Source organism: Lycium barbarum, chromosome 1 (genome assembly GCF_019175385.1).
Source record: "Lycium barbarum isolate Lr01 chromosome 1, ASM1917538v2, whole genome shotgun sequence".
NCBI classification, from domain to species: domain Eukaryota; kingdom Viridiplantae; phylum Streptophyta; class Magnoliopsida; order Solanales; family Solanaceae; genus Lycium; species Lycium barbarum.
This window is the reverse complement of record NC_083337.1, coordinates 108,233,341-108,305,429: the sequence shown is the minus strand read 5'-3', so window position 1 is coordinate 108,305,429 and position 72,089 is coordinate 108,233,341.

Below are 72,089 nucleotides of genomic sequence, written 5' to 3'. Positions count from 1 at the left end.
TTGTGAATCACATTTTGTAATTCCCGAAACTAATTTCCAAAATTCCAAATTTGCCCTTAGCTTTGTCCCACACCTCCATGACTCTAATATTTCATACATAACTCCTATGTTCAACAAAATATCAAATTGACCTTATTTCTCACAAATCAAGATTGTTTTCAAATTTTTCCAACGTGTGAAAACACGGGATATAACATCCTCCCCCCCTTTAGAACATTCGTCCCCGAATGTTAAATTAATATTATAGGGTTTGAGAATACTCCGGGGGAGTTTCTGTTTATAGATGGCACATATGACACACATTCGTTATTGAATGGAATTAAACAAAGATTCAAGATTACCTGCGAGCGTAGGGAACAAATGAGGATACTTCTTCTTCATTTCCTCTTCGGCCTCCCAGGTCATTTCTTCCCTATTGTTATTCCGCCACAGCACCTTAACAGAGGCTACATATTTGTTTCGGAGCTTTCTTACCTGGCGGTCCAAAATAGTTACGGGCTGCTCCTCATAAGATAACTGCTCCGTCACCTGAATATCATCCGCAGGAAATATTCTGGAGGGATCACCAATTCATTTGCGGAGCATAGATACATGGAATACCGGATGCACCACCTCCAAATCAGATGGCAGATTTAACTCATAGGCGACATTTCCAATTTTTCTAACAATCTGATAATGCCCAATATAACGCGGACTGAGCTTACCCTTTCTGCCGAACCGCATCACGCCTTTCATAGGCGATACCTTCAGAAATACCCAATCACCAACCTGGAATTCCAAAGGACGACGCCGTTTATAAACGTATGATTTCTGTCGACTCTGGGCTGCCAATAGCCGCTCCTGAATAAGTTTCACCTTATCAACGGCCTGCTGGATCATATCTGGGCCAATTAACTCTGTCTCGCCAATATCAAACCAGCCGATAGGTGACCTGCATTCCCTACCATATAAAGCCTCGTACGGAGCCATCTGGCTGCTGGAATGGTAGCTGTTATTATAAGAAAATTCAATCAATGGCAAGTGATCCTCCCAGCTACCTCTGAAATCAATAACACAGGCCCGCAACATATCTTCAAGTGTCTGGATAGTGCGCTCGGCCTGTCCGTCACTCTGAGGATGAAAAGCTGTGCTCAGGCTCAGCTGAGTCCCTAATCCTTCCTGAAAAGATCTCCAGAAGTTCGCTGTGAACTGAGCACCTCTGTCAGTGATAATAGATATAGGAACTCCATGATGTCGCACAATTTCATTAATATAAAGCCTGGCATAATCCTCAGCGGAGTAAGTAGTTCTGACGGGGAGAAAATGGGCTGATTTTGTCAGCCTATCAACAATAACCCAGATGGAATCATACTTCCGTGGAGTGCGAGGCAAACCTGTAATGAAGTCCATATTAATGATCTCCCACTTCCACGTCAGAATTTCCATTTCTTGCAACAGTCCACCCGGTTTCTGATGTTCAATTTTGACCTGTTGATAATTGGGACACTGGGCGACGAACTCTGCGATATCCCGTTTCATGCCATCCCACCAGTATAGGCATCTAAGATCATGGTACATCTTCGTAGACCCAGGATGGATCGAATAGCGAGCATAATGTGCCTCACTCATAACCTGCTGCCGAAGGCCTGCAATATCAGGTACACACAACCTGCCCCTGAATAATAAAGTCCCGTCCGGAGTGAACTTGAACGGAGTCTTCTCCTTATCATAGGCTGTGTCTCTGTATCGAGCCAAAACAGGATCTTCATATTGATGCCGCTTGATATCTTCCTTAATAGATGATTCAGAAACCCCTCGGACAGAAATCCGTGTACCTCCAGAATCGGCCAGACGAACCCCAAGATTAGCCAACTGATGAATGTCACGCACTATCTCTCTCTTGTCTGGCTGTAAATATGCCAAGCTACCCATAGATTTCCGGCTAAGCGCATCTGCAACAACATTAGCCTTGCCCGGATGATACAGAATATCCACATCATAGTCTTTCAGGAGCTCCAGCCACCTCCGCTGCCGCAAATTAAGCTCTTTCTGCTCGAAAATATACTGGAGACTCTTATGATCTGTATAGATATCAACATAAACGCCATATAAATAATGTCTCCATATCTTCATGGCATGGATCACCGCTGCAAGCTCCAGATCGTGAGTAGGATAATTCTTTTCATGCTTTTTCAATTGCCGAGAAGCATAAGCTATAACTCTGCCGTGCTGCATCAATACACAGCCCAATCCCACGCCAGAAGCGTCACAATAAATAACATATCCATCGGGTCCCTCTGGAAGAGTCAGAACTGGGGCTGTAGTCAGCTTCTCTTTCAGCAACTGGAAGCTTCGTTCACAAGCATCAGTCCACTGGAACTTGGCTCCCTTCTGAGTTAGCCTTGTTAAAGGCGCTGAAATCGAAGCAAACTTTTCCACAAATCTTCTGTAATATCCTGCTAACCCCAGGAAACTACGTACCCCTGTGGGCGTCGTGGGTGTGGGCTAATTTTTCACTGCCTCAATCTTCTGTGTATCCACCCGGACACCATCAGCTGCAATAATATGCCCCAGGAATGCCACTGAAGCCAGCCAGAATTCACATTTAGAAAATTTTGCATATAATTTCCGATGCCGAAGTACCCCAAGTACCGCTCTCAGATGATCTGCGTGCTCTACCTCGGACCGAGAATAAATCAGGATATCATCGATAAATACAATTACGAACATATCTAAGAACGGCCTGAATACCCGGTTCATTAAATCCATGAATACCGCAGGAGCATTAGTCAGCCTAAAAGGCATAACTCTGAATTCATAATGCCCATATCTGGTCCGGAATGCTGTCTTAGGAATATCAGCCTCTCGTACCCGTACCTGATGATAACCTGACCGAAGATCTATCTTCGAAAAATATTTGGCGCCCTGCAACTGATCAAACAAGTCATCAATTCTGGGGAGGGGGTATTTATTCTTTATAGTTACCTTATTCAGCTGCCGATAATCAATACACATACGCAGCGACCCGTCTTTCTTACCCACAAATAATACTGGGGCTCCCCAAGGCGAAGTACTGGGCCTGATGAAGCCTTTTTCTAACAGATCCTTCAACTGCTCTTTCAGTTCTTTCAATTCTGCCGGTGCCATTCTGTACGGGGCAATAGATATCGGCTGAGTATCTGGAAGCAAATCAATAGTAAAATCTATCTCCCGCTCCGGAGGAAGGCCTGGAAGCTCATCTGGGAATACATCCGGAAATTCATTAACCACGGGAACTGACTGAAGAGTCGGCGTTTCTGCTGTCAAGTCTTGTACCCGAACCAGATGATAAAAATAACCCTTTCTGATCATTTTCTTCGCCTTAAGGTATGAAATAAACTTACCTTTCGGCGATGCTGTATTACCGGCCCATTTTATAACTGGCTCCCCGGGAAACTGGAAACGAACTACCTTATTTTGGCAGTCAACATTAGCATAACAGGAGGCTAGCCAGTCCATTCCCATAATAACATCGAACTCGACCATATCTAACTCCACCAGATCTGCCTTAGTGTCACGGCCACATACAATTACAGAACAATTTTTATATACCTGTTTTGCTACAATAAAGTCCCCAATCGGTGTGGCTACCTCAAACGGCTCTATAGTTCAGACGTTATACCAATTTTACTAGCAACCAGAGGCGAAATATATGACAAAGTCGAACCTGGATCAATCAATGCATACACAGACCGAGAGAAAACCAATAATGTACCTGTAACGACATTAGGCGATGCCTCCTGATCCTGGCGGCTGGACAGAGCATAAATGCGGTTCGAAGGACCGCTAGTACCAGAAGCTCCACCACGGCCTCTGCCGCGACCCGCTGGTGCTGAAGTACCTGGCCCCGTAGGGCGCATAGCCACTGATGAAGATGAAGACCCGGCGGCTGACCCGGTAGGCTGCGCTGCACCACCCGAACTACCCTGATACGGGCAATCTCTCACAGAATGGCCCTGACGGCCACAAGAAAAACATGCACCGGTGGCTTTGTAGCACTCTCCCGGATGATATCTGCCACAATAAGAACACTGAGGCCTAGGTGGCCTCGTCTGACCAGAACCCCTGTCTGTCCGCGAACCTGAAGCCCTGGAGCTCTGACCTGCTCCTGAATACCCTGGGCTATCAAACCAGCGACCTGTCGGCTGTGGAGGTGCGCTCTGTGCCGGCTGGGATAGATGTCTGCTAGGCTGCTGCTGCTACTGAGGCTGTCTGCCCCGAAAATCTCCAGAATACCCAGACGATCTGGCCCTCTTGGGCTGTCTCCGATCCTGACTCCTATCAGGCTGACGCTCTCTATGCCAGTCCTCCATGCCCTGGGCGTGCGCTTGAATCCGGGCAATATCCATGCCGGGCTGAGCAGCCAATACCAAACAGCTGTCGACAAAATAACGGTCCAGCCCCATAATGTACCTGTGTATCCTGTCAGCCATAGTAGCTACCACAGCAGGTGCGTATCGGGCCAATGAGTCGAACTCCATACTGTACTCTCGAACACTGCGACCCCTCTGTCTCAGCAATAAGAATCTGTCAGCCTTGGCCCGCCGTAGCTCCAGAGGCAGAAAATGGCTAAGAAAAGCCTGAGAAAAATCATCCCAAACTGCTGGGGGAGCGCCGTCGCCTCTGGATAACTCCATGACTCGTACCAATTAGCCGCTACATCATACAACCGGTACGAAGCCAATGTGACTGACTCTGTCGTAGAAGCATTAATCAAATGTAAGGTGCGCCGCATCTTCCTGATAAACTCCTCAGGATCCTCCTCGGGCTTTGTCCCGAAGAACTCTGGAGGGCCACAAGTCAAGAACTCACGAGCTCTCGAACTGTCACGCCTATATGCTCGGTCACCTCCCAATCCGTGCCCCTGAACCTGTCCTGCCACAAGTCTGGTCAATAGCTGGACTGCCTCTCTCATTGTTTGATCCTCAGTCCCTGGCCGTGGAGCTGGAGGATCAGGTACTGGAACTGCGGGAGCTGGCGGTAGAGCCGCCCCTCGACCTGCAGCTGCTGCTGCTCCAATCTCCTCTACATGTGTCGGTGTGGAAGAGCCCTCTGCCGGGGGCAAAACATCAGGAGCAATATGAGCATGGGCCCTGGTAACCCTCTGGGCCCGACTAGTCTCTCCCACAGCTGCTGCCTTGGCCTTTTGGGCCGCTGTCGCCTTTTTTGGAGGCATAACTGCAAATGTAACAATTCGTTAGGGAGGAATCATCCTGATAACACAGCTCTATAGCACGATCTAAGACAGAAAGAAGGGTAGTATCCTAAATGCCCTGTAGCCTCCTGTCTATAGGTGTGGTGCACAACACACCGATAAACAAGACTCTACTAGACACGGTCTGTAGACATTCCGAGGACGAACCGCTCTGATACCACTTTTATCACGACCCAACCCCGTAGGCCGTGACTAGTGCCCGATCTGGGCACTCAAACATATTCTAGTATATAGCAGAAGCCGACAAGGCTTTATTTCCAATTTAGATAATTTCCAGAAAAATTTCGGCAGAGTTTCCTTTGTTTTACGGACTATCCCATATACCCTGCACGCAGAAAATACCAACAAAGGCCACACAGGGCCAACAGAGTAACATTTAAATATATGCGGACCGGCCGCCGAGGCGAATGGGATCGCCCAAACACAACATATACACACAGCTGTACAGAAAGATCCCAACCCACAAACATGTCTACAGACCTCTAAACAGACCAACAGAATCATATGGCGGAACAGGGCCCGCCCGTACCCATGAACGAGAATATACATATATAGAAGTGACAGACTGTACCAAAAGATGGCTCTGAATAAAAGAGCGCTCCAAATGGCGGAAAAGATATCCTAGACAGACGGATCGGCAAACCTGTCGTCAGTACCTGCGCGGCATGAAAACGCAGCCCCCGAGGAAAGGGGGTCAGTACGAAATATGTACTGAATATGTAAAGCCTGAGTTGCAGAAACAAAATCATAACTGGTATAGAACGTACAGAAAGTAACCAGAAAATACAAAGTATCAGATATATATTTTCAAAACATGCGGAGTGTGTACAGAAACATATGTCATATCAAATCCGGCCCCTGCCAAGGGACTCGGCAGACAGAACGTGGCCACCCTCCCGACGCTGGTGCCACAACACAGAAGAATCAGAATAGGGGCATAACCCCGTAACATAATATGTCATATCAGATGGCCATAGTAAATCATATCAGAACAAGCGTACATGGCACATCATACTCCACAAACCCATGTACGCGTATACATGCCCCCTCACATCGAGGCACGGCGAACAATGCAAAGGATCACGCTTGACAACATATCCTGGCCCGGGCTCAGTGTGGGAAACATTGGGGCATCCACGAATGGAGTAGTGAGAGACTAATCCAATTAAAATATCATAAATGTTTTAATAGACTCAATGAGGCATATCAAAGACAAACCGATCCAATGAAGTCGAACGGGAACATAATAAACGAGTTTCGGATATCATAATGGATTACAGAAGTATAACCTTTCTGAAATCGTTCCGAGTGTCAAAACAATTTATCGGACTCAATGGAATATTTAAAACAATGTTTGTTAGGTAATTAGAATAGTAGTCAAAACGTTTCTTTTAAGAACTGCTCGAAAAGAAGACTTAAGTACATTAAGGGAAAAACCAGGAATAGCGGGCCCACCTCAGGACAAACAAGGCGGCGGGCTCAAATTATGCCCTTTTAAGCTTATGGGGTCACCTAAAAAGGTTCTACGGACATTCTATAGCTTTCCAAGTAATTTAGAGAAAGTTTGCATAATTTCAGGGAAAGCACACCAAATGGGCTCAATCTTACTGTAGGAAAAAGCGAGATTTTCAATTGCGGATTCCGAGGGGCAGGAAGTCTTTCGAGGCCCGAATTCGATTCTAATACACTTAGGCATGCCAAAAGAAGGATCGGGTTAGCTTTACATACCTTTTGAGATTTTTGAGTCTATCCAAGCTCACTTCCCGTTTCGTCAAAAATCTGCAAATGGTCACATTTACCAGTTAATGCCATGATTTCAACTTAATGCATATTTGTCTACCGAAGATTTCGGCAGCACTTCCCCTATACATATAGCACCCCCCAGAATTCAACTCGGTTAGAAACCATCAACCACAACCCAAACGACAACATCAACATCAACAACGAACATTAAAAACACAAATATCCTTCAACTAGTCATCTTTCTAACAAGTTGACATAACCTTCATTCTAACCCAAACTTTCAAACTGATATCAATGATTTCACATTCATTAACAATCAAGATCATCACAATTAGCAACTAAACAACTTCATTTTCTTATTGTCGGAAAAATCATACTAAAACGACATAGGTTCCTACATTCCAATTCAATACAAACTTATATCATTCTAACTTCATTTACATTGCAACCATCACAATAACACACTAACATACTAAACAACTTAATTCATTTCCATCCCAAATCCAACATACCACACGGCCAAAAGCCTTTTTTGTCAACTTCAACTAAATCATTCAACTTCCTATTCCAATATGCATTTCATCACAACCACAACTAGAATATAACATGAATTCAACACATTGTGGTTGTACCACCTATACATACACACGGCTACAAGCCATATTCCAAACCCGCTTCACAAACTTCCATTTTTCCATACAATCAACACATTTCTATATACTACAACACAAACAAGACTTAATAACACAAAGATAAGGGAGAAATTCTTACCTTTTCCTCAAGTCTTCTTCACTTGGAGATATGATCACTTTGATGAATCTAAAGCTTCTCCCTCCAAACCAACTATACCAAGTTACAAAGGGACCTTGAATTAGTGGAAATCCAACAAGAGAATAATTTTTAGAACAATATTTTTGGTAGCCAAATTTTCCTCCCAAACCCGAGACCTTCCTTCTCTTCTTCTAATTTTTGCTCTTGTTTATCTTCTTGCTGATCTTATCCTAGTCTTCTAATGTGTATATAATTGAAGTGCTTGGTCACATGACCCATAAAATGGGCTTGGACCAAGCCAAAGTGGCCGGCCAAGGTCCCCTCTTTGGGCCTCAATTCCACTTAAATATTTGAGCCCAATAACTTGTGAATCACATTTTGTAATTCCCGAAACTAATTTCCAAAATTCCAAATTTGCCCTTAGCTTTGTCCCACACCTCCATGACTCTAATATTTCATACATAACTCCTATGTTCAACAAAATATCAAATTGACCTTATTTCTCACAAATCAAGATTGTTTTCAAAATTTTCCAACGTGTGAAAACACGGGATATAACACCAATTTCCTTCGGGTTACCCCAGATTTCCTATTTGTCTTTCATTTTTACATCCATGAAAATTTTGGTATACTTCCCAGGGGGTCACCCATCCCAAAATTGCTCTCACCCGAGCACGCTTAACTTTGAAACTTTAATGCATTTCAGCATCTTAGTGTCAGTATCTTCGCCTCCACTCCCTCGGACTATCTGTATCACATAATATGGAACGAGTTGGGGTCTCAGCAGTTTTCGAAACGCCCGCGTAACACGTCTTTTCTTTTATTTACAGTTCTAACTTCCACAATCTCCAGTATTCGTCTTTTACCTGTGCGTATGACCACTTTTCATCAAAATTTCCGAATTCTTAGTATGTTCAGTAATACAAAGGGCAGTATATGGTAAAATAAAATTCGAATTAATTAACACACGCTTATCATAGAAAATACTAAAAACGTACCTGTGGCCGCGTCTGCGGAAGGTTCAGGGTCCTGTCGTCCTGTCAGTGCATATAGGCGGTGCGGAGGACCGGCTGAACTAGGTGCCTCTCCTCTGCCCCGGCCGCGGCCCGCTGGAGCCTGGGAAGCCTGTCCACGAGGGCGCACGGACGACGATGAACCGATTGCTGATCCGGCTGGCTGAGTTCGGCCTCCTTCATCCTTTAGTGGGCAGTCATGTAGAAAATGGTCAGTTCGACCACAGGCAAAACAACCACCAGTGTCTAGGTAGCACTGCCCTGAGTGGGGCTTGCCACACCGAGCACATCGTGGTGGGGGCAGCCCCGTCCTGCTAAAATCGGCTCTGTACTGGAGACCCGAAGCCTTAGAGCCTTGTTCTGTTCCTGAATAGGTAGGTCGGTCAAATCCCCATTCCGCAAATCGAGGAGGTGCACTGGCTGCTGATTGGCCCGAATACCCAGATTGCTCTTGTGCCTGCCCCCCTCTATACTCGCTTCTAGCCCTGGAAAATCTGCCTCTTTTTTTGGAACCCCTATCTGGACAACGCTCCTCTCTCCGTGACTGGTACTGCTCCTCCAGATTTTGGGCGTGGGCCTGAATGCGGGTAATAGTCATCCCGTCCTGGATTGAAGCCGTCAAACATTCCTTAACCAAATGTGGCCCTAGCCCACTTACGAACCGGTGCACATGGTCTCCCTATCAGCTATCAGGGCAGGGGCATACCTGGCTAGTGAGTTTAAACGAAGGCTGTATTCTCAGACACTCATATTTCCCTATCTCAGGTTCAAGAACATATCGGCTCGAGCCCGTCGAACCTCTGGCGGTAGGAAATGTCGTAGGAAAGCCTCAGTGAATTCCTGCCAAACCGGAGGGGGTGCATTTGCTCCCCTCGATGATATCCAGTTACCGTACCACAGAACTGCCACATCCCGCAGCCTATATGAAGCCAACTCTACGGACTCCGTATCCGAAGCATGCATAATCCTCAGAGTCCTCAGCATCTCATCTATAAAGCTCTGCGGGTCTTCCTCTGGTTTTGACCCATAAAACTCTGGCGGCTTCAGGGTAATAAAGTCACGGGCTCTTGCACTTACCGCCCTGTCTCCCAAGTCTACATCTCGTCGCTGAGCCTGTGCGGCAACTAACTGGGTCAATAACTGGATGGCCTCTGCCATCTGCTGGCCCGGAGCTGCTGGCGGTTGAACTGGGGGTGCGGGGGCTGGAGCTGGAGCTCTTCCCTGCTCTGCCGGTGCAGGGGGAGCAGGATCAGTCTGAGGGGGAGCCTCATTATGAGATTCTTCTTCTTCTATCTCCCGTTTAACTCTGTTGGCCGCCACCCTCTTGGCTTTCTCGGCCATCGTAGCCTTTCTCTTCGGCGGCATTACTGAAACCATAACATAGGTTTAGGAAAAGGAATATGGAAACCTGGTAGCATAGCTCTATCGCATGATCTTAGAATACAAGGAAGGTCACATTTCCTAAATGCCCTGTAGCCTCCTGTTTATAAGTGTGGCGCGCTACACACCCATAAACAAGACTCTACTGGACACGGCTCGTAGACAAACCCCTAGGACCGAACTGCTCTGATACCACTTCTGTCACGACCCGACTAGGGGCCGTGACGAGTACCCGATACTTGTACCGAGCACCCCTCGTCTATCATATTACCTTTACCTCTTAGCAAGCCGAGTAAATAGAGCCACTTTTTTTTTTTGAACATTAACATTATCAGCGTCATTCTGAACATGAACTAGTAAACTTCGTTATTACTTTATACAACAACCATGCCAAAACACCATATATCTAACCGTACCTGACTGACTGTACATATCTGTCTACGAGCCTCTAGACATAGTACATTTATACATAGAAAGGGCTGAGTACTGTCGTGCCCGAGAATACATACACAAAATAGTACCACTGAAGTGAGGCTCCGAAACAACTGGAGCGCTGTCAGGTGTGGTTGGTAGAGCTTCTAAGGGTCACGTCCACCAGTCTGCTGACCTGCGCGGCATGAAACGCAGCGTCCACAAGAAGGGACGTCAGTACGAATAGTGTACCGAGTATGTAAGGCATAGAAAATAATACAAGCAGTAACATAGAGTACGATTAATAATATCATGGAGTCACAGGACATATAACGAGGCGAGAAAGTAACCTGTGCGTAGGAAGGCCCCTTTTCAGGCCGGCTGTCATGTAGGCTTTTCCTTTCGTCTTTGAACGTCTCTTTTCATAAGCATAGGAATTAACATTTATATATTACTTATTCTCGTGTATAGAAAACAGTACATTTCAGTAACAGTACCTTTTGCTCACATTTACAGACGCCGAATACAATCGGCTCCACCCCCACAGTGTCCCTTATTCTCGTATCCAGAAAACAGTACAATTCAGTAAACAATATCTTTTATTCACATTTACAGACGCCAAATACATCGGCTCTCCCAACCCCCTCCCCAACGGTGTCCCAACACATTACATCATATATATGTATCATACATTATATAAATATACAGACGCCGCGTACGGCTCTCCCATATCCCGCATCCGGGCATCCCGCGTCCAGGATGGAATCCAGCTGAATCAGGTGGTGATATAACAGTGGCCCTTCCCCTTTCCCCATACACATATACATATACCTTTGTTTATCTTTATACATATACACGTCTCATATACAATTACTTATCTTATTTATATATACATATCCATACACATATACCTGTTTTATATACATATATCGTATAAGCACACAAGAGCCAAGGAAAATCATGTACCCATCGGAGTGACGTAAGGTCGGTAACCTCCGATTACGTTATGGAATGCTAGTTATAGCTTTGTCTCACCTTGAAGGAACAAGTATTTTAAGGCGAGACTATCAACGGAGAATAGTATTACAGTAATCGTAGGATGAAATCGTGGGCATCATAGATGACCGTCATAGGCTTTGGAGCCAGAGAAAATAAACATATAGCTAGGAAATATAAATACGATTCAAAAATTAGTGTATCACTTTCATGTTTACATAAGATACTTAGCTTAGTCATCCTAGTCATAGAGTCGTTTCGGTCGTACTTATCAAAGGTACATTCTCTTGTCTAACATTGCCATTATCATTATCCTCGTAGAAACATTCTCGTTAGAGTAGTCATAGTACTTATCATTCGGTAACGAGACTGGGATCAAAAGTCCCCTTTGGATTTACTTCAAGTAAGTCAACCACGGCTATAGGAAAATCTGAGAGTAACGGGCCCACCTCGGACCGGATGAGGTAGCGTATACGATTTATGTATGTTACGTGTCATAGCGTTACTTGTGGGGGGGTCTAGGGGTAATCGGGTCCCATTTACACAAGTTCTAAGGGTGTAGAAGGTTTTTCCAACAATTGGCACACTTTCTAGTTCAATTCTATTGAACAAAAAGTAGAAAACTTTAGGTGCGGATTCCGGGGGACCGGGTTGTCCCCGAGGCTCGTACCCAACTTATTAAAACTAAGACATGCCATAGAAAGAAGGGTGAAGCCTTACATACCTCTTTTCGCTCCTTTTGCTATTCCAAATTCACGTTGCAATCTCGTCAAAATCTGCAATTTGGTTATGTTTACCAAAACTCTTATTAGGATACTTAGAGTTAGAATCTTAAGGAAACACTTGGCTATCGAAATTTCGGCAGCATTTCCCCTATATATATAACATTCCCGAGACTTAGCTCGGCTTAATTTATCAACACAGCAGCCCAGAAACAACATCAATATCAACAACAAGCATTACAAGACACATAATATGGCATACTAGCCATCTTTCCGACATAACATAACATCCTTCATTCCGACCTTGCATTTCCAAACCAATCTTACCATTTTCATATTTATCACTCATCAAGATCACTTCAACATAATTCGAAGGCATATCATATCGTTTTCACCAAATATACATAAGGTATACACAATATACAAGTTTCCTATCAAAAGCATAATTCGCCCACAACTTTCAATCTTTTAGCAAACATGTTCATGACATATTTCCACCTTCCAACTTCATCAATGATAATCAAAATTTGCATCTTCCTACTTTCATTTCCAAATTTACATAATTACAATAAACTTGCATGTTTTCCTACAACAACTTAACAATCATTTTCCATAACAACAAGAGCCATTATTCTTCCATTCATTTCACAATATCACAATTAACATACTAGTGAAAATTAATTCACCTTCCATCCTAGACATAGCACCACACGGCCACACACTAAAATTTCCAACTTGTGCTAATTCATCCAACTTTCATTTCTAATACAATTTCTACCATAACATCAACTAGATTTCAACATAAAATTCAATTCATATTGTCAACACATCAAGGTACATACACAGCCATACATGCATATAAATACTATGCAAACTTCCATATTTCCATGAATTTTAACCATTTCTACATTCTACAACACAAACCAAACTTTCATAACACATAGAAAGGGATTAAATCTTACCCTTTCTCTTCAACTTCTTCACTTGGATAGGTTGCCAAATTGAAGAAGCAAGTCCTCCTTTCTCCAAACCAACTACACCAAGTTGTTGAGGACCCTTAATATAGTAGGAATACCACAAGAAAACAATTTTTGGAGGAAGATTTTTGAGGGTGATTTTCCCAAGTTCTTGGCCGAATGGCCTCTAATGTTTGCCCTTGCTCTTGTTTTCTCTCCTTCTATTATTTTCTTGAAACTTCTATAAGATAAGGACCCTTATATAATAATTGGCACATGGGAAATTAATTCATGGCCATGGGTTGGGCCATTGTTGGCCGGCCACCCTCCAAACATTGGGACAAAATTTCATTAATTTTTTTCTTGAGCCCAAAGACTTATAACTCTCGTTTTGTAATTCCCGAAACTAATTTCCGAAGTTCCAATTTTTCCCTTGGCCTTCCTCCGAATTTTCACGCCAATATTTCTCATAAACAACACACACATGTGTGAATTCAAATCAACATATAGTCTCATTCCTTACAATCAAAATCATTTCGAATTTTCCCGAACACTCGAATGTACGGGATATAACACCGGTATTCAAATGGATCCTTATGAAGCCTTATATGGGCGGAGGTGTAGATCGCCCATAGGATGGTTTGATGTTGGGGAGAATCAGTTGCTAGGCCCATACTTAATTGAGCAAGCAGTTGATAAGGTGCAGGTAATCATAGAGAGGTTGCTAATAGCCCAGAGCCGATAGAAATCCAATGCGGATAATCGACGACGTAAGTTAGAGTTCAAGATGGGTGACTGGGTGTTCCTGAAAGTTTCGCCTATGAAGGGAGTGATGAGGTTTTGTAAGAAGGGTAAGCTGAGCCCTCGATATATTGGGCCATATAAGATCATTCGTGTAGTGGGTACAGTGGCATATGAACTAGAATTGTCTTCAGAGTTAGAATCGATACATCGAGTATTTCATGTATCAATGCTTCGTAAGTGTATCGGAGATCCTTCAAGAGTTGTACCAGTGAATGATATCTAGGTGACCGAGCAGTTATCGTACGAAGAGGTTCCAGTGGCTATATGGGATAGGTAGGTCCGTCGGTTGCGAACCAAAGATGTAGCCTCCGTTAAAGTCTTGTGGAGGAATAATAATGTTGATGAAGTGACTTGGGAAGCGGAAGAAGCGATGAAGATTAAGTACCCGCAATTTTTCCCAGCAGTACAGGAGGTGCAGTCGGAGGCATCACTTTCCCCAGGTATTGTTTTCATTTCAGTTATCATGATTTGGTCGTGTGAGGTCATGGTATTGTGTGTGTAGTGTGTGGCCCTGTGTGGCATTATTTTTTGTTGCTGTGTGCAGAGCAGATTGGTATAATTACAGGGGAGACTCTAGCAAAAATTTTATAACCTAGGATTGTTCGAACACCCGAGGACGGATGTTCCTAAAGGGGAGAGAATGTTACCCTCTTCGTCTTCGTAGTAGTAGAACCTATGGTTTCCTACCTAAGTATGCCCTTGTAATAGAGACCCGAGCCCAAGTTGGAAATAGTAAGTGCCTAACCTCGTGTACAAGAGCACCAGTATGAGTTCCCGGTAATTTACAGAGTTAGAAGTTGAGCGAATCAAGTCGACGCGATAGAAATTGAACCAGAAAACCTACAGGACACCAGTCATCGTCGACGGGTCATCGACATGTTAGATGGACCATCGACATGCGGTGTCGATAGGACTCTGCAGGCACAGGTCGACGGGCAAGTCGACGGATCGTCGACACGTCGATAGGCCGTCGACCCGCTCGTCGAACCGGACCGCTATAGCCTTTTTGGCTTCTAAGTATAAAAATGTGGGTCACGACTTCATTTCATATTTTCCTACTTCCAAAAATCAGAAAACCCTAATACATTCTCTCCCAATATTTTCCATCATATTAGTGAGGATTTGATAAGACCCTGACCCTGTAAACCCGAGATGGTGAAGAAGAAGGTTACTTCTAGGGTTTCTTCAAGTTGTGGAGTTTAGGGAGTTGAGATTGAAGTGATTCTTGGGATTCTTGACCCCTCAAGGTATGTAAATGATTTCTACCCTTGTATTTAAGTTGAGTATAAAGGGTTTTAGTGATTCTAAGTAAACAGGGGGTAGTTGTGAAAGTGGTAAGTTGATGAAAGACAAAATAGTGACTTAGGATTGTTTTAAGAGATGATTTGGGGTTGGATTGGAATATATTTTGATATATCAGTGTTGTTATTATTGTCATGGTTGTATTAAGTGAATGTGAAGTTGAAGGGTTGTTAAGCTATGAGAGAAATGTTCCCATGATTCGTTAAGCTCTCTATGCATCTAAGGGAGGTTAGTAAGTGAAGTGCATAGTCTAATAGATTTACCAGTCGAGAAGTAGGAGTTGGTCGATTTTATATGCGTCAAGGTATGTTAAGGCTATCATTTCCTTCTTTTGGCATGATCCTATAATGTGATCCAACAAGCGAGTAAGCGAGATTTCATATTACTCTACTCTTAGAAGTATTAAGAGTATTTCAGTCTTTGATGTTCATGTACCCCTTTATGATTATTCCTTCTGCTCATGGGTCCAGTTTTATGTCTACAGTTATTCATGCAGTACATTCATTATATATATATATATATATATATATGTATGTATGTTGACCCGTGACCAGAAGGCGTTATATACGCAAGTATTATATGTATATGGCGTATGGAAAGTAGCAGGCGTTATATACACATTACCACCTGATCAGTTGGTGTACTATGATGACGATATGAGAATCAGGCTGTTAGTATCACAACAATGTATATGATGATGGCCGCAGAGAGGCCGATATGATACGAAAAAAGAGATAGGTATGAGCATGCATATTATGCGCCCATAGAGGCATTGTTAGTTATACAGGCTTGCACAGATTCAGGCAGATATTAGTTCATACAAGTACATGCATTCCGTTATTTCAGCTTATGAGTTCAGATCTTATCCATGATTCTCATGTGTTTACATATATATGATGTTGTTCTTATGCTTTACATGCTCAGAACATTACCCGTACTGACTCCTCGTTGCTCGGCGGGGCTTTGTTCATGCCCGCAGGTACAGGGAGACACACAGGTGGTCCAACTCAGTAGGACCTCTAGATCTAGCAGTGGTCGGTATGCTCCATTAGATCCGGAGCTACAGTCAGTTTTGGTATGCCCCTTTTGAGATGTGTATGAATATGGGTATGACGGGGCCCTATCCCGTCCTTTCTACAGCTTTCGTTCCAGTAGAGATCTGTAGACAGTTGCATGTATTAGTCAGATGACGTAGCCTTGTCGGCTCTATTTTCTTGTGTACAGTATATGTAGCAGCCTAGCTGGCCGGCACTGTTCTTCCGCATGTTGTGTATATTTGTACCCAGATTGTACAAAGCTCTGATTTTTTTTATGAGATTAGATTGTGCCATTCATGGGCCTTTGATGTTCAGTATGTTTCAGATAACTATTTAGGGGTGTTTGGTCGCTAAGTCTAGGCTCCCGTCACGGCTCATCGGGTTGGGTCGTGACAGCTTATTCTCCTCATGTGTTTTCAATGTTATTCTCGAGTGCCCTGCATGCTCCTCGCGACTCCTCGAATAGACTAGGATATCATCAATAAACATAAAGATAAAACAATCAAGAAGAGGCTTGAACACACAGTTCATCTGGTCCATAAATGAGCAGGGGCATTTGTTAGACCGAAGGACATCACCAGAAATTCAAAATGTCCATACCGACTACGAAACGTTGTTTGCAATATATCTTTCTCTTTTATCTTTAGATGATGGTACCCAGACCGTAGGTCGATCTTAGAAAAGAACTTAGCACCCTAAAGTTGGTCGAGCAAGTCATCTACCCTAGGCAAAGGATATTTATTCTGGACAGTCACCCTATTCAGCTGACGGTAATCAACACACATTCTGAGAGAACTATCCTTCTTTCTGATAAACAACATCGGAGCACCCCAAGGTGAGGTACTTGGTCGAATAAACCCCTTATCCAACAAGTCATTCAATTGATCTTTCAATGCTCTTAGCTCTGCTGGAGCCATACGATAAGGTGGGATAGAGATTGGTTGAGTTTCGGGAAGAATATCTATTCAAAAATTAATAACTCTATCAGGAGGGATACCTGAAAGATCTTCGGGAAACACTTCGGGAAACTCATTAACTATAGGGACGAACTTAAACTCTGGCACTACGGCTTGAGCATCATTGGCAACAACTAGATGGTAAATACATCCCTTCAAAATCATTTTAATAGCCTTAAGATACGAGATAAACCTACCCCTAGGCTTACCAATTTCTTCCTTCCACACAATAACCGGCTCATCGGGGAAAGAAAATTGAACTGACTTATAATGAAAGTCCACATTAGCATAACAAACAGCTAACCAATCCATCCCCATAATTACATCAAAATCTATCATCTCTAGCTCAAATAAGTCAGATGTAGATTCACGACCCTTAACTACAACCACACAATTTCTATAAACTCTGGAGGCAATAATAGGGACACTTGCAGGAGTATCCATAGAAAAGGGTTCACGCAGTTGTTCAGGTTCCATACCAAAATCGATAGCAAATATGGTGTCACATATGAGAGATTTGAGCCTGGATCAATCAACGAGTATGCATCAAAAGAGAAAATAGATAGAATACCTGTGTCCGTAGCATCTGAGGCTTCAACTACCTCCCTACGAGTCAAACCATAAAGTCAGGTTTGACCCCCATTAGCGGTGTTAGCAACCGCTTTACCTATCCCATTACCACGAGCATTAGAGCGTTATTAGTATTACCAGCAGGCAGATTCCTTGCGGCAACAAGTACAGACAAATTATTTCTCTAGCCCGAAGAGATATCCATTTCATGTAACCACTCCCTACACTCCCTCATGATGTGACCCCTTATACCACAATGATTAAAAATATGATCCTCCTATCTAGATGAGTTCCTATTACCACCCTGTGAATACCTGTTTTGATTGTTGTTCCTCTGGTCTTGTCTTCCGGACGGATCAAAGACATTAGAATAAGCGTCGGCCTAAGTAGGTGCAGAATACCCTTTGTTTTGCCCCCGTATTTTGCCAACCACTGAACCCACCCGCAGATCGAGCCTTCTTTATTTTTTCCCTTTCTAGCCTCGCTTCACCCTTCCAATTCTATTGTTGCTCAGCGAACCCAACCAAGGATGAAAATGTACAAGTAGGAGAAATAGCAGCAGCAGCACACGCAGACTTGATAGTGGTACTAACCCACGCACAAATCGGCTCAACTTGTATGTTTTAGTCGGAATCATATACGTTGCATACCTTGATAGATGAGTACACTTCAAAATGTACTCACGAATGCACATAGTTCCCTACTAAGTCTTTTCAAACTTAGCAAAGAGAGCAAACCGTTCCTCATTAAGCTAATCATTATACCCCACCTGAACAGATATACTCTTCAAAGCAACACATACATATATATATAAGGTCTCACAGCTGCAAAAAGGATATACAAAATATACACTGATATATCCATGAGACAACTACTACCCCTGCATCTGTATCTACGAGCCTTTACTAGAATACTGAGACATAAGGATGGACAGGACCCCGTCGTGCCCAAATATATACACAAAATAATGTATCAAAAATGGCACCTCCGGAATAGTGGAGTGCTCCTGAAAGTCTGCTGAGTAGCTCCTAGGAACCTGGGCCACCTCCCTGTCTACTTGTGGGTTGAACACAATGTCCAAAACGAAAGGACGTCAGTACGAACATTGTACTGAGTATGTAAGGCATGAACAACAATAACATATCAAAGAGATAAGAGAACATCAAGTAAGGAAACAAACTGTAGCTGAATGTCACATTAGACAGAATAACGCATGCTGACTTACATTATAAATAACATCATATCAAGTATGTACATATATAAGCTGCCCGACCATATAGGTACTGTCACGACCCAACTAGGGCCGCGACGGGTACCCAATACTTGTACCGAGCACCCCCTATCTCGTATCGCATTCTTATCACTAAGTGGGCCGTATGAACTGCACCATATATTTTTTTCTGTTCTACTTACCATTAACACTAGTAGCATAGTTATAAACATAGGATAACAAACTCGGTTTGCACTTTATACAACAACGAGGACCAGCAAAAGTACAAAACATCTAACTGTACATATCTGTCTACGAGCCTCTAAACATAGTACACATATACATAGGAAGGTCCGAGTACTGCCGTGCCCGAATATATACACAAAATAGTACCAAGGGACTGAGGCGCCGGGACAACTGGAGCGCTGCCACTTACTGCTGATAGAACTCCTAGGAATCAGGTCCGTCTACCTGCTGACCTGCGCGGCATGAAACGCAGCGTCCACAAGAAGGGACGTCAGTACAAATAGTGTACCGAGTATGTAAAGCGTGGAAGATAATACAACAGAAACATAGAGTATGATTATCAATATCATAGGGTCATAGGACATATAATGAGACGAGAAAGTAACCTGTACATCGGAATATTTTTTTTTCCAGGCCGGATACCATGCATGCCTGTCCGTCTTTTGAAAACATTTCTTTTTCATATTCATAGAAAATAGATCTTATTTCACATCGTATCATGTCATAGCATATCATAGTATATCATGTAATATCATAGCACCGAACAATGTCGGCTCGCCCACATAGCACCGAAATACATCGGATCGCCCATATATCCCGCGTCCGGGCATCCCGCGTCCAGGATGATAAGCCAGCTGACCAGGTGGCAATGAAATATGTTTCCCTTCCCATTCCCCAAGTATCCTTTCTCCCACCCCATGTACACATTCATATCGCATATACATATGTCATATAAGTATGCAGGAGGGCCCAAAGAAAATCATATAGCCATCGGATTGACGTAAGGTCGGTGACCTCCGATTACGTTATGGAACAATCGTGATCGCTTTGTCTCACCTTGAAGGAACGAGTATTTTAAGGCGAGACTACCAACGGAGAATAGTGTTAAAAGAAACATAGAATGAAATCATGGATGTCATAGAAATCAATTCATCTGCTTTAGAACCTTTAGAGGATGGTATCATAACCAAGGAATAGAATTAAAACCAAGAACTAATTTGATACTTTCATATTCATATTCATATTCATATTCATATTCATATTCATATTGGGTCCTTAGCTTAAGACTCTTAGTCATGGAATCATTCTTGTCATACTTATCATAGACGTATTCTCTTCCTTAGCATCATCGTTATCATGGTCGTCATATACATATTTCCATTAGAATGGTACAGTACTTATCGTTTGATAATCGGAACAAGGATCAAAAGTTTCCTTTGGATTCTCCTCCAAAATAAGTCAAACGGAGCAATAGGGAATATCCGGGAACAATGGGCCCACCTCGAGTCAAATGAGGCGGCGTACCAAATTTACGCACATTATATTTCATGACGTCACTTGTGGGGGTCTTGAGGTAGTCGGGTCATATTTATGCAAGTTCTAGATGTTTAGGAAGGTTTTCCAACATTTTACACAATTTCTAATTCAATTCTACTAAATGAAAGAGGGGAAACTTTAGGTGCGGATTCCGGGGAATGGAGTTGTCCCCGAGGCTCTTATCCAACCTAGTATGCCTAAGACATGCCATAGAAGGAAGGGTGAAGCCTTACATACCTCTTTCCGCTCCTTATGCTATTCCAAATTCAAGTTGCAAATCCGCCGAAATCAACAAATTGGTCACATTTACCAAACTTTGGTTAGAGCATTTATAATTGGAATCTTAAGATAATACTCGGCTACCGAAATTTCGGCAGCACTTCCCCAGTAAATACATCATCCCCGAAATTCAACTTAGCCAATTTTTGATCAACAACAATCCGGGAATTCAACCCGGCCAAACAATCAACATAATGTCAACAACCATACTAACAATTTCAATAACCAACCCAAGATACATTCTAACACTTCAATTAACATACTACTTCCTTCAAGACTTTCCAACTCCAATAAAAACAATAACAACCTTATAATATATATTCCAACAACATCATACTAATATCATTGTTTTCCATACATGTAAGAACATAATATTCAATTTACATAAACTTCAACCACAAGTCTCCAACTACCATAATTTCTCTAAGATCATTAAGCTTTTTATTAGCAATATGGAATCCACAACACAACAACCAACATACTAATCAAAACTTGCCCACCATTCCTTCATAATTCACCAAATATACACGACTATACATGTGATATACAACTCACGGCCAACATCATGCACACATGGCTAAAACTTCACTAGAATCATCCAACTTCCATTATTAACATAGTATTCTTTATAACCACAACTATCCACTAAATAAAATAATTAAAACATGATTTCCACACACACACATATATCACACCTCACGGCCACAACATGGTTTTTCTCTTCCATGATTTTCATCCACTTTTACATGCTACAACACACAAAATCATCCATAACATATAAGAAAAGAGTTAGACCTTACCTTTTTCTCCACTTCTCCACTTGATTAAAATTGGCAACTTGTATGATTATGGGTTTTTTTCTTGTTTCAATAACAACTCTACTTTGTTAAGGACCCTCCACTTGGTAGAAAATGATTTTTGAAGAAAAAAAAAATTTTTTTTTTTTGGTCTTGAACTTGGCCGAAAATGGCCTTGGAGATTTTTTTCTCCTTCTTCTCTTCTTGAGACTTCTTGAAGTTTCTAGGAAATATTATGAGAATAAAGATGAATTAGTCATCTTTTAAAGCTTGTCCATTAAGCTTTTAATTGGGCCTAAGCCCACCCATATGGATGGCCCAAGTGGCTTATTGATTCCAAGCCCAACCTTTTCTCCCTTTTTTTTTGTTCATTAAAAATAATTCCCAAATTCCAAATTTGCCCTTCGTCTTCCTCCATAATTCCACGAGTCATATTACGAATTTTCCTTTATGCCCTTGACCTTTCTTAATATTCCCACTTCAAAATTTTCATAAACAACTTGTATGCCAATCAAGATCAAAATTATAGTCTTGCTCTTGACCTTCCGCCATTACCTTAAATTATCCAAATACGCAAAAATGTGGGATATAACAGGTACGGTGTGATCATCATTAACCCACGTCCAGGTCTCCCGCGTTCCGGGTAAACATCTCATGCCGCTCCCTAGTGGTGTCTGCCCATGCCCTCTAGACATGGTGTATATGCCGCCCGCCCTAGCGGTGTCTGCCCGGCCATATAGGCATGGTGTAATCTCATAATCATGTACTTATCATAATGCATGCATAAGAACTCAATGACAAGTTGTAACTCTATCGAGGTAACGTAAGGTCGAGAACCCCCGATTCCATTATGGAGTAGTCATAATCATCATGCCTCACCTTGAAGGAACTAGCACTATAAGGTGAGTGCAACAACAATGAGCAACATCAAAGAATCGTATAAGGATCATTAGCTTCGTAGAGATATCATATCATGAAATTTAGAATCTCTAGACTTAGACTCATCATCATCATTATCATATTCGTAACATGTCTCTTATCTTTATCTCATGAGAAGCACTTCATAAACATTGACTCATAGTTTCCATAATGTAAGAGGGTCATGGAAAGACAAAGGATGTCATGTCATAGGAATCATGCCTTAGAAAAAGAAGGGACTAGCCTCACATACCTTTTCGCCTTTGTAACTTGCCGACTAAATGCTTCCTTCCAAGTTCGCGGTGCTACATTCAAGAGAATTCGTGCTAGAATTAGATAATCAGAAATATACTTAAGCTTAAACTAAAGCTAACGAATATTGGGCAGCATTTCCTTTGTTTCTAAAACTTCCTTCATATGATATAACAACCCCCAAACATCAATAACAACATTCATAGTATCGTAATCAATAATTTTGTCAAGTTTGACATTATCCAATTCCTACAATTTCCTCTCAAGTCATGCATAACCATAGCCATAATATAATACTACATTCATCCTCATATAATGCCTCTTCAATACTCTTAATACAATTTATAACAATATTATACTCGTTACATGTCAAGAATCATGATTCATGTTAAGTTACTACTCAAGAATACCCTTATTTCACACTTGGGCTCCATTTTCTACTTTCTTCCATAATCCAAGTCTTTCAACCATTAAATATTCTAAATAACATGAAATGATCATAAAACTCACCTTTGATTATGTAGGAATGGGTTTTGGATGGATTTGCCTCACTTGGAGAAAACCCTAACTCCAATTCAAAGAGATTTCTTGAATCCACGCAACTCTAGGGAGCTTCTTTACACTTGATTTCCTTGAATTGATGAAGTTGATATTTGATTTCCCTTGAATTCTTGTAAGTGAAGGGTGTGGAATGTTCTAGAGACTTAGAGAGAAGTGGAGAAGTTGGAAGAATGAAAATTTAGAAGTGGGAACACATTTATATACTTGGAAAATGCTCAGCCCGTCGGGTGTTATACTGTCACGACCCGACTAGGGGCTGTGACGGGTACCCGGGGCTAACCACCGAGCACCACTCATTGTACTATCCATCATACTCATTAAGCGCTCTTTTAAAAAATTCATACTTAAACCATAAGAAAATCATTTTTCTTTTGAAAACATAAATACTTTTATCTACATAAGCCTTTCGGCTAACAAAATAATATATGTATATACATAATAGCAACCTCGTGAGACCATATAACCCACACTACGTATCTACGAGCCTCTACTAGAGTGCTAGACAGAGGGACGGGATAGGACCCCGTCGTGCCCAAAATATACATATGTACATCAAAGAATAATCAAGGCACCTTCGGAACAATAGAGTGGTCTGAAGTCAGCTAACAACCCCTACGAGTCTGGATCAAGCTCGCCTCCCTGTCTACCTGTGGGCATGAACACAGCGTCCAAAGAAAACGGACGTCAGTACGAACATTGTACTGAGTATGACAGGCATAAGTAATGAAAATACATCAATAAGATAAAGGAAGCATCAATAAGGAGCAACTGTATATGACTGTTGTTACACCTTGGAAGATTCCCCGTACCTACACTATGAATAGGACAATGAAGGTCATAGCGTATACGACATTTCGATGAGTAGGAATAGTGTTTTATAACCCCAAACGAGATTTCAAAACCATTCGAGATAAGGAAAGGAAGTATTTAAGGAAAGCGAGTCGTAAGTCGTATATCGAGTAGGAATAACGAGCAACGAGTTGGTGAGGGCATAATGGTGTCTTAGAGACATGCAATGACATCCTTTAGATTGGTATTGAAGTATTAAACAAGTGTTAAGAAGGTTCCATAAGGATCGGATATCGAACGAGACAACGAGAACGAAAACGGAACCACTGGGCATTATACGATCCAACCTACAGACCGTATAATTTATACTGGCCATATAATTGGCCAATGAAGGGACCAGCTACTGGAACAATTTTATGCCCGTACATACGGTCCGTATAAATAGTACGGACCGTATGTTGGTCCGTATAATGGGTCTCGGCCAGCTTTTAAATTAAGTGTAAGGGGTCATTTTTCATTTCACCCATTTCATTTCCCACTTCTTCCAACTCAAGAAGCCTCTAGAACTTTCCCTACTCTTCAACCACAAGAGAAATCCATGGGAGACTAAGATCAACAATACATAATCCATGAAATAAAGTGTATGAAAACTAAGTAGGGTTCATCTTCTTCAAAGAAAATCAAAGGAGGTGAAGAAGGGTTTTGATGCTAAGGTAGAAACTCAACTCAAGGCTTGTTCAACCAACTTCTAAGGTAAGTTTTATGATCATTTCATGTTGTTTAAGGTATTGGAAGGCTTAGATACTTGAAATGTAGAAGAACATAGAAAGTAGGTCATTATTGAGTGAATAGTGACATAATTAAATGATAGTGGAATTGAATCATGAAAGTTGAAGAGTTGTGATTATGAATACGTTATAATGATGTGTATATCATGAAACAAGTATTGAATGCGTGAAAACACAAAGATGAGCTATGAGGATAAATATGGGAAAATTGGAGGAAAATGGTAGATTTTGCTAAATATGCATAAATGATGAATGTTGATTGTGATATTGTGAGTAGTATTATGAATGTTGGGAGTTGATATAGAGCATGGAAAAAGTATTATAAACAAAGGAAGCGCTGCCCAATTTTTCCTAGAATTAACGATGCGTTCTTGTAGTCAATTAACTAATGTTAATTCGAATTCTCTCATGAAGGTAACGACGTGATATCGTAGGGGAACAAGTGAGCGATAGCTTAGTTAAATGACCAAGGTATGCGAGGCTAGTCCTTTCTTTCTAATGGCATGAGTCTTAAAGCTCGAATTCCTATCCTCTTCATGAGCTTCTACATTCCGAAAGGTTGAAAGCCTATATCCATAAATGTCTATATAAGATAAGAGATATGGTACGATGATGCTAGATTGATGATAATGTTATTTATTGCCCAAACTCACCTTATGTGTTAGTTCCTTCAAGGTGAGGCAGAATGTCCATAATTGCGCCATAATGAAATCGGGGGATCACGACCTTACGTCACCCCGATAGAGTAAAGTTGATCTTGAGACTTATGCATGTACTATGATAAGATAAGTATTTTATAAGGATCATATTATTAAAAGTATTTTATGATAAGCATGTCATGAGAATTTCACACCGGGCCTAGTTGGCCGGGCAGTCACCGCCAAGGCGGGCAGCTATACGAATACACCATGACCTTTTGGCATGGGCAGACACCACTAGTGGACGGCATGAGATGGTACCCCGGATGCGGGAGGCCTGGACGCGGGCTAATGTTATTGATTATCACACCGTTCCGACATGGACGGGCAACTTGCTTATTATGCATCTATGACATGATGATGAGTATGAATAAGACAACATGCATTACTTTCCACATGATTGTTATTCAGATCCAGATGTTTCATATCGATGTTCTCAGTATATTATTGATGGCTTTCTTCATTGTTTATGCCTCTCATACTCAGTACAATATTCGTACTGACGTCTGTTTTCCTTGGACGCTGTGTTCATGCCCACAGTTAGACAGGGAGGTGAGCTTGGCCCAGATCCTCAGTAGCTGTCAGTCGATAGAGAGCGCTCCATTGTTCGGAGGTGCTCATGATTATTCCTTTTGGTACATATGTATATTTTGGGCATGACGGAGTCTTGTTCCGTCTATGTATACAGTATGTCAGTAGAGGCTCGTAGATACGCGGTGTGGGTCAGATGGTCTCACAAGATGTCATTATATGTGTATATTATTTTGATGGCCGAGAGGCAAATTTATATAAGTAATTATGTGCCCACATAAGATGTGATTTTCGTACTATTTGTATACTAAATTGGTAAAAAGTTCATTAAATGAGTAAGACGAGTAGTAGAGTGAGTGGTGCTCGGTAGCTAGCTCCGGGTACCCGTCGCGGCCCTAGTTGGGTCGTGACAAAAGTGGTATCAGAGCAGTTCGTCCTAAGAAGTGTCTACGAGCCGTGTCTAGTAGAGTCTTATTTATGGTGTGTAGCGCGCCACGCTAATAAACAAGAGGCTACAGGGCATTTAGGAAAATGACCATCTTTCTTCTTACGAGATCGTGCGATAGAGCCATGTCTAAGATTATATCCCTCCTAAAAGTGTGTTATGATTTCAGAATATGCCGCCAAAGGGAAAAGCTACCGCCGCCCAGAAGGGCAAAGCTACGACAAAAAGGCGAGTAGAAAGAGAGCCTCCGCTGAATGTAGAGGAGGGCGAATCACAAAATGAGGCCTCGCCCTAGGTGGAAGAGCAGGGGGGAGCCTCAGTCCCAATTCCTCCACCAGTTACTTCGGGCCAACAAGTGACCGAAGCTATTCATTTGTTGACGCAATTGGTTGCCGTCCAGGCACAGTGGCAGAGTGCGGGCCCGAGTGATCGTTCAGCCAGTATGAGAGCCCGTGATTTTCTGACTTTGAACCCTCTGAAATTTTTCGGGTCGAAGCCGAATGAGGACCCGCAAGGCTTTATTGATGAGATGCTGAGGACGTTGAAACTTATACATGCTTCTGAGACTGAGTCGGTAGAGCTGGCCTCTTATAGACTCCGCGATGTGGCGGTATTATGGTACAACAATTGGATGGCCTCAAGGGGAGAGAATGCACCTCCTCCGGTTTGGCAGGAATTCGTGGATGCCTTTATTCGTCATTATTTACCGCCCGAGGTCCGCCGAGCTAGAGCGGACAGGTTTTTGAATCTGAAGCAAGGAAGTATGAGTGCGCGGGAGTATAGTATGCAGTTTAATTCTCTGGCCAGGTATGGCCCGGCTATGCTGACCGACATGGGCGATCGTGTACACAGGTTCGTGAGTGGTTTGGGGTCACATTTTTTTAGAGATTTTCTAACGGCCTCCTTGCAAGACGGGATGGATATTTCCCAAATACAGGCACACGCTTAAAATCTTTAGGAGCGACAGCAGCAGCAAAGAAGTGATCGTGATTATGACAGAAGGCAAGGTAAGAGGGCTAGATCTATGGGAGCGAGTAGTGAATATAGAGGGGGATCAAGACAGATGTATTCTAGGCACTAAGGTCAGTCAGCAACCAGTGCGCCTTCCAAATTCTCAGATAGGAGGGCTGATCGTTCCTTTCAGTCAGGACAGGGCCAGAGTTCGAGGGCCTCAGATTTTCAGTCTAGAGAAGATTATAGTCAGCGGAGACCTCCAGTGCCGCGGTGCAGCCAGTGCGGTAGATTGCATTCCGGGAAGTACCGTTAGGGTCCAGATGCATGTTATGCCTGCGGGCAAGTTGGCCACATGATGAGAGATTGCCCTTCAGCGGGAGGTAGAGTCAGGACCCAGCCTACAGGATCAACAGTTGGGTCTTCCTCAGTATGCCCGACAGCACAGACTTCTCAGACCACTGCAGGTAGAGGCAGAGGCAGAGTGGGAGCATCTACTTCAGGTGTCGTTCAGCCCCGCGTATATGCTTTGGCTGGGCGACAGGATCTAGAGTCCTCCCCAGATGTTGTTATAGGTACATTGACTATGTTTTCCCGTGATGTATATGCTTTGATCGATCCAGGTTCTACTTTCTCTTATGTCACTCCGTATGTTGCTGATTGTATTGGGGTGCAATCCGAGCCAATTAAACCTTTTGAGGTATTCACTCCGGTTGGTGATTCGGTAATAGCGAGGAAAGTGTACAAAAATTGTGTCATTGCGATATGTGATCGCCAAACTAAAGCCGACTTGATTGAGCTTGAAATGGTAGATTTCGATGTAATCATGGGTATGGATTGGTTGGCTTCGTGCTATGCTAATGTTGATTGCCGAACGAAAATGGTTCGATTTCAATTTCCGGGAGAGCCCGTACTTGAATGGAAGGGTAATACGGCAACCCCAAAGGGTAGGTTTATTTCCTACCTTAAGGCAAGAAAAATGATAGCTAAAGGCTATATTTACCATCTAGTTCGGGTCCATGACACCGAGGCAAAGTCGCCAGCTTTCCAATCTGTTCCGGTAGTGAATGAATTCCCCGATGTATTTCCGGACGAACTTCCAGGTCTTCCTCCCGAGAGGGAAATTGATTTCACTATTGATGTGTTACCGGACACTAAGCCTATTTCCATTCCTCCTTATCGAATGGCTCCGACAGAATTAAAGGAACTAAAAGCACGGCTAAAAGATTTGCTTGAGAAGGGATTTATAAGGCCCAACTCATCACCGTGGGGAGCACCGGTCTTGTTCGTGAGGAAGAAAGATGGATCTCTACGGATGTGCATTGATTACCGACAGCTGAATAAGGTAACGGTGAAGAATAAGTATCCCCTCCCCAGAATTGACGATTTGTTTGATCAAATATAGAGCGCCAAATGGTTTTCCAAGATAGATTTGAGATCTGGTTATCATCAAGTGAGAATTAGAGAAGCGGATATTCCTAAGACGGCCTTCAGAACGAGGTATGGTCACTATGAGTTCCGAGTGATGTCGTTTGGGTTGACAAATGCCCCGGCGGTGTTCATGAATTTAATGAATAACGTGTTCAGACCGTTCTTGGAACTCTTTGTGATAGTATTTCTTGATGATATTTTGGTATACTCTCGCACAGAATCAGAACATGCAGATCATCTAAGAATTGTCCTTAGTGTTCTCCGAGCTCGGGAACTATATGCAAAGTTCTCAAAGTGCGAATTTTGGCTGAATTCTGTAACATTTCTAGGCCATGTTATCTCCGATGATGGTATCTGAGTCGACACTCAGAAGATAGAAGCTGTGAAGACTTGGCCAAGACCTACAACACCCACAGAAGTTCGTAGTTTCCTGGGTTTGGCAGGTTATCATAGAAGATTCGCATAGGGCTTTTCTTCTATTTCAGCTCCACTAACTGTCACACCCTCATCTTGATAGGGCATGATGGTCACCCGACTCTCATCAGAGTCGAGCGAACCCTTTGGCATTCGCTCTATCAAAACCTGTCGTTTCAAAAACTTTTAAAAACATGAAACTGTTCCAAATAGAGATCATTATCTTTATACAGATTATGAAAACTTTCAATCAATTACGTACTTCAAATCAACTGAAATCATCTGAAAATACATACTCTTTTAACATCTATAAATGATTCGCACTTCTCGACGCCCTATCCACAGGACACTTTCTGCAAAGTCTCTAACATATACAAAATACCATGACATAAGTACTTTGACCCGGCAACATTCCGAACTGAGATGGAGCTCGCCAACCCCGCTGGAACACCTTTAGCAAAGTCTTCTACTCATCTGGGTGTACCTGCGTGGCATGAAACGCAGCCCCCGAAGAAAGGGGGTCAGTACGAAACATGTACTGAATATGTAAAGCATCACTGAATCATAAACAAGGAAAAGCGTAACAGTAACCAGTTTAGAGACAGCCCGGGAGCTACCTGGATCAACATTTTGAACCGTGTCACGTAGTGCCTTACACAATTTCCACCATACACAATATAAGTACAGCACACTCCAAATTCGAGAATACACAGTCTAAATATAGTATCACAGTAGTCCCATTGGACGGCCGCTTCTGGCTTAATAAAAATGATGGCCCCTTCGGGCATGCTTCTTCCGGCATAATAGTACTAGTCCTGGCCCCTTCGGGTATGCCGCTTGCAACATTAACAATAATGATGGCCCCTTCGGGCATGCCGGTTCCGACATAATACTACCCTGGCCCCTTCGGGCATGCCGGTCCTGACATAATAATAATGATGGCCCCTTCGGGCATGCCGGTTCCGACATAATACTACCCTGGCCCCTTCGGGCATGCCGGTCCCGACATAATAATAATGATGGCCCCTTCGGGCATGCCGGTTCCGACATAATACTACCCTGGCCCCTTCGGGCATGCCAGTCCCGACATAATAATAATTATGCCATGGAATGTAAACATGAGTCGTAGATGGAATGAAATAGTACAACCTCGCACCCCCTTCGGAGTGGTTTTCAAAATCTAAATAGTAAAATCTCGCACCCCCTTCAGAGTGGTTTTGAAAATCTAAATAATAAAATCTCGCACCCCCTTCGGAGTGGTTTTGAAAATTTAATTAGTAAATATCACTTTGTGTTTCCTTTAGTATAAAACTAATCTTCTCGAAATCATTAGTAAAATCATATGCATATAAATCAATTTTAAGACTCGATGGACAAGTACACTTACCGACACCCGAAGGCTCAGAAACAAGTTACGGGTCAATCCGATTTAGTATAAGAAAGTTATGAATGTTTGAAGTACCGAACCTTCTACGAACGATTCGAACGTTTGAAGTACAGAACCTTCTACGAACGATTCAGAAGCCATTTTTGAAAAATCAAAGCAACAATCATGTTAGGACCTTTCGAATGTCATTATGGATCAAATCAGATAGAGCTTTTGGAACCATATGTACGCATCAAAATGTATCAAAGACTCGATGGAATAATCAAACGTACTATCATTTAAAAACCAAGACATTAGTCATATCAATTATCTCTCAAATGCCATTCGGAAACATATCAACCGAACTTCGGACATCATAGATACGCATCAAACCATATGAAACAGCTTATAGAAATCAAGAACGTTTCAAAGCAATCCGAGTTAGCATATGAAGGTTAGAAACGTTATTCATTATAGAAACCTCTACGAACCTTTTAAAGCAATCCGAGACTGTCTACAAAAGTTTGGGACATTAATACTTATAGAACTCTTTTAAAAACAAGAACTCTTTATACTTTGCTCGTTATACAATCATGTAATAATCTCGACTATACTAAGCATACCCATATCAAGAAGTGAATAAGAGTCGTAAACAAGCTCGGAATCAAGAATAGAGTTACCCCACGATACGTATCATAACTTACTTAGCTCTAGGACATGCCAAAAGAAAGAAGGGACAACTTTACATACCTGCTCCACGTCCTATTAGCTACGCTTCTTTATCCAAGCTTGCTAGTCTACATTCAAAAAATTCACACAATCATTAGACTCGTCGTCATACACTTGCTTTAGTCCTTCAAATGAATTCATTTATATTCTACCGAAATTTCGGCAGCATTTCCCTTGTAAATACACCATCCCCGAGAATCTCACTCGGCCAATTTATCAACACAAATCCGAGAATTCAACTCGGCCAAATTATCAACAACAATACCAACAATCATATCTCCAACTTCAACAATTATTTCAAAATACATTCTAACATTAGTAGCTCCTTTTACATAATTCGACGACATTTCATTTATATTCAATTCAATCACATACGATCAAGCCAACATAAATGCTCACACGTTCAAATACTTGCCCAAGACCTTACAAACAAGACTCAAGAACACTTCAAACAATCCGCACAATGACCAAAACAACCTAACCAATGCACAATACCACCCGAAACCTCCCAAATGCAACAAGAACAATAACGACACATTTTCTTCCTTCAAATTCATGAACTACACCAACAATCCACCCACTAACAACATTGTTTTCCATAATTACAAGAAAACTATATTCAAATCACATTAACTTCTAAAGCAACTCTCCAACCAATACAACTTCACTAGAATCATTAAACTTTCTTTCTCAACATAGAATCCACAACAACAACAATCAAAACACTAGATAAAATAATTGACTCATCTTCCAACACAACACACATATACACGGCCACAACCAACATCCATATTTTCACGAATTTCACCCATTTTCTACATACTACAACATACACAACCATCCATACTACATAAAAGAAGATTAAATCTTACCTTTTTCCCTTAACTTCTCACTTGGCTTTGGTTGTGAACTTGCAACAAAGAGGGATCTACTTGCTCCAACAATTATACCACGTTAAAGAGGACCTTCAAATTAGTAGGAATGCTAGGAGAAAATAATTTTTTTGGATCAAAATTGGAGGCTTCAATTTCTCCTCCACCATGGCCGAATGGCCCTTTGAGTTTTCTCTCCAAGTTTCTTGAAAATTCCAAAAGATGAGAATGAAAATGTGTTCCATAAGTCATCTTTGACTTATTTATTTTAATTCCATGTGGGCCTTGGCCCACTCCAACATGGTCGGCTACTTTGGCCCAAATTATGCAAGCCCAATCTTTTTTTTTTGTTTTGAAATTCATGAAAATTTATTTTCCAAATTCCAAATTTTCCCTTGGCCTTCCTCCATTTTTCTATGAGCCATCTTGCGAATTTCCCTTTTTTCCCCTAGCCTTTCTTAATATTTTCGCTTCAAAACTTTCATGAACAACTTGTGTGCTAAACAAGGTCAAAAATATAGCCTTGCCCTTAACTTCCCGTAATTATCTCGAATTATCCGAATACGCAAAATACGGGATATAACACTGACGAATTTAACTCAGAAGTCCGCTAAATTCCAATGGAACGATGCGTGTGAGTGTGGTTTTCAGGAGTTGAAAGACAGATTGACTTCAGCCCCAGTGCTAACACTTCCAGAAGGGTCAGAAGGCTATGTTATATATTGCGATGCTTCTGGTGTGGGACTAGGATGTGTATTAATGCAGCATGGCAAGGTTATTGCATATGCCTCGAGAAAGTTGCGGAAACATGAACAGAATTATCCAACCCATGATCTTGAATTGGCCGCGGTTATTCATGCTTTAAAAATATGGAGGCATTATTTGTATGGGGTGCATGTTGATATCTATACAGATCACAAGAGTCTCCAGTATATTTTCAAACAGAAGTAGTTTAATCTACGTCAAAGGCGGTGGTTAGAACTGTTGAAAGATTATGATGTAAATATTTTGTACCACCCGGGAAAAGCTAACGTAGTGGCTGATGAGCTTAGCCGTCGATCAATGGGTAGCTTATGTGAAGTCCCCTCAGAAAAGAAGGAAATGGTTCGTGAGCTTCAGTGACTAGCTAATCGTGGAGTACGCGCAGTTGATTCGGGTAGCACAGGTATCAGCATTAGTAACCCCACAGTTTCATCCTTAAGTACAGAAGTAAAGGAAGGACAGTACGAAGATTACCAATTAAGCCACTACCGAGACCTATCTCGTGAGAAGGAAAAGTTTCCATTTGAAGTCTCCACAGAAGGGGTTCTCAGATATCAGGGCAGGATATGCGTACAGGATGTGGCAAGATTGCGGCAAAAGATTCTAGAGGAAGCTCACTACTCTCGGTATTTTATTCATCCCGGTGCAACCAAAATGTATCATGATCTCAAAATGATATATTGGTGGGATGGCATGAAGAGAGACATAGCAGAATTTGTAGTTCAATGTCAAAACTACCAACAAGTAAAAGCTGAACATCAAAAGCCAGGAGGCTTATTGCAAGCAATGGAGATTCCTACATGGAAATGGGAAGAAATTAATATGGATTTCATTGTAGGATTACCTCGATCCCGTGGAAAATATGATTCTATGGGTGATCGTGGACAGACTCACAAAAGCAGCTCATTTCCTCCGAGTCAGAACCACGTATTCGGCAGAAGACTATGCTAGGTTGTACTTAAAGGAAATTGTGCGACTTTATGGAATTCCTTTGGCTATTATTACAGACAAAGGGGCACAGTTTACAGCTAAGTTTTGGAAGTCCTTCCAAGAAGGTTTGGGTACTCAAGTTAAGTTCAGCACGGCGTTTTATCCGCAGACTGATGGACAAGCTGAGCGTACTATTTAGACTTTGGAAGATATGTTACGAGCGTGTGTGTTAGATTTTGGCGGTAGTTGGGATGAGCATTTACCCCTTATTGAATTTTCTTATAACAATAGCTACCATTCCGGTATTCAAATGGTTCCATATGAAGCTTTGTATGGAAGGAAATGCAGATCTCCAGTTGGATGGTTTGAGACCGAAGAAGCACAATTAATCAGCCCCGATTTGATTCAACAAGCAGTCGAAAGAGTCAAGATCATCCGAGACCGATTGTTAACAGCCCAGAGTAGTCAAAAGTCGTATGCGGACAATCGCCGACGAGACTTGGAATTTCCAGCCAATGATTGGGTATTTTTGAAAGTCTCGCCTATGAAGGGAGTAATGAGATTTGGTAAAAGGGGGAAGTTGAGTCCAAGATACACTTAGCGAATCATCCGTAAAGTGGGTCGAGTAGCCTATAAGCTGGATTTGCCTTCAGAGCTCGAGTCCGTACACCCAGTTTTTCATGTTTCAATGCTCCACAAGTGTATCGGAGATCCAACGAGAATAGTTCTGGTTGATGATGTGCAAGTGACAGAAAATTTGACCTATGAGGAAATGCCGGTTGCTATTTTAGATAGACAGGTGCGAAGGCTCCGGAATAGAGAGGTCGCTTCAGTCAAAGTTCTATGGCGAAACAATAACCGGGAAGAAATAACTTGGGAGGAGGAAGAGAAGATGAAATCTAAATATCTGCACTTATTCCAATCTCCAGAAGAGGTTCGTGATGACACGCCGATATCGCAAGGTATGTATACTTACTTTGATGCTTTTGGTCGTGTGTGGCCACAGAAATGTTAATATTGTGATGTAGCCCGGTGTGGCAATGATATTATGGGTTGCTGTGACAGGTTGGTAGTGCCAAGTTACAGGGGAAACTCTGGCAAAATTTTTGTAGCATCCCGAGTGTTTAACATTTAAGGACGAATGTTCCAAAAGGGGGGGGGGGAGAATATTACACCTTGGAAGATTCCCCATACCTGCACCATGAATAGGACAACGAAGGTCATAGCGTATATGACATTTCGATGAGTAGGAATAGTGTTTGATAACCCCAAACGAGATTTCAAAACCATTCGAGATAAGGAAAGGAAGTTGTTAAGGAAAGCGAGTCATAAGTCGTATATCGAGTAGAAATAATGAGCAACGAGTTGGTGAGGGCATAATGGTGTCTTAGAGACATGCAATTACGTCCCTTAGATTGGTATTGAAGTATTAAACAAGTGTTAAGAAGTTTCCATAAGGATCGGAGATCGAACGAGACAACGAGAACGAAAACGGAACCACTGGGCATTATACGGTCCAACCTACGGGCCGTATAATTGGCCAATGAAGGGACCAGCTACTGGACCAATTGTACGCCCATACATACGGTCCGTATAATGGGTCTCAGCCAGCTTTTAAATTAAGTGTAAGGGGTCATTTTTCATTTCACCCATTTCATTTCCCACTTCTTCCAACTCAATAAGCCTCTAGAACATTCCCTACTCTTCAACCACAAGAGAAATCCAAGGGAGACTAAGATCAACAATACATAATCCATGAAATAAAGTGTATGAAAACTAAGTAGGTTTCATCTTCTTCAAAGAAAATCAAAGGAGGTGAAGAAGGGTTTGACGCTATGGTAGAAACTCAACTCAAGGCTTGTTCAACCAACTTCCAAGGTAAGTTTTATGATCATTTCATGTTGTTTAAGGTATTGGAAGGCTTAGATACTTGAAATGTAGAAGAACATAGAAAGTAGGTCATTGTTGAGTGAATAGTGGCATAATTAAATGATAGTGGAATTGATTCATGAAAGTTGAAGAGTTGTGATTATGAATACGTTATAATGATGTGTATATCATAAAACAAGTATTGAATGCGTGAAAACACAAAGATGAGCTATGAGGATAAATATGGGAAAATTGGAGGAAAATGGTGGATTTTGCTAAATATGCATAAATGATGAATGTTGATTGTGATATAGTGAGTAGTATTATGAATGTTGGGAGTTGATATAGAGCATGAAAAAAGTAGTATAAACAAAGGAAGTGCTGCCCAATTTTTCCTAGAATTAACGATGCGTTCTTGTAGTCAATTAACTAATGTTAATTCGAATTCTCTCATGAAGGTAATGATGTGATATCGAAGGGGAACAAGTGAGCGATATCTTAGTTAAACGACCAAGGTATGTGAGGCTAGTCCTTTCTTTCTAATGGCATGAGTCTTATAGCTCGAATTCCTATCCTCTTCATGAGCTTCTACATTCCGAAAGGTTGAAAGCCTATATCCATAGATGTCTATATAAGATAAGAGATATGGTACGATGATGCTAGATTGATGATAATGTTATTTATTTCCCACACTCACCTTATGTGTTAGTTCCTTCACGGTGAGGCAGAATGTCCATAATTGCTCCATAATGAAATCGGGGGATCACGACCTTACGTCACCCCGATAGAGTAAAGTTGATCTTGAGCCTTATGCATGTACTATGATAAGAAAAGTATTTTATAAGGATCATATTATTAAAAGTATTTTATGATAAGCATGTCATGAGCATTTCACACCGGGCCTAGTTGGTCGGGCAGTCACTGCCAAGGCGGGCAGCTATACGGATACACCATGACCTTTTGGCATGGGCAGATACCACTAGTGGGCGGCATGAGATGGTACCCCGGACGCGGGAGGCCTGGACGCGGGCTAATGTTATTGATTATCACACCGTTCCGACATGGACGGGCAGCTTGCATATTATGCATATATGACCTGATGATGAGTATGAGTAAGACAACATGCATTACTTTCCACATGATTGTTATTCAGATCCAGATGTTTCATATCGATGTTCTCAGTATATTATTGATGTCTTTCTTCATTGTTTATGCCTCTCATACTCAGTACAATATTCGCGCTGACGTCCGTTTTCCTTGAACGCTGTGTTCATGCCCACAGGTAGACAGGGAGGTGAGCTTGGTCCAGATCCTCAGTAGCTGTCAGCTGATAGAGAGCGCTCCATTGTTCGGAGGTGCTCATGATTATTCCTTTTGGTACATATGTATATTTTGGGCATGATGGAGTCTTGTTCCGTCTATGTATATAGTATGTCAGTAGAGGCTCGTAGATACACGGTGTGGGTCAGATGGTTTCACAAGATGTCATTATATGTATATATTATTTTGATTGCCGAGAGGCAAATGTATAAAAGTAATTATGTTCCCACATAAGATGTGATTTTCCTACTATTTGTATACTAAATTGGTAAAAAATTCATTAAATGAGTAAGACGAGTAGTAGAGTGAGTGGTGCTCGGTAGCTAGCTCCGGGTACCCGTCACGGCCCTAGTTGGGTCGTGACAACTTTCACTTATAAAAGAAATAACACATGTTGGCTTACTCATAATTATCATCATATCATGTATGTGTAAATGTACAAGCTGCCCGACCATATAGGTACGGTGTGATAATCATTAGCCTGCGCCCAGGGTATCATCTCATGCCGCCCACTAGTGGTGTCTGCCCATGCCATCTAGACATGGTGTATACGCTGCCCGCCTCAGCGGTGTCTGCCCGACCATATAGGCGCGGTGTGATAATATCATGTACAGGTCATAGACTTATCATATTCTCATCATAACATTACCATAACGCATGACTGGAAACTTAAGACAATTGTACTCTATCGGGGTGACATAAGGTCATGAACCCCGATTCCGTTATGGAGTATTCATAAGTATCCGGCCTTAACTTGAAGGGAATAGTATACAAGGTGAGTGTATCCAATAAATAACATCATTAATTATATAGGAACATCATACCATGAATTCTAGGATCTTTATACTTAAGCTCATCATCATCATTGTTGGGCTCATAGTATATCTCTTAGCTCATATAGCTATACATGAACATAGCCTATTAGGTTTCCGGAATGTAGGAGAATCATGAAAAGGAATGAAAAGTCATGCTATAGGATTCATGCCATAGAAAGAAAGGACTAGCCTAACATACCTTTTACGTTTAACTAATCTATCGCTTGCTTGTTCTCTACTAACGCCCACGTTTCTACCTTCAAGAGAATTCGTATTAACATTAGTTAGTCGACTATAAGAACGTGTTACTATTTCTAGGGAAAATTTGGCAGCATATCCTTTGTTTCTACTACCTTATCCATATCATATTTCAGCTCCCAAACAACCATAACAACATTTACAATATCATAGGCAATAATCATCATTCAACTACATTTGTTACATCTCGGAAATTTCCCCGTGAATGTACAATGAATAGACTAACGAAGAATACGAGTATACGACATTTTAAGCAGAAGGGAACGACGTTTGAAGACCCTAAGTAAGATTTCAAAGGCAATGGGAATAAGAGATAGGTTATGCTCCACAATGACTAATTATAGGTTCTGAAAACGTGAAAGTTGCAGATTTGCACTTCGGCCCAGTCGATCGTAAAATGAAATACGGACCGTAAAGTGGTATACAGCCCGTGAACTACCATGTCGTATTTCAACTTACAAAACTTCAACTTTCTGCCAAAGACTTGGATGGTTAAAGACGACTTGAAATACGGACCGTAAACTGAAATACGGCCCGTAAACTGAGTCGTAAACCACCATGTCCTCAGCCTACCTTTCTGGTTCTGTTATACTTAAATATGCCCACAGAATACGGGCCGTAAACTGGGTTTACGACCACTGTGCATGTCACGACCCAACCCCGTTGGCCGTGACTAGTGCCCGAGATGGACACTCGTACATACTTAATAGCCAAAATCTACTTGCGTTTAACATGTTAAGGACTTTCATACATACTAGACAATTTATCATTTAAATCATTACTTATGATATCGCACACAAACCGGTAAGGCTGTCGTAGAGTAGGGAAGTGCCAACGTGAACCATATTAACATAACTGAACAAATACGACCCATGACCCTCATACATGTCTACAGGCCTCTAAGAGTAACAACAACATCATATGGCGGGACAGGGCCCCGCCGTACCCTGAAATAGTCATATATATATATGTATGTACCATAGAAAGATCTGTACCAAAAGTATGGGCTCCGGAACAAGGGAGCACTCCAAAGTGGCAGAATAGGTGTCCTAAGCTGGCGGATCACCACAATGAGCGTTTGTACCTGCGGGCATGAAACGCAGCCCCCGAAGAAAGGGGGTCAGTACGGAATATGTACTGAGTATGTAAGGCATGAAGTACAGTATGGAGGATCATAACTAAAATAGAAACTCATCAGGACAAATATGACTGTTAAAACATCAATACGTTTTCCTTATGAAATGAAAGTCATGCAATTCCACATAATAAATCATATACATGTATATAACGTATCGCGGCCCTCTAGTGAGGGACTCAGTGAACAAATTCATGCATGTCAACATCATATATCATCTATATGCATAACGTATCCCGGCCTTCTAGTGAGGGACTCGGTGAAAGGAGTCATCATATGCCATCCTGGCCACCATCCCCATATCATCATGTCATCATGTCATCATATCATCATATATATATATATATATATATATATATATATATATATAACGTATCCCGGCCCTCTAGTGAGGGACTCGGTGAATAATGCAATGGAGTGCGCACGAGAACTTATCCTGGCCCGGGACTCAGTGAAGGATATATTGAGGCATGCACGAGCAGAGTAGTGAGAAACTATATGCACATAAAACAATTTTAAGACTCGATGGATAAGTACATAAATCGACACTTGAGGATCATAAACACGTTTCCAGTCAATCCTAGTTAGTATGAGAAAGTTATGGACGATATCCCTTACAGAAACCACTTTGAACATCTCAAAAGTTATCTTTGGAAAATCAAAGCAATAGTCATATCAAGTACCTTTCGAGAATCACTATGGATCAAATCAAAATAGAACTTTTGGAACCATACACACATATCAAGACATAGCAAAACAGTTTTCGGAAGTCAAGAACATTAGCCATCCTAGTGGCTCTAAGAATAGGAGTTACTTTGAAATCATACATATACTTTGTCTGTTTGTTTCACAAGGATGATGCCAAAAGAAAGAAAGGGCAAGCCTTACATACCTTGCCCGCTTCCTAAGCTAATCCGAACATAAGTCTCGGCTTTCGCAAGATCTACAACAACATTAGTAGATACCAAACATTAGCTATAGATACTTAGAAGTCCAATCCTAAACTAACTCCTCATTTACAGAAATTTCGGCAGCATTTCCCCTGTAAATACAACTAACCCCGGGAATCCAACTCGGCCAAATCATCAACAACAAATCCGAGAATTCAACTCAGCCAAATTATCAACAACAATACCAACAGTCATTCTAACAATATCAACAATCAATTCAAAACGCATTCTAACGTTAGTAACTTCTTTCTACAAACTTCAACGGCGTTTCATTTACGTTCGATTCATAATTGCTCTCATATCCAAGTACTAATCCGAAACCATTCTAACATGATTCAAGAACACATCAAACAATTCACATAATATTCAAAACGGCCCAACCAACATACCACTTCACCTGAAACCTTCCAAGTGCAAAAAGAGCAATAACAACACATTCCCTTCTTTCAAATTCATGAACTACACCAACAATTCACACGCTAACAACATTATTTTCCATAAATACAAGAAGTGGTATTATTGTCGCATTAGCTTCTAAAACAACTCTCCTACCATTACAACTTCAACTAGAATTATTAAACTTTCATTTTCATCATAGAATCCATAACAACAACAACCAAAATACTAAGTAAAAATTGGTTCATTATTTCTACACAACACAACATATACACGGCCAAGGACCCACCTACACGGCTCAACCCCAACACACAAAATTTCATGATTTTCATTCATTTCCACACACTACAACATGTACAAAACATTCATAACATATGAAAAAGAGGATTAAACCTTACCTTTCTTCACTACACTTCTCAACTTGGCTAGGGTGGTAAAGTGCACAAATAAGTGTTTTGCTTGCCCCAACAACTACTTCACGTTAAAGAGGACCTTCCAATTGGTTGATTTGGTAGGAGAAAATAATTTTTTTGATCAAGATTTTTGGACCTCAATTTTGGTCACCATGGCCGAATGGCCTTCTCCTTTCTTTTCTCCAAGGTTCTTGAACTTTCTAAGGGATAAAGATGAAAATGTGATCAATAAGTCATCTTTTATGTACATATATTATGCATCCATGTGGGCCAAGGCCCACAACACCTTGGACGGCCCACTTGGCCCTTTTGCTCCATGACTTATAACTTTCCAAAATTAACTTTCAACCCCAAATTTTCCTTAATATTTCCATGAGCCACCTTGTGAATTTCCCTTTTTTACCCCTAGACTTTCTTAATATTTCCGCATCAAAAATTTTCATAAACAACTTGTGTGTTACACAAGATCAAAAATATAGCCTTGCCCTTAACTTATCGCAATTATCTTGGAATATCCGAATGTACAAAATACGGGACATAACATCCTCCCCCCCTTTAGAACATTCGTCCTCGAATGTTGAATTGGTCTTATAGGGTCTTATAAATACTTCGGGTAAATCTTTCCTTTATAGCTATCCTTTTTGGTGCAAAATTTCCATTTGTCATCATCCCTAGTGTCCTTCAGGTTCGTCATCCTCTCTATCACCCTTTGTGAATTTAGCTTAATGACCTTTCTTGTTCTTTTCATTACCCTTTAAGACATGTCGCTGCGTACTTAGGTACGACGCAAATTTGCCCGATATAGGGGATTCAACCCATGGTCTATAAATATCGTAGCTCATGTCGGCATGGGACATCCTCTCAAGGTGTCTTCCATACTTTCCCCTCATGTCTGCCTCATGGTACACTCATTGTCAATTCGTTTTTACTTCTTTCAGGTATCCTTCTGATGTGCTGATATGGGTTGAACTCTGGCCCCAAGCTAATAAATTTTCCTCCTCTGGTGTTGGAAATGTTGCTATTCCTTTTAACCCTACTATAATACGTTCTCCCCCCCCTCCCCTTATTAAGGAGATCTTTATACGCCAACAGTCTTCGAGTACTCCTCCTCTTCCATAATTATCTATCGCCCTTCACTATCTTCTTAAGGCCGGGTTCCATTATCGTATGGTCTGCCTTATTTATCCTTTTTGGTAGTCACACTCTTCTGTTCAATTGGAATACTCATAAGGGTATCCAATTTCCGATGCCTCCTTTTTCGTCCTTTCACATCTCTGTCCTTTTATGAATAACGGTTTCCCAGTCCTACAAGTTAATAGGGACACCGAGATTCACCACATCCTTTATGAAATCTTCGATCATACCTTACTCCTTGTTTTTCTATTCCAGACTTTGCTTATAACATATCTAGAATTCTTCTCACCTTGAATTCTCCTTCAATCTATGTCTATGTCATCATTTGGTCAACACTTCCATACCCTTCCGTCCACTACTAGTCCTTTCACCCGCTTCGCTTGCTTACTCATAGTCCTTCTTAACTATGTGTTTGGTTTGCAGTTGTGTATCCAAGTTTTTCGGATGCCTTGCTACTTTTATTCTCAACTCGGAATTCTTACCGTTTACGCTCTCTCTGTCCTCGCTCAACGAACCTTTATTTATCTTTGTGATACTACGGCCGAGCGGTCTCCCATGCACGTTCTTTATATTTCATTCCATTTCCTTTAAGATAAAATCCCTCGGTCTTCCCATGAATTCTCATTCCATGCCATTAATTTTCTAATCAATCGCGTCGACTCATCATCTTTGTTCTTATCTCGGTGAGTAATCGATTTTCTACCGCTAATTCGTTAAAGTGTCCTTCTTACTCCCGTGGCTAATGATTTCCAGTCACTCTACGTCTAAATGTTCTCCTCTTCCTTCGAGAATTGGGAATCTATAGGCATCATCGCAAGGCCTAACTATTTTTCCTCTTACTTTTCATTTCTCGTCATGGTCAGGTCTGAACTCCTGCGGAGAATACGTGTTAAGGGTGTTTGATTTCATTCTCTTAAAGATAGGAATCAAACGTGAGCTGTCGTATGTTCATACTCTGCTGCAGATGAGGTGTCCGAAAGAAAGCATCGACATATAGTTATAGTTGAAATAACTTGGACTTTGATGACAAACAATAGGATAGCAAAGCATCTATGGGTTGAAGCATTCACTACTGCAGTGTATTTAGTCAACAGATTGCCATTTTCTGTCACCAACATGCAATCTCCCTTTTCCCACACTTACCTTCAAATTCTTACCCAAATAGTCCCGTGCTTTGCCCGTCATCTCTCTTGGAGGTTTTACCCACTCATATTTCGTATTTTTGACTCTTCCCGACATTTTAATGTCACGACCCGATTAGGGGCCGTGACGAGTACCCGATACTTGTACCGAGCACCCCTTATCTATGATTTTGCCTTTACCTCTTAGCAAGCTGTATGAACAGTGCCATATATTTTTTTTGAACATTAACATTAGCAGCGTCATTATGAACATAAACTAGTAAACTTCGTTATCACTTTATACAACAACATTAAAATGCCAACACACCATATATCTAACTGTACTTGACTGACTGGGCATATCTGTCTACGAGCCTCTAGACATAGTACACTTATACATAGAAATGGCCGAGTACTGCCGTGCCCGAATATACATACACAAAATAGTACCGCGGAAGTGAGGCTCCGGAACAACTGGAGCGCTGTCAAGGGCGGCTGGTAGAGCTTCTAAGGATCAAATTCGCCTGTCTGCTGACCTGCGCGGCATGAAACGCAGCGTCCACAAGAAGGGACGTCAGTACGAATAGTGTACTGAGTATGTAAGGCATGGAAGATAATACAAACAGTAACATAGAGTATGATTAATAATATCATAGAGTCATAGGACATATAATGAGACAAGAAAGTAACCTGTACATAGGAGGCCCCTTTTTGGGCGGCTATCATGCATGGTTTGTCTTTTCCTTAAAAAAACGATTCTCTTCCATGAACGTAGAAAATAGAACTTATATTATGTCGTATCTTACCGTATCATTTTCTATCGTGCCCTACCATACCTTATCGTGGTATATTAGGTCGTGTCCTATCATGTCTTATTATAGCGTATTGTATCATGTAATATCATATCTTATTACAGCATGTCGTATCGTGTTATATCATGTCCATGTCATAGCATAGCGTGTCATAGTGTATCACGTCATAGCATAGATTGTTGTATCATAGCATAGCTTATCATATCATAGCATAGCTTGTCATATCATAGCATAGCTTGTCATATCATAGCATGGCTTGTCATATCATAGCATATCATGTAATAGCATAGCTTGCCATAGCATATCTTATCATAGCATAGCGTATCATAGCGTATCATATCGTAGCATAGCATGTCATAGCATATCGTATCATAGCATGTCTGGTCATGACATGGTAGGTCATATCATAGCGTCGAGCAATGTCGGCTCACCCACATAGCGCCGATATACACCGGCTCACCCATATATCCCGCGTCCGGGTACCCCGCGTCCGGGATGATAAGCCAGCTGATCAGGTGGCAATGAAACATGTTTCCCTTCCCATTCCCCCATATATCCCTTCCCCCCATCCCAGGGTCATATACATATCTTATATACATATACATGTCGTTATATTCATATACATAGCTTGTATACATATACATGTTTTATATACATATTCATATCTTATATACATATACCTGTTTTATATACATATTCATATAAGCATGCAAGGGAGCCCAAAGAAAAATCATGTAGCCATCGGAGTGACGTAAGGTCGGTGACCTCCGATTACACTATGGAATACTCGTGATCGCTTCGTCTCGCCTTGAAGGGACGAGTATTTTAAGGTGAGACTATCAACGGAGAATAATATTAAAGTAAACGTAGAATGAAATCGGGGGCATCATAGATGTCAATTCATAGGCTTTGAAACCCTTAGAAAATAATGTCATAGCTAAGGAATATAAATAAGATTCAAAAATTAGTTTATCACTTTCATATTCACATAGAATACTTAGCTTAGGAATCTTAGTCATAGAATCGTTCTGGTAGTACTTATCATAGGCATATCCCCTCGTCTAGCATCATTGTTATCATTATCATCATGGAAGTCTCCTCGTTAGAGTAGTCATAGTACTTATCATTTGGTAACGAAATCGGGATCAAAGGATTCCCTTGGATTCAACTTCTAGTAAGTCCAACAAGACTATAAGGAAAATTCGAGAGTAACGGGCCCACCTTGGGCCGGATGAGGTAGCGTATACTATTTACATAAGTTACATGTCATGGCGTTACTTGTAAGGGTATTAGGGTAATCGGGTCCCATTTATACAAGTTCTAGGGGTTTAGGAGGTCCTTTCAACATTTGCACACTTTCTAGTTCAATTCTACTGAAGGAAAAAGATTAAACTTAGGTGCGGATTCCGGGGGATAGGGTTGCCCCCGAGGCTCATACCCAACTTATTACAGCTAAGACATGCCATAGAAGGAAGGGTGAAGCCTTACATACCTCTTTCCGCTTCTTTTGCTATTCCGAATTCAAGCTGCAAATCCGCCAAAATCTGCGATTTGGTCACATTTACCCAAACTTTCATTAGGGTACTTAGAGTTAGAATCTTAAGGAAACACTTGGCTACCGAAATTTTGGCAGCATTTCCTCTGTAAATACACCATCCTCAACATTTACCTAGCAAGTTTTCAATCAACAACAACCCGGGAATTCAAACCCGGCCAAACTATTAACATAACTCAACCACACTAACAATTTCCATATTCAATCCAAGATACATTATAACAACTTAATCAATTTACTACTTCTTTCAAAACCTTCCAACTCGAATGAAAACAATAACAACCTTATAATATATATTCCAACAACACCATACTAATATCATTATCTTCCATACATGTAAGAACATAATATTCAATTTACATAATCTTCCAAGACAAGCCTCCAACTACTAATACTTCACTAAGCTCATTAGGCTTTTGTTTGCAATATAAAATCCACAACACAACAACCAACATACTAAATAAAACTTGCTCACCATGCATTCATGATTCACCAAATATACACGGCTATACATGTGATATACAACTCACCGCCACACAACTATATTCTTGCTATTCATGAATTTCACTCACTTTTGCACACTACAACATGCAAAAATATCCATAACATGTAAAGAATAAGTTCTTACCTTCTTCCTTGATCTTTCACTTAGCTAAGTCTTGCAACTTGCTAGAATATGAATTTTTCTTGCTCCAAAGACCACTCCACCTTGCTAGGAATCCTTTAATTGGTAGAAAATAATTTTTGAAGAAATATTTGTCAATTTTCTTGTCAATTTTTGCACTTGGCCGAAATGGCCTTGGATATTTCTCCTTCTTTCCTTTTTCTCAAGTGTTCTTGAAGTTTCTAAATGAGATATGACTCATTAATTGATCCTTTATATTAATTATCACATGGATAATTAATAAAATCATGGGCTTGGGCCATGTTGGCCGGCCATCCCTCACAAATTTGGGCCTTATTTATTTTATTTTTTTGATTTTTTTGGGCCAACTCGGTTGATCCCGAGTTGGGCTTAGCCCACTGACCTTTCGACCTTAAAACGTCCATATCTCCTTGTACCGATGTCACCTGGGAACCCACGATCTATGGTTGGAAAGCTAATTCAATTATCTACAATTTCTATTTCTTGGTATTTTTCCAAATTCCAAACTTATAATACCGGTTTTGCCCCTAAAAGTCAGATCACCCGAAAATGTTTTCTTAAACATATTCGTTTGGAGGACTTCCACTTTGATTTGGCCCAAGGGTCCTTCTTGAGTTGTGTTTAACTTCACATATGTGATTCATATGACTTGTGACATGTTCCAAAAAAAATCTTAACGTGTGGGCCCCACCTCAGCTTACAAGTAATCCGACGTTTAAAATTGCGGGATATAACATTTAATCCCTTTACTTACGATCTACTCACTTTCTTTCTTTTCCAATTGTCGTTGTATTAGGACTTTCCAATCTTAACCAGTAGTGGAACCAGTATCAGTTTACCTTGTAATATTTGTGCCATATCTTTCTTTTGTCTCTTGAATTCCATTCAGTTAATGTCTTCCATACATCGCAACACTGGTTGCTGGGATTCACCTATCGATCGATACAGTTATAAATGGGACGTCATATGCATACATATATATATTTACTACCATTTCGCTTACAAAATATTTCCAAACACTATTCAAACTTACTCTGATTCCAGAGCTGCGTTACGCTTTTTTTTTCCTCTTCACCGATCTAGTCCGCCTTAGCCTACGCGACCTCTTTAAGGTTTCTAACCACTCCGCATATTCTAATTTCCTTTAGGTTACCCTAATTTCCCATTTGTCTCTTATATCTACATTTATGGAACCTTTAGTGCACTTCCCAGGGGGTCACCCATCCTAGAATATCTCTCGCCCTAGCACGCTTAACCTCGGAACTCTGATGAATTTCGGTGCGTTAATGCTGATATAATTGCATCCACTACCCCGCACGACCTTGATCACGTAATCTAGGGCAAGTCGGTATCTTAACAATTTCCAAAATGTTCTCGTAACGTGTCCCTCTCCGATCTAGAGATGGTCTTTTACTCTTCCGACTATACAATTACCGTGTTAGCCTTTTAAATCCTTAATATTCCCTTTGCATCTGTATGTATGGCTACCTCAAACGGTTCTACCGATTCAGGTTTTATCCCAATTCTACTAGCAACCAGGGGGGGGGGGAATATATGATAAGGTAGAGCCTGGGTTTATCAATGCATATACATTGCGGGAGAAGATCAATAGTATACGTGTAACCACGTTTGGTGACGCCTCCTGGTCCTGTCGGCTGGCCAAGGCATATATGCGGTTCGAAGGACCGCTGGAACTGGGAGCTCCGCCACGACCTCTACCGCGGCCTGCTGGTGTCGGCATACCCTGCTCCGTAGGGCGCATGGCTACAGAAAGGGAAGATGAACCAGCAACTGACCCAGTGGGCTAGGTTGGACCACCTGGACCACCTCCAAACGGACACTCCCTCATGATATGGCCTTGACGGCCGCAAGCAAAACAAGCAGCGGTAGCGAGACGGCATTCCCCCGGATGGCGCTTGCCGCATCGAGGGCACTGAATCAGAGGTAACCTCATCTGGCCGAACCCTCTGCTCGACTGTGAAACCGAAGGCCTGGAGCTTTGACCAGTCCCTAAATGTCCGGTGCTATCAAGTTTCTTACCAGTAAACTGTGGAGGTGCACTCCTTGCTGGCTGAGAAGAATGCCTGGTATGCTGTTGAGGCTGCCCGCCTCGAAACTCCCCGAAATAACCAGCTGATCTAGCCCTCTTGGGCTGGCCCCTGTCACGCTCTCTATCGGGCTGGCGCCCTCTGCGTCAATCCTCTATTCCCTGCGCATACGCCTGTACCCGAGCGATGTCCATTCCTGGCTGGGAAGCCACTTCCATGTAGTTATCAATCTCATAATCATCCAACCCCATCATATATCGATGCACCCGGTCAGTCATATCAGCTACGATAGTGGGCGCATATCTAGCCAAAGAGTCGAACTCTAGGCTGTACTCCCGAACGCTTCTGCCCCTCTGTCTCAACTGTAGGAATCTGTCAACCCTAGCTCACCGCACCTCAGGAGGCAGGAAGTGGCTGAGAAAGGCCTCTGTAAACTCGGCCCACACCGCTGGGGGAGCATCCTCACCCCTAGACAACTTCAAGGACTCATACCAATTAACAGCCACATCACGCAATGGGTATGAAGCCAGCTCGACAGACTCAGTCTTAGAAGCCCTGACTAACCTCAGCGTACGCTGGATCTGTCGAATAAACTCCTGGGGATCCTCCTCGGGCTTTGACCCGTAGAACTCTGGGGGATTATAAGTCAAGAAGTCACGCACCCTTAAGCTGTCATGTCTATCAACATAATCACCTCCTGGCCTAGGCCTGTGAGCCTGCCCCGCTACTAATCTAGTCAGCAACTGCACTGCATCTCTCATCGCCCTATCCTCCGCTCCTGGCTGAGGAACTGGAGGCTCGGGCGCTGGAGCCTCCGGAGCTAACGGTGGAGCCGCCCCCTGATCCATGGCGGCAGCGACTGCTGCTCTAGGCTCCTCTGATGATGGCGGCGTAGCAGAGCCCGCTGACTGGGGCATAATCTCGGGCATAGTCTGGGCACGGGCCCGAGTAACTCTCCGAGTCTTACTGGTCTCTCCTGCTATTGCTTTGCCCTTCTGGGCAGCTGTGGCTTTCTTCGGAGGCATCGCTGTAAACATAGCAATTTATTAGAAAGGAACCATCCTAATAATACAGCTCTATCGCACGATCTAAGATCGAAGGAAAGGTAACATCCTAAATGTCCTGTAGCTTCCTGTTTATAGATGTGGTGCACCACACACCGATAAACAAGACTCTACTAGACACGGCCTGTAGACATTCCGAGGACGAACCGCTCTGATACCACTTTTGTCACGACCCAACCCCGTAGGCCATGACTAGTGCCCGAGATGGACACTCGTACATACTTACTAGCCAAAATCTACTTGCGTTTAACATGTTAAGGACTTTCATGCATACTAGACAATTTATCATTTAAATCATTACTTATGATATCGCATACAAACCGGTTAGGCTGTCGTAGAGTAGGGAAGTGCCAACGTGAACTATATTAACATAACTGAACAAATACGACCCATGACCCACATACATGTCTACAGGCCTCTAAGAGTAACAACAACATCATATGGCGAGACAGGGCCCCGCCGTACCCTGAAATAGTCATATATATATATGTATGTACCATAGAAGGATTTGTACCAAAAGTATGGGCTCCGGAACAAGGGAGCACTCCAAAGTGGCAGAATAGGTGTCCTAAGCTGGCGGATCACCACAACGAGCGTCTGTACCTGCGGGCATGAAACGCAACTGTTATAGCCCGTATTTTGTACATTTGGATATTTCGAGATAGTCGTGGTAAGTTACGGGCAAGACTATTTTCCAAAGTTATTTTAATATACAAGTTGTTTATTAGTATGGAAATATTGAGAAAGGCTAAGGGTAAAAAGGAAAATTCACAAGGTGGTTCATGGTAATATTGTGGAAGGCTAGGGGCAAAACGGGAATTTCACAAAAAAATTCAAGAAAGTTCTTGAAGGGCCTTGGCTGTGTGGTGTGTGTGAATGTGTGGGTCCCACCCCAAGGCTTGGCCAATTTCCTCAAGCCACAAGTAGGGGCATGTGTCCACTTTGTTATTTGTTGGAGCTAATTATAAATATAGGCCAATGCTTACAAAGCAAGACAAACTATTCATTCCAACACAAGAAACTTGAAGGAAAGGAAAATAAAGGCATTCGGCCAAGGTTGGCCGAACATGAGCCATGGAAGTTGATCAAGAAAAATTATTTTATTCTAGTATTCCAACCAATTGGAAGGTCCTTTTTAACATGGGGGAGTCGTTGGAGCAAGCAAAGCATTCATTTGGGCAACTCATAAGCGCTAGCCGAGTGGAGAAGTCAAAGAATAAAGGTAAGATTTAATCTCCTTTCCTATGTGTTAGAGATGATTTGTGAGTGTTGAAGTATGTAGAAATGGATGGAATTCATGGTACATGTGTATGTGGATTGTGGCCGTATAGGTGTGTGTTGTGTAGGAGTGATGCACTAATTTTATTTAGTATTTGATTGTTGTAGTTGTGGATTCCATGATGAAAATGAAGGTTTGATGACTTGAAATGAAGCTGTAATCGTTGTGGGATTGTGGTAGAAGCTAATGTGATTTTAATATAGTTTCTTGTAATTATGAGAATGAAGTTGTTAATTCATAGACTATTGTTATAGTTCATGAATTTGGAAGGAAAGAATGTGTTGTTGTTGGTTATGTTGAGTTGAGAAGGGTTCGGGTGGTAGACATAATTCATGAATTTGAAAGAAGGAAATGCGTCGCTATTGTTCTTGTTGAATTTGGAAGGTTTCGGGTGAAGTGGTATGTTGGTTGGGTTATTTTGAATATTGTGTGAATTGTTTGAAGTGTTCTTAAATTTTGTTTGTAAGGTCTTGGGCAAGTATTTGAACGTGTAAGTATTGATGTTGTCTTGATTATATGTGGTTAAATTGAGAATAAATGAAATGCCGTCGAATTGTGTAGAAAGGGGTTGCTAGTGTTAGAATGCACTTTGAATTGATTGTTGGAGTTTGAAATATGATTGTTGGTATTGTTGATTGATAATTTGGCCGAGTTGCATTCTCGGGGTTGGTTGTATTTACAGGGGAAATGCTGCCGAAATTTCGGCAGATTATAAATGAATTTGTTTGAATGACTAAGACAAGTGTGTGACGATGTGTTTAATGATCGTGTAAATCTTCTTGAATGTAGACTAGCGATAGCGAGCTTGGACAATTAAGCGTAGCTAATAGGACGTGGAGCAGGTATGTAAGGCTTACCCTTTCTTTCTTTTGGCATGATCCTTGTGAAACAAACAGACAAAGTATATGTACGATTTCAAAGAAACTCCTATTCTTAGAGCCACTAGGATGGCTAACGTTCTTGACTTCCGAAAACTGTTTTGCTATGTCTTGATACGTGTGTATGGTTCCAAAAGTTTTATTTTGATTTGATCCACAGTGATATTCAAAAGGTACGTGATATGACTATTGCTTTGATTTTCCCCAAAAAAAAATAGCTTCTGAAACGTTCAATTAGGTTTCTATACTAAAATGTCCCTAACTTTCGTATACTAACTCGGATTGCCTCGAAACGTGTTTACGATCCTTCCAGTGTCGTTTGTGTACTTATTCATCGAGTCTTGAAAATTGTTTTATATGCATATAGTTTCTCACTACTCTGCTCGTGCATGCCTCAATACATCTTTCACCGAGTCCCGGGCCGGGTATGTTATCGTGCGCACTCCACTGCATTGTTCACCGCGTCCCTCGTTAGAGGGCCGGGATCTGTTATCTGCATATACGTTTGAAGTATGATGTGGTATATGCATTCTGAAGTATGATGTTGTCACGACCCGGCTAGGGGCCGCGACGGGTACCCGAGACTAACCACCGAGCACCGCTCGTACTATCATTTACCTAACCCATTTAACAATCATTCATCTATTATAAAAAGAGGATTTGTTTTTCATTACAAAAATATAACGCGTTGATACAAAAACATATTTCAATATACTTATACACATGCGTACTACCCATGTTGTGGAACCACACAACCCACATCGAGCATCTATGAGCCTCTATTGAGTGACATACAAATTTATACACAAAAGGAACATCCAACTAGCACCTCCGGAAGATGGAGTGCTCTTCAGATCGGCTAGTGACTCCTATCAGTCTGGACCGCTTTCCCGTCTACCTGTGGGCATGTACACAGCATCCAAAGAAAAGGATGTCAGTACGAACATTGTACTGAGTATGTAAGGCATACATCAAGAAATAAAGTAAGAATAAGAAAATAAAGTAAGTACAAGGAGATAATCGATAACTGCTTGCCTCTTAAGGCGGATCCATGCATGCATACTCATAAAGCATCATATAGTAAATTGCTGCGGAACGCGCAGCCCTGTCACGACCCAGCCCCGTGGGCCGCGACTGGTGTCCTGCTGGGACACCCCAAACGAACTCACACCCAGACCATCGTAATCAGACTCGTCCAAACTCAACGTACGTTATTCGAACTCAACATCGGAATCAGACATCTACCAAACACTTATCCTAAGCAGTCGCCCGTACTGATCAGACAAATCACAAATCAGAAAGGAGGCGGAATGTACATCGCCAAATTTCACACACACACATCAGAAGGGTGGCGGAATGCACATCGCCCCCAAATGCATACACATACATACAAACTCAGAGGCCGACTTGGCCATAGTAGCGTACGGGCCGCTTAAGATCGTAAAACAGACTCACATGCAAACACACCGGACCCACGACCCACACATCTGACTACAGGCCTCTTAGACAAAACAGAACATACAAACTTAGGACGGGACAGGGCCCCGCCGTACCCACTCATCCAAATATACAGAGTACAGACACAACCAAAAGATATGTACCGAAAGTAGGCTCCGGATCAAGGGGAGCTCTTCAACACAGCCGAAAGAGTAGCCTAAACTGGAGGACCATCCAAACGAGCTTCGGTACCTGCGGGCATGAAACACAGCCCCCGAAGAAACGGGGGTCAGTACGGGAGACGTACTGAGTATGTAAAGCAGAAGGTACAGAAATTACAAACACAGCTGGAGTCAGGAAGAACAAACACACCAACATCGTAAACAAAGCAAACCTGTGCGGGAGGCGAACGTACAAATGCAAATCAAATCATGCATAGGGTATAGGAACGTGGTCACCCCCCGACGCTGGTGCCACAACACATCATAACTCCAGAAGTTTTCAAATCTCCGTACAGTCTCCAGACACAGCATATCACACACACATCATATCATCAGAACATATCAAATGCCATATCACATCATAACTCCATAAACGGTAACCGGCCCTATGGCGAGGCCTCGGAAACCGTAACACATCATAACTCCCGAATATATTATAGCGCGCACGATCACAAAGTCGGCCCGGGTACCGACGAACGAAGTCACAACAGACAGCACGAACAGAGTAGTGCAGAAACCATATGCATATCAAAATAATTTGTCGGACTCAACATATCGTTTACATATAGGTAGATACTGACGCCAGAAGGCTCGGAGTAGGAATCGAATTGATAAAAGTAGGCATATAAAGGTTACGAAGTTCCAAACTGTCAAATTCGTAAGAAGAACTGTTTATAAGTCATTTTCCGAAAATCTCACATCATTCAAAGTACAGAACGTACATTAATGGCATAGGAAGTTTCAAACACATCTTTGGGTCATAAACAGACGGTTGCGGATCATAACGGACACAAACGAATCAAACAAACCGAATAAGGGGAGCCTCGGGGCTCGCGGGCCCACCTCGGGTCAAATTGAGGCGGCGGACACAAATCGCAGATTTTTGGCTCCATAGAGTCATTTACAAAAGTTTCGAAGAGTTTCGGACTCAACAGCACAAGTTATGGAGGTACGAGCGTTCTTTTACCCAAATGGGACCAAAAGGTTTCAATCGCGCTGAATGAATAGTGCTCGAACTTGAACCTCGATTTCCGAGAGCAGAGTTATTCCCGTGATTCCGAAATTTACCTAGTGGGTCTAGGACATGCCAAAAGAATGAGAGGTAGGCTTTACATACCTGGTTGGCGCCTTACGCTCCTCAAATCGCAATTCCCGTTTCGTCCAGAAACTGCAAATGGTCACTTTTACCAGTTACTATTCATGAGAATTAACATTTTAGTCTTTGGGCTATATTTGGCTACCGAAATTTCGGCAGCACTTCCCCTATAAATCTAACGCCCCCGAGACTTAGCTCGGCTCAAAATATAACAACATCAACAGCCCAAACATCATTACACAATACGAATCACAATCAAACACACTAACTTCATAATTGCACCTTATTTCATAAGTTGATAATCCTATTTCCAAACTTCACAATTTCAACTCATACCCACATTATTGTATTCATTCATTCCAGATTATTCCATTACATAGCAAACAAGTTCCAAACCATATACAATCATCCCCAAGGTTCACTACTTTCCAATTTTTATTCAAAACACCAAAAGTTACGACGAACGTTCTAACTTACGTCGTTTCATTCCAAACTCATTATCATCAACCATAAATCTTATTTAAGGTCTTTAGTGTCATAAATATACTATGATATACACAAATATACCAAATGTATACGCTTTCCGATAACGTCCGAAATTATTTTCTAACACCAACTCAATTCCTTAATCAATCCTTTACAACATAAAGACCGCAACAACACATTATTCACACTAAACAAGATAAAATTCTTATGGCTTGCACCACACAAAACTCACGGCCAAACCCACACTTTTTACACACACACACCATGCACAAACACAATCCCATCCCACAATCTTCACACTAACTCAATCACCAACACATACATATCCATTTCATAACATTAAAACATAAAAATCTTACCTTTTTCTTGAGTTTCCGACTTGCCGCAAACGTCGCTCTTTCTCCGAACTGCTTGTATCACAACGAAGAGCACCTCGAACTCACCAATTATTCCAAAGAGGCTAAGTGACGGGATTAGAAACAAGCCACAAATTTTTTTTTCTTTCTCTTTCTTTTTCGGCCGAATGCCCTCTTTTGTGGGTGTTCTTGAAATTTTTTTTTGTGTTTATCTTGAAATCCCTCAAGTGTGTATAATATATATCCAAGTAGGAGTCATGTGCATAGCACATGACTCATTAAAAGTGGGCTTGGGCTTGCCTCCTTGGCCGGCCACCTTATTCATTGGGCCTAAATTCTTGTATTCAATTTTCTTGGCCCGATTCATTAAAAGTCCCGTTTTGTAATTTCCGAAACTAATTTCCGAAGTTCCAAATTTACCCTCGGCCTTCCCCGAGGTCTTGACTTCAATGATTTCATAATCACATGAGCATAGCAACTTGAATCAAATTATTTCCTCAACACACACAAGCCTTATTTATTTCTTGATTTCCCGTTATACGAAAATACGGGACATAACATTCTCCCCCCCTTAAGAACATTCGTCCTCGAATGTTGAATCGAACCCATGGGTGTCGTACTACTCCGGGAGGGTTCTCTTGATAGTTGTCCTTTATCGATTTCTCCGATATGTCTCCTCTACCAATACTAGGGTAGATTTTTCACATCGCTGACTCAAATACCTTCATAATACATTTTCTCATACTCTACGTGATCACCGAACTCTGCACTATATTCTTGTAAGGGACGGACGCTTTCCAGACACCATCGTCAATCTCATCTTCTTTTCACACTCCTGAGTTTCCTCACCACATCATCGAAATCTCACTTTACTCCCTATCAGACACTTCATGCCAAACAGATTCAGAACTAAAACCGGACGGATTCATAATCGGAGGCAGACATACTCAACTATGGCGGACGGATTCGTAGTCAACATCGAAGGTACGGAAGCATATCAGACACATCTGAGATCGGAGTCAGACGTACAAAGGAGTATCGGACGAATTCGTAAGCAGAATTAAACACACGAAGGTATACCAAACAGATTCACAATCGAAGTCAGATGTACGGACTCATATCGGACAGATCCGAAATCGGAATCAAATATACAGGGTTGTTTCATACAAAGTCGTGACCAGTCAAACCGAAGTGTATCGAACACACACGCGGTCAAAATCAAACGTACAGAAGCATATCAGACGGATTTATATCCAGAGTCAGACCCACAGAGGTGTGCCAGACGGAAACGGTTTCGGAATCAAACGCACAAAAGGTTCATCGAACAAGAACGCAGTCGAACTCAGAAATATAGAGGCGTACTAGGTAGAGCCTCATCGGCATCGGAAGTGCAGAAGCACTATGGATAGAATGTCAATTTGGGATTAAATCATTTATATTAAGGCTCCAAGAATTTATGAGAATTTTCCTTTATTTGCAAACTCACCCATCAGTCGTCACACAATTTACCTTGCGTCTTACGTATCGGCTTCTTCAAACATTCCAACTACTCACACTGCTTATCTTTTATTTATCACAACATTAGTTTCCGGGGCTCGGCTCTTAGCCCTCATGGCCCTGAATGGAAATCATACACACACACATACACATACACATACACATACACACGTTTACTCATACCTTACTGGCGAACATCTCTGACTGTTATTCAAATTCGTTCAATTTCCCAAGAGGTGTTGTACCCTTCCCCTTTTGCCCATTTAGTCCGCCTCGTTCCGCGCGACTCTCGAAAGGGCACTAATTACTTCACACACATCCTATTTGCCTTTGGTTACCCCAAGTTTTCATTTACGTTAGTCATACTTACACTTGTGCACAATTTTTGCATTACTTCCCAGGGGGTCACCCATCCAGGATTGCTCTGGCTTGAGCACGCTTAACTCCGAAACTTTCGCGCAGTTTGACACGTTAGGGCTGATATAATTTCGCCAATTGCCTCGCACTACCTTTGTCACGTAATTTTAGGCCAAACGGGGTCTTAGCAAATTTTTCGGAAATTTTTCGTAGCGGGTCCCACTCTCGGCTAAGCCGTACCATTACCTTGTCGCCCTTCTGAATTCCCAACATTCACTTTCATACACATATACATATGATCACAACTAACCCACGAGTCTAAGCCTCCAAATAATCGATGTGATCCGATAGGAATGCCACCGTAAGGTGTTCTCTGGCTACCGTCAGAAGAAAACTAAAGCCCGATAAGTATCGCGGGGCCTTTTGTACTTGGTCTCCATTTTTTACTCCTATATTTCTGGAAAAATTTGGGCAGAGTTTCCTCTGTATTCCTTACTATCCGAAACCTGTACACCAGAAATACCAACCACGCCTCACAGGGCCAACACATATGCACACACATACATATCATATCACGTCGTAACGCAGCCACACAGGGCTGATGACTTCAAATAGAAATTATAACATCGTCGACACTTACCACACGTGCCCAACTCGAACGGCATCGGGGCACCTCCCTGTTTACCTTCATCCAGGATTTCCAAAATCACTCGAACGGTGGGGATATTTAGTCGCCCTTGCCTTGGGTCACCCGGTCTCTAATTCCCTTAAATTTCCGTCGTCTTCATAGGACAACGTTTTTGCGAATATCATACACATTTAGAAAATTCTAAAAACTCATACACTTATAAATAGTCAATATCGGGTCTGACCTGGGGAGCTGCCGTGAGAGGTATGTCCACTATCATCCACGTCTGTCTGCTCCCTGCCTATCCGGTCTCCACTATCACCTGCATCTGAATCGGAGGGGTACGGACGATCAGACAAATCCCGGCTCACCGGTGACCCAGGCCAAGAACCGGAGAAATCCATAGCACTCTCCGAGGTGGCCGGGCTATCAGGGTTCTCCCTAATGACAAGAGCTGGCGCGTATTTGAAAATCTCCTCCTGAGTCATCCCAGAAGAATGCTCCGATGGGCCTGCCTCATCACTATCCTCCTCCGCGGAGGTAAGAAACTCCGGAGGGGTCATCGCCAGACCCTCCGAGATATCTGTGTCGTAGCCATCCTCCACGGGATCCTCCGCCCCAGGGATCGGGGACTCTGGAGGAGTCGTAGAGGGGTCCTCCGACGGATCCGTATCGTAGCTATCCTCCGGGGAATCCTCCGAAGGATCCGTCTCGATCGAGTAACTGGGGCCCTGCCTACTTGGCCCTGGTGACAGCCTGGGGGCCTTCTTGGCACCCCCATCCTCATCGTCGGAAGCCGTCCTCTTCATCCTTCACCAACCTACAATCACCTGCAGGAAGAGGGTCAGAATCATTTTTTCCCAAATACCGACACTTCTGTTCCATGGAGCCTTGTTGTAGGCACAGCAATTCGTAAAGGAGAATCATCCTAATCATACAGCTTTATCGCACGATCTAAGAATCCAAAGAAGGGGTAACATCCTAAATGCCCTGTAGCTTCCCGTTTATAGATGTGGTGCACAACACATCGATAAACAAGACTCTACTAGACACGGCCTGTAGACATTCCGAGGACAAACCGCTCTGATACCACTTTTGTCACGACCCAGCCCCGTGGGCCGCGACTGGTGTCCTGCTGGGACACCCCAAAAGAACTCACACCCAGACCATCGTAATCAGACTCGTCCAAACTCAACGTACGTTATTCGAACTCAACATCGGAATCAGACATCTACCAAACACTTATCCTAAGCAGTCGCCCGTACTGATCAGACAAATCACAAATCAGAAAGGAGGCGGAATGTACATCGCCAAATTTCACACACACACATCAGAAGGGTGGCGGAATGCACATCGCCCCCAAATGCATACACATACATACAAACTCAGAGGCCGACTTGGCCATAGTAGCGTACGGGCCGCTTAAGATCGTAAAACAGACTCACATGCAAACACACCGGACCCACGACCCACACATCTGACTACAGGCCTCTTAGACAAAACAGAACATACAAACTTAGGACGGGACAGGGCCCCGCCGTACCCACTCATCCAAATATACAGAGTACAGACACAACCAAAAGATATGTACCGAAAGTAGGCTCCGGATCAAGGGGAGCTCTTCAACACAGCCGAAAGAGTAGCCTAAACTGGAGGACCATCCAAACGAGCTTCGGTACCTGCGGGCATGAAACACAGCCCCCGAAGAAACGGGGGTCAGTACGGGAGACGTACTGAGTATGTAAAGCAGAAGGTACAGAAATTACAAACACAGCTGGAGTCAGGAAGAACAAACACACCAACATCGTAAACAAAGCAAACCTGTGCGGGAGGCGAACGTACAAATGCAAATCAAATCATGCATAGGGTATAGGAACGTGGTCACCCCCCGACGCTGGTGCCACAACACATCATAACTCCAGAAGTTTTCAAATCTCCGTACAGTCTCCAGACACAGCATATCACACACACATCATATCATCAGAACATATCAAATGCCATATCACATCATAACTCCATAAACGGTAACCGGCCCTATGGCGAGGCCTCGGAAACCGTAACACATCATAACTCCCGAATATATTATAGCCCTATGGCGAGGCCTCGGAAACCGTAACACATCACAAAGTCGGCCCGGGTACCGACGAACGAAGTCACAACAGACAGCACGAACAGAGTAGTGCAGAAACCATATGCATATCAAAATAATTTGTCGGACTCAACATATCGTTTACATATAGGTAGATACTGACGCCAGAAGGCTCGGAGTAGGAATCGAATTGATAAAAGTAGGCATATAAAGGTTACGAAGTTCCAAACTGTCAAATTCGTAAGAAGAACTGTTTATAAGTCATTTTCCGAAAATCTCACATCATTCAAAGTACAGAACGTACATTAATGGCATAGGAAGTTTCAAACACATCTTTGGGTCATAAACAGACGGTTGCGGATCATAACGGACACAAACGAATCAAACAAACCGAATAAGGGGAGCCTCGGGGCTCGCGGGCCCACCTCGGGTCAAATTGAGGCGGCGGACACAAATCGCAGATTTTTGGCTCCATAGAGTCATTTACAAAAGTTTCGAAGAGTTTCAGACTCAACAGCACAAGTTATGGAGGTACGAGCGTTCTTTTACCCAAATGGGACCAAAAGGTTTCAATCGCGCTGAATGAATAGTGCTCGAACTTGAACCTCGATTTCCGAGAGCAGAGTTATTCCCGTGATTCCGAAATTTACCTAGTGGGTCTAGGACATGCCAAAAGAATGAGAGGTAGGCTTTACATACCTGGTTGGCGCCTTACGCTCCTCAAATAGCAATTCCCGTTTCGTCCAGAAACTGCAAATGGTCACTTTTACCAGTTACTATTCATGAGAATTAACATTTTAGTCTTTGGGCTATATTTGGCTACCGAAATTTCGGCAGCACTTCCCCTATAAATCTAACGTCCCCGAGACTTAGCTCGGCTCAAAATATAACAACATCAACAGCCCAAACATCATTACACAATACGAATCACAATCAAACACACTAACTTCATAATTGCACCTTATTTCATAAGTTGATAATCCTATTTCCAAACTTCACAATTTCAACTCATACCCACATTATTGTATTCATTCATTCCAGATTATTCCATTACATAGCAAACAAGTTCCAAACCATATACAATCATCCCCAAGGTTCACTACTTTCCAATTTTTATTCAAAACACCAAAAGTTACGACGAACGTTCTAACTTACGTCGTTTCATTCCAAACTCATTATCATCAACCATAAATCTTATTTAAGGTCTTTAGTGTCATAAATATACTATGATATACACAAATATACCAAATGTATACGCTTTCCGATAACGTCCGAAATTATTTTCTAACACCAACTCAATTCCTTAATCAATCCTTTACAACATAAAGACCGCAACAACACATTATTCACACTAAACAAGATAAAATTCTTATGGCTTGCACCACACAAAACTCACGGCCAAACCCACACTTTTTACACACACACACCATGCACAAACACAACCCCATCCCACAATCTTCACACTAATTCAATCACCAACACATACATATCCATTTCATAACATTAAAACATAAAAATCTTACCTTTTTCTTGAGTTTCCGACTTGCCGCAAACGTCGCTCTTTCTCCGAACTGCTTGTATCACAACGAAGAGCACCTCGAACTCACCAATTATTCCAAAGAGGCTAAGTGACGGGATTAGAAACAAGCCACGAATTTTTTTTTCTTTCTCTTTCTTTTTCGGCCGAATGCCCTCTTTTGTGGGCGTTCTTGAAATTTTTTTTTGTGTTTATCTTGAAATCCCTCAAGTGTGTATAATATATATCCAAGTAGGAGTCATGTGCATAGCACATGACTCATTAAAAGTGGGCTTGGGCTTGCCTCCTTGGCCGGCCACCTTATTCATTGGGCCTAAATTCTTGTATTCAATTTTCTTGGCCCGATTCATTAAAAGTCCCGTTTTGTAATTTCCGAAACTAATTTCCGAAGTTCCAAATTTACCCTCGGCCTTCCCCGAGGTCTTGACTTCAATGATTTCATAATCACATGAGCATAGCAACTTGAATCAAATTATTTCCTCAACACACACAAGCCTTATTTATTTCTTGATTTCCCGTTATACGAAAATACGGGACATAACAAGCCCGATCCATATGTCATCATATGTTAGTGCCGAGGAACGTACGGCCCGATCCATAAATATAATAAGTTAGTGCCGAGGAACGTACGGCCCGATCCATAACCCATTATCTCGCGTCCGGGCATCCCGCGTCCGGGATGGAATCATGATATGCCAGCTGTACAGGTAGCTATGCGTCTATAGCGCCTCACCTTTCCCCTTTTCCCCTGAAAACATTTTCATATCATATATATATACATACATAATGTACATGGCTTGCTGGAGAGCCCAAGGAAAAGTTGTAAGTACGTTGGAGTGACGTAAGGTCGAAAGCCTCCGATTGTGTTATGGAGTAATCATCGTCGCTTTGTCTCGCCTTGAAGGAGCAATTATTATAAGGCGAGACCATCAATGAAGAATAGAATTAAAAGAAAGCATAGAATAAAATCATGAACTTCATAAGGCATCCATTCATATACTTTGGAAGATTTAGAAATAAAGTCACCATCCATGAATAAATTGAGAAATCAGCAAATAGCTCAACGTTCTCATATAGTCCTTGAAATCGTAAACTTGAAACTTTTAAACATAAGATTTGCTCTCATCATGGTCAGCATAATGCTACTTTCACTTTTGACATCATCATTGTTATTGAAAACAATATCCACGGTCGTTATCATAACGCTCACATAATCGCAACCTTTGGTTTGGAAAATAGGAGTACTTTGGAAAACATTTATGAAATATCAAGAAGGAAATCGTGCTTCGGAATCTTAGATTATTTAACATTGATAGCAAGGAAAAGATGGGAGCATTTATGAAATCGTAAGCTAGGGATCATGCGTTTGAAAGAAAGGGAATAGCCTCACATACCTTCGACGCTTACAATTCTTATTGCTTGCTCGTTCTTCCTTAATGCACTCGTATACCTTCAAGAGAATTCATGTCGTCGTTGGATAAGTAATTACAAGAACGGACTACCATTTCTAAGGAAAATTGGGTAGCACTCCCTTCATTTCTAATACTTTCCCTATGTTTCATTTCCACTCTCATACATTCGTAACGACACTCACAATATTACTTTCAACAATCATCACTTGTACACTTTAAGAAAAATCTACCATTTTCCTCCAATTTCTCCACATCCATGGTTATAGCTCGTTATCACGTTTTCTCGTATATAATACTTATTTCATGTTCTAGACGTTATTTATAACATATTCACAACCGTAGCTTATCAACATTCATGACTCCATTCAACTACTATTCAATTGTGCCACTATTTACCCATACAAGGCCCATTTTCTATGTTCTTAGACATTTCAAGTATCTAAGCTTTCCAATACCTTGAACCATATGGTATAGTCATGAAACATACCTTGGATGATGGTGGAACAAGCCTTGAGCAACAATACTCTTTTTATACCAAAACCCTATTTCAACCCTTTTTAAGATTTCTTGAAGAAGATGACTTCCAATAGAGTCTCATGCACTTGCTTTCATGAATTAGATGTTGATGATCTTGGTTCCCCTTTGATCTCTTGAATTTTGTGGATGAATATTTGGAGAGCTTCTAGAGTGTGCTTGAATGGTGTAGATGCATAATGAAATAAAATGAAGCCTTGGTCCCCTTTATTAATTCAAAATCTGGTCTTTAATGAATTCCAGTCGGGGTGAACAGTGGTCGTAAACCACAGTTTACGAGTCGCCCTCCCTGGTCGTATTTAAGCATGTCCAAAACAGAGAAGTTGGTTGAAGAATATTGCAGTTTAAGATCAAGGTTTACGGTCCGTAAACCAGTTTACGGGCCGTATTCCAAGTCGTATTTAAGCATGTCCAAAACAGAGAAGTTGGCTGAAGAATATTGCAGTTTACGATCGAGGTTTACGGTCCGTAAACCAGTTTATGGGCCGTATTCCAAGTCGTATTTAAGCATTTCACCACTTAACAGAAAGTTGAAACTTGAAAGGCTGGAGGACGATGGTGGTTTACGGTCCGTAAATCACTTTACGGGCCGTATACCACTTCACGACCACTGTGCTGAATAAAATTCCATAACCTTTTCATTTCCAAAAATTTCACGAATCATCACCCCTTGCTTAGTAAAACACCCCACACTCATACCCTTGTCGTTCAATTCCTTGTACATGTACGGGGACTTTTGCCCCCCTTTTGGAACATTCGTCCTCGAATGTTAACTCGGCGGGGATTCTAAGAAAATTGGTCCGAGTTTCCTTTGTAATTTGGACACTACCTTTCCATTACAACAACCCACAATATATTCGCCTCACAGGGCCATATTACAATATTAACACATTTATGGCCACACACGAACAAAAACATAAAATTAAAACATACATACCATCATGAACTCTTCCTGGAAATTCGACTAGGTGCTGATACTTGGCTTCCGCATTCACTCTGGCTTCCCTAGTATTTCTCCCCGAGTATTTCTTTTGCCACCAAACTCTGATTTAAGCCACCTCTTTTTTCGAAGTCCTCGCACTTACCTATCTAATGTGGCAAGGGGTACTTTCTCATACATCAACTTTCTTGTCATTTGGGCATCATTTTATTGACATGCTCCTAGTGGGAGTTCTAACATATTTATAAGCTATCTTGCTTGTTGCATACGATCTTATAGGATCTAATGCATCGGAACCTAACTCCCTTTTTATTCCGTGATTCTATCTCTCTCGTAGGTTGTCATATCCTCGGGCTTCTATAGTGAGTAGGTAACCTGTACTTATACTATGCCCCAAGCAATTATTCCCTTTGTCTTTCACAGCAACTCCAACTCGACATTTCAGTTCCGTTTACCACATACCCTCCTTTAACTTACCCCGGGCATCATGACTCTCTCACCCTTACTTTACCTCTTACTCTTCTCCTAAGTGTTTACTTGGTCTCATTGGCGATGCATAAACATCTACGAATTACATACTCCTTTTTGCGCGTTTCTCATTCGTACCCATCCATCCGTATACCTGCATCCATGTCTATCTGCGCATTCATGGTCGTATTCATCTGTATGCCGTATCCACGGTCATATTCATCTAAGTGTCAATATCCTTCTCAATGCCCTTTTTGCTAACGCCCTTACCTCGGGAACGGGGTAACTTTACAATAAGACCCATGTTAATATCTTGAATTATTCTGTGTCTCAGGCCTGCATGCCTTCTTCTTGGGCTACCGTCACCCACTATATTCACAACATTCTCCGGGGTTATATTTTTATTTAGGCTAAAAGAGTATTCAATCCCAGAAGTCATTAAATCAATATAAGGACAGAGAAACGAGAGTTTCCATTCTGCTGGAAGAGTAAAGTAACAAATCAGTACTCCCTAAACTGATTCCAACTCTCCTCCAACCATGTCGTGCAATCAGAGTTTCGCAATTTTGTTCCTCGTTTTGCGCCACTTGGGACCTTATGGGACACAACGTCTCACAGATCGGCCTTATACTTCGCTACAAATTCAGCTGAGATTTATAATTTAGAGGGACGATGAGGTGGTATAATCTTAGAGAATTGTGAGTCCACCTCTGCCCGTCACCAGTGTTTTTCCATCTTTGCCGACCCACGGCTCTTCTTCTTCCCCCTTCTTCTTGCTTTTGCGTGTCCTTATTCTACCGCTTTTAGTCAATACACTCCCGTAGGGTTCGTCACTTCAACCTTCACTCTGGTATCTTCTCTCTTCGCTCCCCCCCTTTTAAGGGTTTTACTCGTACCTGTAAATCTTAAATTCACGTACTTCTGTCCACACTACATCTTACTCATACCGTTCCCCATAATCTACGGCTATAGCAATTTATGTGTGAAGTCTTAGCGTACTCACCTTACAGTCTTGTAACCAAATAACGCACCCGATATAGCGACCCGAACAAAAATGTATTTTACATAGCCCATCCAATAGTTATGAGTCTATATCTACACCCGCTCCTCTTAACAACTTCCTGCCCCATAGGGACGCTTACATTAATAGTAGGTCTAGCCATCCATGCCACCCATCTAGTGTCACTTCCCTCTTCTCTGGCACTCAAAATTTGTTCGTAACGCCACCTTCGTTTCTCTAGGACCTAGGTCTCTTACGCCGCTAATACGCCCCATGCCTCCTTAATGTCTTACTCTTGTTTGCGCTTGGAACCGATTTCATCTCCGCATTGTACCACTATCATTATTAGTTATCACTCTACTTCATCGCTTCATCATCGTACAGTAGACCCACAACTCATGATCATCCTTTCCTCTTCAACTCTTTACCTCATTCACTTCACTCGTTCTAACTTGGTATGGGATATTTGTAGGAGATATGTTCTCCTTTAACTACCACGCCACTATTCTTTAGGCACTCGTACTTTGTACATTTTCTCTTTGCTATCTTATCTCCTCCCACTTAATAATCGATCCTTGACTCTTCGCATGAGGGACCATATTCTTAACTGAGTACCGCTTTGTTCTTTAGGATACACCACCTGTGTCAATCCGTCCCTTGCTGCCTGAACTAATTCTATCCGTCCTGATCCTCCCCCATCTCGCTCCTATCGCGTCGACCTTCCTCCTACTAATTATCCTACTTTCATTATTTATCCTTACCGCAGTCTTAATCTTTTACACCCACTAGAGATATCATCCATACCCTTAATTATGACAAGCACGACTTCTGCTACTCTGCTATGTCCCTTCACTTTGATTCCCTTTGACTTCCCCCTTTTTCTGTCGATAGTCTCGATCGTTGAAGAATTCCTGCGCTGTGTTTTCCCTATCAAGGTCCTTCAAGCTTTCTCATTTACTGTTCCCTGGTTCGCTTGCCGGTTTCACGCTTGCATTCATATAAAGCTTAACATGCCCTTAGGATTTTCCTCGTTATACTTTACATTACAGTCCCCGTTACGTGCTCATAACATAGGATAGCCTCACGAAGTAGGCATACTTAACCTGTTATCCTTTTTAGTCAGTCATATAGCATTTACCATATGGATTACCTGCACATGTGTTCGCATTAATCATAAAAGGGTGCTAACAATATACCTGGAGTAATATCAGGGGAAGACTCAGGATCCCGTCGTTCAGCTAACGCCTGGGTATAATGCTGGGATCCGCTTGGACTAGGCGTTCTTCGGTCTCTACCACTGCTTACTAGCCCCTGTGGCCCTGACCTTGGAGGGTGTGTCGATGATGAAGAGCCCGTTACCATTCCCGTAGTCCGAACCTCACTTTTACCACGTAGCGATGGACAATTTCGCTTTAAATGGCCTGGCCTAGCACTGGCATAACAAACATCCGAGCCCCGGCGACACGGTCCCCAATGTAACCTACGACACTGAATACATCGTGGTACTGGTGACCTCTTCTGACCGGAATCACCCTGAACCCGAGAACGAGAAACTCTGAGACTCTGGGATGACCTTGAATAAGCAGGTCCATCAAATCTGGGTCTGGGAAACTGTGGAGGTGTATCTCTAATCTCACGGTCAGACCCAAAGGAATTAGCTCCCTTTCTCCAACCCCTGTCATCGTGACTCGCATTCTGCCGCTGAGTCTGAGCGGCTACCAATTGAGTCAGTAAAAGAATGGCCTGTCTCATCTCATGGCCCGCGGTATCTTGTGAAGGAACAGGGGGTACTGGAGCTAAGACCGAGGCTTCCCTCTGGTCCTTAAAAGTGGGCGAGGTATGGGAAAATTGAAGTGGGGCGTTATTCTGGGGTTCGCCCTCCTCCATATCCGTAGACGACTCTCGATCAAGCCCTTCTTCAACCACCATCTTGCCCTTCTGGGCCGTCGTAGCTTTTCCCTTCATCGGTTCTGCTGAAATGACCACGCACCATTAGGGGAGAGATAGACTTATAACACAGCTCTATCGCACGATCTATCAAGAAGAAAGATGGTCATGTTTCCTAAATGCCCGGTAGCCTCCTGTTTATAGATGTGGTGCACAACACATCGATAAGCAAGACTCTACTCGACACGGCTCGTAGACACTTCCTAGGACGAACTACTCTGATACCACTTTTGTCACGACCCGGCTAGGGGCCGCGACGGGTACCCGGGACTAACCACCGAGCACCGCTCATACTATCATTTACCTAACCCATTTAACAATCATTCATCTATTATAAAAAGACGATTTGTTTTTCATTACAAAAATATAACGCGTTGATACAAAAACATATTTCAATATACTTATACACATGCGTACTACCCATATTGTGGAACCACACAACCCACATCGAGCATCTATGAGCCTCTATTGAGTGACATACAAATTTATACATAAAAGGAACAACTAACTAGCACCTCCGGAAGATGGAGTACTCTTCAGATCGGCTAGTGACTCCTATCAGTCTGGACGGCTTTCCCGTCTACCTGTGGGCATGAACACAGCATCCAAAGAAAAGGATGTCAGTACGAACAATGTACTGAGTATGTAAGGCATACATCAAGAAATAAAGTAAGAATAAGAAAATAAAGTAAGTACAAGGAGATAATCGATAACTGCTTTCCTCTTAAGGCGGATCCATGCATGCATACTCATAAAGCATCATATAGTAAATTGCTGCGGAACGCGCAGCCCGATCCATATGTCATCATATGTTAGTGCGGAGGAACGTATGGCCTGATCCACAAATATAACAAGTTAGTGCCGAGGAATGTACGGCCCGATCCATAACCCATATATCCCGCGTCCGGGATGGAATCATGATATGCCAGCTGTACAGGTAGCTATGCGTCTATAGCGTCTCACCTTTCCCCCTTTCCCCTGAAAACATTTTCATATCATATATATATACATACATAATATACATGGCATGTTGGAGAGCCCAAGGAAAATCTGTAAGTACGTTGGAGTGACGTAAGGTCGAAAGCCTCCGATTGTGTTATGGAGTAATCATCGTCGCTTTGTCTCGCCTTGAAGGAGCAATTATTATAAGGCGAGACCATCAATGAAGAATAGAATTAAAAGAAAGCATAGAATAAAATCATGAACTTCATAAGGCATCCATTCATATACTTTGGAAGATTTAGAAATAAAGTCACCATCCATGAATAAATTGAGAAATCAGTAAATAGCTCAACGTGCTCTTATAGTCCTTGAAATCGTAAACTTGAAACTTTTTAACATAAGATTTGCTCTCATCATGGTCAGCATAATGATACTTTCACTTTTGACATCATCATTGTTATTGAAAACAATATCCACGGTCGTTATCATAACGCTCACATAATCGCAACCTTTGATTTGGAAAATAGGAGTACTTTGGAAAACATTTATGAAATATCAAGAAGGAAATCGTCCTTCGGAATCTTAGATTATTTAACCTTGATAGCAAGGAAAAGATGGGAGCATTTATGAAATCGTAAGCTAGGGATCATGCCTTTGAAAGAAAGGGAATATCCTCACATACCTTCGACGCTTACAATTCTTATTGCTTGCTCGTTCTCCCTTAATGCACTCGTATACCTTCAAGAGAATTCATGTCGTCGTTAGCTAAGTAATTACAAGAACGGACTACCATTTCTAAGGAAAATTGGGTAGCACTCCCTTCATTTCTAATACTTTCCCCATGTTTCATTTCCACTCTCATACATTCGTAACGACACTCACAATATTACTTTCAACAATCATCACTTGTACACTTTAAGAAAAATCTACCATTTTCCTCCAATTTCTCCACATCCATGGTTATAGCTCGTTATCACGTTTTCTCGTATATAATACTTATTTCATGGTCTAGACGTTATTTATAACATATTCACAACCGTAGCTTATCAACATTCATGACTCCATTCAACTACTATTCAATTGTGCCACTATTTACCCATACAAGGCCCATTTTCTATGTTCTTAGCCATTTCAAGTATCTAAGCCTTCCAATACCTTGAACCATATGGTATAGTCATGAAACATACCTTGGATGATGGTGGAACAAGCCTTGAGCAACAATACTCTTTTTATACCAAAACCCTATTTCAACCCTTTTTGAGATTTCTTGAAGAAGATGACTTCCAATAGAGTCTCATGCACTTGCTTTCATGAATTAGATGTTGATGATCTTGGTTCCCCTTTGATCTCTTGAATTTTGTGGATGAATATTTGGAGAGCTTCTAGAGTGTTCTTGAATGGTGTAGATGCATAATGAAATAAAATGAAGCCTTGGTCCCCTTTATTAATTCAAAATCTGGTCTTTAATGAATTCCAGTCGGGGTGAACAGTGGTCGTAAACCACAGTTTACGAGCCGTAAACTGGTTTACGAGCCGTCCTCCGTAGTCGTATTTAGACATGTCCAAAACAGAGAAGTTGGCTGAAGAATATTGCAGTTTACGATCGAGGTTTACGGTCCGTAAACTAGTTTACGGGCCGTATTCCAAGTCGTATTTAAGCATGTCAAAAACAGAGAAGTTGGCTGAAGAATATTGCAGTTTACGATCGAGGTTTACGTTCGGTAAACCAGTTTACGGGCCGTATTCCAAGTCGTATTTAAGCGTTTCACCACTTAACAGAAAGGTGAAACTTGAAAGCCTGGAGGACGATGGTGGTTTACGGTTCGTAAATCACTTTACGGGTCGTATACCACTTCACGACCACTGTGCTGAATAAAATTCCATAACCTTTTCATTTCCAAAAATTTCACGAATCATCACCCCTTGCTTAGTAAAACACCCCACACTCATACCCTTGTCGTTCTATTCCCTGTACATGTACGAGGACTTTTGCCGAGGTGTAACAGATGTGTTCCGAAGTATGATGTGTTCTGGATCTGGAGTATGATGTGTTCTGGAGTATGATGTGTTATGGAGTTATTCCCTATTCCGAAGTATGATGTGTTATGGCGCCAGTGACGGAGTGGCGACCATGTTTTATCCTCCGAGTCCCATAATGGGCCGGATGTGACATCCCCCCTTGGCATGTATGATTTGTGTTTTAAAAATAAGCATTTTGGTATTCGGAATAATGTACTTACCTTTTGTACTGCTTGTTTCGATTATGGTTCTGTTTTCTGTATTCTATGCCTTACATACTCAGTACATATTCCGTACTGACCCCCTTTCTTCGGGGGATGTGTTTCATGCCACGCAGGTACACCCAGATGAGTAGGAGACATTGCTAGAAGATGTTCCAGCGAGATTGGCGAGCTCCATTTCCTTCTGGAGTGTTGCCGAGTCTAAGTACATGTGCTATGATTCCTGTTTGATGTTAGAGACATTGCAGACAGAGTCGTGGGTATAGAATGTTAGTCTTGTAAGCGGCTTCACCAGCCGATGTGTCTTTATATATTATGTTACAGATTCCATATGATTACAGATTTTATTTGACTTGAGAACGAAAAAAAAATGTTTCTGAAAGCTCTTATTATGTATTTCGTTTTATCTGAGTTAGGAGTACAAGCGAGTGTGTGTGTAATAAGAGTCAGGGGGTTCGCTCGGCTCCGAATATGGGGTCGGGTTCCCATCACACCCTAGCAAGATTAGGGTGTGACAAAGTGGTATCAGAGCAGGTCGTTCTAGGGGCTATCTGCAAAGTCGTGTCCAGTAGAGTCCTGTTTATGGGTGTGAAGCCGGCCACATTTATAAACAGGAGGCTGCAGGGCATCTAGGGATTGCTAACCTTCTTTCTATCTTAGATCGTGCGATAGAGCCAAGTCATAGGAAACGAGATTCCTTATATAAGCCTTACATACGACGGGAGATGGTGCGTGATGATATGGAAAGTCACAGGGGTAAGTTTTGATATTTCCATTCTTTTACCTGAAATTGGAAGCCCTGGGTGGCTGGAATATGTCGAATACATATGTGTGTGCCCTGTGAGGCGTTGTTGGTATTTGCTGCGTGCAGATTCTAAATAGTAAGAATTGTAAAGGAGACTCGGTCAGAAATTTTCAAAATCAGGTCATTTAACTAGGTACACCTAACAGGAAGAAGCGTAGGAAGGAAATATCGTAAATAGACAATAAGTGGGATGTGATATTTTAGAGGAGCTACGGATTTGGGCA